This window comes from Numenius arquata, chromosome 6, assembly GCF_964106895.1.
Source record: "Numenius arquata chromosome 6, bNumArq3.hap1.1, whole genome shotgun sequence".
Taxonomy (NCBI): Eukaryota; Metazoa; Chordata; class Aves; order Charadriiformes; family Scolopacidae; genus Numenius; species Numenius arquata.
Window position 1 is genome coordinate 21,000,516 of NC_133581.1, and position 72,089 is coordinate 21,072,604.

Below are 72,089 nucleotides of genomic sequence, written 5' to 3' on the forward strand. Positions count from 1 at the left end.
AGAGGAAAACAAAAAAAAAGGGGGCCGGGGGAAAGTAAAGTGATAGACTTAGGGAAAAATAATCCAAAGTAGGTCTACTTGATGCTCAACTCAAACTGTCAGTTACAGTCACAATTCAGGAAAGCAATATCGGAGCCATCACTGGGGACTGTCTGGCGTCAGTGGCTGGACAAGCAGTGGTATCCAGAAAGCCAAATACATTTGACGTTACTGAGATCGTATTGAGAAGACAACAGGACATAGTATTTTCCTAATATATAAAACTGTGATGCCTCTGCATCTTTAGCACTATACACAGTTCTGGTCTCCACATCTCAAGAAGGACATTGTGGAGTTAGAAAAGGTACAGAGAATAGCAATTAAAATAATCAAAGTGCTAAAGCACCCATGTATGAGAAGAGATTAAAAAGTCTAGGACTCCAGTTTGGTGAGAAGGTGACTGAGGAGGGGTATGACTGAGATTTTATTTAGTAATGAATGTGAGCTGTTCACATCCTGTACTTAGAAATAAGGGCCACCTGATGAACCAAGTAGGAGATCAGTTTAAAACAGGAAAAAAAAAATAATTTATTCAGTGAATAGTGCATTTCTGGATCTTGCAGCCATGGGCAGCTGCAGAGGCAGATGGTATCAGCATATTCAAAAAGGAATCAGACATACTCATTGACAACAGGCCCATAATGAATACTAAAAGGATTAGGTTGGGTTATATCTTCTAACAACCCTGAGGACAATTCTGGATGCCAGAGTACTACATGGGAGGAAATAGCCAGGCTTGTATATTCTCCTTAAATAACATTTCCTCTTGTCACTGTCAGAAAGAGTAGTGATCTAGATGATATCTCCCAGTAAGTAATTTATTACATTCTAGAATTTTATCTATTTTGCTATGACTTCCTATTTAGTTGATTTGGGAGAAAACAGGTCTATTGGAGAGGCATCCTATGTAAGTCTGCTAGGCATGGTCATCAACTGCCAACCCAGTAGCAGGAGCAGTCATCTCCATACAGCAGTGCTGCACTTTGGGTATGAAAAGGTTGGGTGTTTTTTTCCCTATCACCATTTAAAATATTTGTGCCGGGTCCTGGCTTTTATCTTGTGTGGGAAAGAAGGAAGAAGAGAAGGGAAATAAGCAAATTCCAACACAGACATCGTCACAAGTAATTTGTGCATACATGGTCCATACAGCAGAATCCAAAACACAGCATTTGCCCTCTATCTGTGGAAGGAGCACTGGGTTTCTTTGAGTGGTAGTGATGAATGATGTGGAAGGAGATATGAAATTATAAGAATGAAAGAAAAGCCCTTGCTGAGAAAGGAACTGCCTGCAGGGAGCATGCTCGGAAAGAAGAGGAAACTGAAGTCTCCTGCAGCTCATACCCTGTGCCAAGGCTAGCATAAAAAAGAGCAGTAGCACTACCATCAACACCTCTACCTCCTCAGGGCTCATTTCTGCGAAAAATTAGTTCTCAATGTTTTTTTTCCTATCCTATGACAGTCTAGAAATAGTCCCTGACCTAGCTCTTCAGAAGAGTTTAGGCCGAAAACCAAGACCAGACATTTCTGGGCATGCTCAGCAGGCAAAGTCTCCAGTACCCATGGAACCTGGAATAAGGATGGCAGTTTCTGTATCTCTGGTTAGGATGGCATGAAGCAGAATTTCTAGAACTTTGATTTTGGCATATAAACTGTATTTAAATCCTTTTTTGCATTTAGGCCCCTCATTTTTAATTCACACAAGAATGTTCAGCTGTAATAAACACAAATTGTTACTCGATAGCAAGAACTCATTCTTTGCTAACTAGCCTCTTAGAAAGCAGAAACCATCCAAAGCAACAACGATGCTTTCAGACTGCAGCACAGTAAGCTGCCTTGTGACTGATAAATCTGAGATCCTTAGAAGTCAGAGCTAATGCAGAATCCTTAGTATTTGCATTATGGTTTTCCCTTGTTTCAGCTCAAGCATCAAGAGAGGCATTCTGAAAGACAATTCAGTATCTTGGGCATTCATCTGAAGAAATCAAATGACTATCCTGAATGTTAAATTTTGGACTTCAATATTAATTGGGGGCTTACAGGTTTGTTGTTTATGAACAATTATTTCCCTTTTTCTTTTTTTCCCCACCCTCTGGAGAGAGGACCACAAGACAGCTACTTACATTATTTAGAGAACATATGTACAAAAAATTAGCGGTCTTGAGAAGATTCCTCTTCAATATCCCCAAATACTTCTATCCTAAGATTCCACGTTTTTTCTGCCACATTCCTCCTCCCCCCTCCCACCCTATATATACACATGCCCCCAGTGCCTGAAGAGAATAAACAGGAGACATTACCTGTTATGGGCTTGATGTTTAAGTCAAATGGTTTCTTATAGTATGCAGTACTTACATGACAACTGTGCGTTGCAGAGTTCACCTCATATCCCAGTATTTATTTCTATTCTTACACTACATTCAAGCATTTTCTCTGTACTAGGTCACACTCAACATTTCCTAATTCACTCTCAATTCTACTTATCATTTACTTTGTTGTACAAGACAACAAAGTAAAACTTACCTGTTTTGCTGGTGTGGAGGATTTGTTGCCCCCATTCTCTGTTTCAACTTGTGCACCAAATTCTATGTTATTCTTGTTACTGACAGAGCTTTCTTGTGCTTCACTGGTTTCATCCTGTTGATATGTAGTAGCAGGGTTATTTGATTCTTCTCCTATACTTCATTCCTCACGAATGTCTAGATTACTAATCCATTTCTTCATTAACTCCAAGACATGGTCTCTGGACAACATGTGTTTCACCCTAGATGCAACAGTAAATTTTATTAAAGTTTGACTTCAGCATACTTAGGAACTAATATTAAAAACATAACACCATAGTAATGGCCCTATTTATTTATAAACCCTGCACAATAATCCACAGTCAGATTTAAAAAAAAAATGTTTTCCAAATGCCAGTCATCTATTTTGCAAACACAACCCTGCAAGCACTACTACTGCCGTTCTCCTTACCACAGTCAGGGGGGAAACACTTTCCCCAGAACTCCTTCAACTATGGATCCCAAAAATTTGCAAAGGAATTTTAGCTCTTTCTGCAAAAGCAACATCAAGAAAACCCAAAGAGTTAGAGAACAACTCTGAAATTTTCCACTGCCCCTGCTTCTCCCTGTTTCTGTATCCATCAGTATTTCTTTACATTACTGAGCAAATGAAGGTGCCTAGACAACACTCCCATTTTACTTAGCCTAATCTGGAATGGGAAGTGCAACAATTCATGGGTCCAGAAGGAACAATTTTTCTTAGACTGCTCGGGTTCCTGTCATCTCAGCTCACACTGAATGATCTGAAATAATTTTGGTTTGACTCCTTTTGCCATTCAGTAAAGCTGGCAATTATGTATCCAAGTTTGGAGTGAAAGGCACATGCATACTATATGCAAAGTTTATACACAAGTCTGAAAAACAGAGTTGTCTTGTTCCTTATTTTTAAGGGATAGTATTTTGTATTAATACTACCAATCTTCTGATGCTCTTAGAGTACTTCACTAACATCAGGGATACTTTTTTCTAATATTCATTAATGATATAAAGTTACCAGGTAGTTTTTTATCTGCACTGTATAGACTGGTAAAATGCAACACAGAAAATAGAATTATAATGGCTTTTTCTGAGGTCACGTAGAGGATGCAACAGAGGAAAGAGGTCAAAGACAAGACATTTTTTTAGATCTCCTTCCCCCATTTTGTTAGACTAGCAATTCTTATATCAAACTGCTATTTGTTTTCTTTTACATGAAGACTGGTATTTAGAAAGTATTTCCTTTGTTTCAAATGTACACATATGTACCAAATAATCAAAGCATGAACACTCATATCCATTAGAAAGGTAAGTTTTAATTTTGCAAAAACAACCCCATCTCTGCAGATGCAGATTTACATTTGCAATTATGACAACTGTGGGCGTAACTGATGACACACATTTTAACTACTTCTTTTGCATGAACAATTATGTAGTTGGATATGTAACATGCAGTGAATTGCATGCACCCACAAAATCTGAGGCCTTTAAAAAGACGCCTTTTTAAAAAAATCTAGGCCTTACAGAGTTCCAGATAACTGTATACCACATAAAAGAGAAGAGGAGGTTTATTTCCTGACAGTTTTTAAGAAAATAGGACCATTTAAGTTAATTGTCTGTGTTGGCTCATTTGAACACCTGTTGGGTTCAATTCACTAGCACCTGCTGCCAACTGCAGGTAAAAGGATTGTCTGACAGGTTTACTGTCAGACTATGTGGTTTCTGTTCCTTTTGTTTCCATCTCAACCTTTTCTTCTGCTCAATTTTTAGGAAGCAAACTTTATCAGGATTCAAGACAAAAATGCAGAGATATCCAACTATTCATGGAAAATACAATAAACTCTATTCTCCATGAACACATCTAACATACAAAGTTTTTTTCAAGCCTGATGAGCACCTTTATTCTGTTAATCTCAGTCACCAATTTAAAAACACCAAGGAGAAGGACAGCTTGAAGTGATAATTTTCAAGAGCTGTTCAAAGCATCAGTGTGAAGTATTTTAGATTTAGACTTCAGGGGGCAAAAATTCAGTTACCGTATGGGGGTGTGTGTGTGTGGAATTTTAGGTAACACCAGTAAACTGAGAGCAGGGAACAGAACAGGGAACAGAACTGTTAAACTCTTGATTCATTATCAGATGTTCAGAATCCAGTAAGCATTCCACTGAAACAATTAAAATGTTGTAAACAGAAGAACCTTCAAATTAGGTATGAAACACCAAAAATGGAAGAACAAGATGTCTGGAAATACTAAAACGCTTCTGATACCATGGGGAAAATTGGCAAAGCCAGAGAAAAGCCTTGGTATATAGAGAAAGGCCTTAGAGTATAAGAAAGGCCAATGTAACTACAGACAAGGCAAAAAGGAGCAACTGTCTTGCCTGGTTTCTTGATTTTTCTATACAGAAGAAAGCTACAGATAATGCTTTTGATTTAGTTCAGAGAAATCTTGAATACAACCATCAATTAAAAAAAGAGACTGATCCACAGAAATGGAAAATCTAAATATAAGGTAACTAAGATGGAATAAACTTACAAGGACCGTGATAAACCCACAAGTAATTACAGACAATATAAACAAAAGGGAACATGTGTATTAGAAAAACATCATGGAGTGCAACTGCTATATATTTTATTGAGATATGACAGCAGAAAGCACTATTTTACCAGCAGCAAAAATGTTGAAGCGGTTTCAAGTTCCATATTTTGTGCAGAGTGAAGATATATGTGTATTAAATGCACTTGTGCAGTACATATTTTAACCCTTATCATTCTTGTCAAATGCCCACTGTACAGAACCCCAGAAAGTGATCCTCTTGCAAGCCATCCAACCCGAATATCATTACTTCAGGCAAGGGAAGAAAAAGCAACGTCGTGCTCTCACCCAGCACAAGCCTTTGCCTATAGGCACATTTATACTGTGTACGGAGCCTGGGACTCCTGCATCCTCAGCAAGTAGTCTGACCACTAGGCTGCCACACAAACTGGTTTTGTCTCTGCCAGTTACCAAAAGAAAGCTGTGATTTTTACTACAGTCTGTCAGGAAACTGGTTTGGTTGTAACTCGGCTCTGAACTATCTGGTGCTGCCAAGGGAGGGGGGTCTAGGTGCACAAAAAGATCCAATTCCAGGTAGCTGAGAAAATTTAAGATGGGAAAGCAAGAGGCTGCTCTGTTAAAGCTAGAGCTCTAAGCAGATTACTTCTCAGAATCATTAGACATCCTTAGGTGTCTCAGTCCTTCATTGAATCAAATTTTTCAAGTCCTCACATAACTTTGGAAACATGCTTAAATAATTTGCAGAACAGGAATGAACATATATGCTTTTGCTGAACCAGAGCTGTAAGTCAGGCATGAAAGGATTTGGGATTTAGGCATTTCATTTGCTTGCAAAAGTCAGTCTGCCCCCAAAAGAAACAAGAAATCTCACATGCTGTATGCATAAATTTTATATTTAGGGTCTTGCTTTTACTCTTCGGTCAAGCATACTCATGTACCTGCAAGTTTCCCCAAAAATCATAGCAATAACACAGAATTATGAACGAGACTTCACCTTCAATGTGCTCAAAATCTCTTCTGAGAAAACCAAAAAGCAGTAGAGAAGAGGAAAGAAGAACAAAACCACCTCACTACCCGAAAGGGAACACCACCTTCTATTAAATCAGACCTAAGAAAATATCAAATTCTCCTAGGGGGAAGTGAAGAAAATGAGGTAGAGTACTCTTATAGTTAAAATATATCACAATCCATACAATATATAGTATTAGGTAGGAAAAAAAAAATGGGAAAGAGCATGTTTTTAAGATCTAGCTTAAAGTAATTGAAAATTACAGTATCAAACCAAAATATGTATATCCATAAAAATATTTATTGCAAAATAATATTACCCTATATTTCGTAAATACAATACTCAGTATATAAGTAATAGACTCCTGCAGATTATGTAGAAACAACACGTGGTGGTAATATAATCTTTGCGTTTCTTAGAAACTTAAAAATATTGTGCTATCATCATCTTTTTTGCTCTTACTTTTTAGCAGATGTAAAAAGTTAAATGTGTCTGGAAAAGTTTTAACTGGTATAAAGATCAGAATAATCAAAACTAGTAAGAGAACTGCATTAATTAGTATTTCTGGTAAATAATTAATCATCAACCCTTTGCATAGCCCCCGGCCAAAACTATATATGGTCTCAAACTGACAACACACGAACCTCCAGAGGTATCCACTAACTTGAATTGAGCTTGAGGTCATTTGTTTAGCTATAAGTACATGGGAACTTTTAAATTAAAATTTTTGTTGTTAAAGTATTGTTCTGGAATATAAAATTGCTGCACCTATGTTTGAACTGCCAGTTTTAATCATACAGAATGACTTGTGACTTCATAAATTTTAGGTACAGATGGTAGGGATTTCCTGGTGGGAGACTGTGGTGCCAAATGCGTTTAGTCCTATGCAGAAGCTCATGTGTCACATGGCACCAAGGGGTTAATTTTTTTACACACAGAATTCTCTACATGATAATGCACTTTCATGTTCCCCATCTGGCTATTGTAAAATCACAAAGGCTGTGGAGGCACAAGCATGAAGTAGAAACTGGTGTCCCAATTTTCAGTGGCGATGAGTATCTGCAACTCCCACTGAAGTAAGATGGGAGCCACAGGTGCCCAGTAGTTCTAAAAACCAGGCTGAGTTAGGACCTCTAAAAACCTAAGGTTTTTACTAGAAATGGAAAAACCACTTCAAACACTGCTATATGTAGTATATAATACTACATGTAGTAATATGTACATGTGCTATATGTAATACATATGACAACCATAAGCAGCATAAGAGAATGAGTGTAAGACAGACAACTGGGGGGGTCCAATGAAACATGCAGATGGAAGGTAGAAGCTACAGAACAACAAGGGAGACCCTCCTTCACAGGCTGCCTACCGAAGCTGAGGAATTCTTTGCCACAAGGAAATGTTTATGAGTTTAAAAATATTTTGATCAATCAGTGGAAAAAAGCCAACTGAGCTTTTTTACCACCATTCTCTTTTGGTTCAGGAAACCCTGGGCAGCAATTGACTGAAAACTGGTATAATATTGCAATGCTGAATGCTTTTTCTTTTCTTATCCCCTAAGCATCTATCCTTGCCAACTGATGATGATGTAAGAAAGACCTTTAACATACGTTGTATGACCATCCTGGTGTTTTTAGCTCCTTATACAAAATAAATAATTTATGTCAATGAAACAGAAATCTTATTACACAAATAAATAAATCAGAATTGTCAGTACTGAACAGAGATGGGGATGTAGTTAGCAGTAAAAATGCTAAAGAGGTCCATCAGCATTCAAGAAACCAGGCATATTGGCCGAATCCATTTTTCAAGAAATTCAGCAGAACAGCACCAGAACGCTGGGCACCGCACACGCACAGTACTGAGCCCATGGAGCAGGTCCAGGCAAGTACCATTTGTGAGCAGAGCAGCTGCACAGCGCGTTCACACGCAGCAGATCCAGAGTGTCTAATGTTGGAGCTACCGCTCACAGGCAGACAGCTGCCAAAGTCTCCTTTAGAACTGGAGACACAGCAACCCAAGCCTGAAAGTCAGCTCATGCTAATGTAGAGATATTTAAGAGGCAAAAATATCTCCTTGCAGTTCTCCTGTAATAGAAAACACTGGCCAGTCACATACAGGAAATGTTGAAGCATAAAGGCAAGAGCCATCCAGAAAGTTTTCCCTTAAGGAAGCAGCTTGAAAATGTGCCACGAGTAGATCAGCTGGAGGAATGAATTAATTCAGTGTATTTCCAGAGCTCATTCCTGATTTTATTTATTTCTGACCGAATAATGTCTGCAGAAGCTGTCCATAACAGCAGACTTCAGAGCGGGCTCCCTGGCATGAGAGAATTCTGTCAGCAGTCTACGATGGCCATCTCTCAACATTTAGAAACACGGAAACTTGATGAAAAAGATCTAAAATTTATTTCTGCATTGAAACTAATGCTTAAAGGTGTTGCATATTTACTGTGAAAGTGCAAGTAGAAGACAACCAATGTGGGGTTGCATTTATAGATATAGTGTATATCTATATATATGTATAGTTAAGATAACCAGCCTGCTACCTACTCTTTAAATGAAGAATTGCAATAAAAATTTACTGTGCCTGATATGTTATATAGTATGGAGAGAAGGAACAGTTTACAATGAACTATAGCAAGGTCTTGTTACATGCAATTGTGTTATCATATGGAATTTAGTCTCAAACTTGATGAATATACGTGGTGAAAACCCATTAAATCACACAGCTGGTAGTTTTCTGTATCTTCAGTTTCATGAGGCCAGGACAGTATGGTACTCATAGTATGGCAGGGCAGAACTGGATGAAAGTTGTCTCATTTTTCAGGCCATTGTAGAGTTATACATTTTCTTGTGGCTATTCTCCCACACAGAGGAATGCACTGAAAGTTTGGAAAACAGCTTCTTGTTCATCTCTCCTCAATTAGCAGGAAAGAAGAAAGATGTACACTAGTCCAGAATGGTTCTTTTGTAGATGGAGTGAGGCAAAATTCAGGTTTACTATTATCAGTGTTATATTTAAGAAGCAGATATATCCATTCCCTCTGCTTTAATTTCAACTACAAAGTAGTGCAACTGTTTCATCACACAGCTGAAAGTTCAGTGTTCTCAGAGCAGCATGTTCTGCAGCCCAGCCAGGAAGCTGGAAGCTCAGAGGGTCCCTTTCCAGCACTACAGTTCACTTGCCTTCAAAATGGCCAAATTTCCTTGGAGCTCATCTTCTGTTTTTAAATTTAAAAAAAAAAAACCCCAAAACAAACGCAAACCCACCCACAAACAAAAAACTTTTTATTATACTAACAGGAATGCCATGAGCATTAGTTAAACCTGACGTGAACCTTCCATACCATGTCAAAACATATGGGGAAATCAGGTAAAGTTGGTTTGGGTAAGGAAGACAGTGTAAAGCTTCTCCTAGTCAACAGGCTTATCAGAAGCCCATGGGATACAAGCAAAAAATGTTAATGGATTTGCGAGCTTTGGATAAGGCCCCTACAAGTTTTGTTTCTTACGTTGTGTTTTTTTAAATTTTCCACCCTACTGAGTTCCACTGAGGCAATACAGTATCTTTATGTACCAAATAAGTAAGAGGTAAAACACAAGGTGAAGAAATGGTATTGCCTCAAAACTCACTGTTATACACTGGTTATCAAGTAATTCATTAGCTGCGATTTGGTGAGCAGGATTGACTTTCAGAAGTAGTCTCACTAATTATTTTGCTAGGAAAAAACACAGTTTGATCCATCTCATTTCTGCTAACAACAACTAGACACATTTTCAACTGAGTGCTTTAGTTCAGCAGAGAATATTTTACTTACAATGCTATGAAATTAGCTCATGATTTCATTTCTGCCAATTTATTTTTTAACATCAGTTTTGCTTTTCAGAAAGTGCATACTACTTAGAAGCAAAAAAATAAAAAAATCTAGACTACTACATTTGTGGAATTCATTGCAATATTCATTGCAATACTTTCAGCATTTATTTTGTGAGAGCATTGTGTACTTATGAGCCTCACTGTTTCCCAGACCAGATTGTTAAAGCACAGGCCTTCCTTTCTTAATAGTTCAAAAAGCTTTTTTTCTAAGCTTGCTATAAAAGTTGTAAGAAAATTAGGGTCAGTGAACAGATACCTACTATTTTTCACTGGTGAGGAAAAAAACTATGTTCTATGGGATCGCTGTGAAATCAAGAAGTTTTCAGGACTGGGAAAGCTTCAGAAGAACTGTAAAAAAGTGGCTCAAGTTCTGAAAAATGTGTCTCAGAGAGATTTAAAGGAAAAAGGTTATGAGGTTAAAAGGTGATTTAATCTTGGTCACTAGGTATCCAGATAAGGAAAAGATAATTGATATTATATAGATTTTTAAAGTAGCAGCCAAAGGTTTAACAAGATACAACAACTGAAGATAGAAGCTAGAAAAAAAATTAAACTGAAAATATAGTATTCTGCTATTCTGTAACTCACTTATCCAGATCACTTGGCTAACAGAAAGCTAACCTGTTGCCACCACATGCAGTATTTCCACCACAGAGATTTTGTTAACTGAAAACACTTTATACATACAGTTTCTTTTTCTATTTCATGTCAAAGTAGTATTTTCCACTAAACAATTCAACAATTCTGTCCTAACAACCAGTACATTTCAGTAATAAGAACCATCATTAATTCATGTCCCACTGTTTTCAGACTAGTTAGCCAAAACTCCACTGAGTTAATAACAATCACAAGAACTGAAACAACAGCAACAAGACAAAACAAACCACTCTCAATGTAGACATTTAAGTCCTAATCAACTGTCTGTCTTAAAAAACAGGGTTTGGTTCAAACACAGGTCATTGACTCAATATAAGAATTACTAGACATATTTTATTCTGTAGCCTTATTTCATACAAGTCAGTTTAGTCATACATAGTGGTTGCTTGTGTCCCTAAAGTCGTGTACTGCTGTTCAAAATGTGATAAACTCAATTCCAATTTCTCACAATCTATGAAATACGTTCAAATCTCAAAGTTGCTATTCATTGAATAGAAGTAAATTAAGCAAGCGTGATTCACGGAAAAATATAGAAGTTTATAATATGCTTTTACTGCTACAAAAGATGTATTTTTCAGAACAAAAACATAAAGCAGAAAATACTATGACAAAAAACCCCATCATTTTCAATTTTTCACTTTATGTTCTATGTGCATCTACTTTAGCTATATAGTGTGAACATTGCCTTATTTGGCCTAATTTAAACTAAGGTATCAGTATAAAGAAGATAATAAAAAAGCAAAGATGTCAGAAATATTTTAAGACATATCCATCAGAAATATTTTAAGACATATCCATAAGTGTGCATATTAAGAGTATATAGGTTCATAAAATATACTTTGACTGCATTCTTGTTCTGTTATCTATTTCTTGTTATTTTGAGTAAAACATTTGAGTAAATGTGGTGTCTGAATGTCTGTAAATTCAATTTACTCTTTCTGTATTATCTGCTTCTTTTATGTCAGTTGTATTCTTAATGATGTGGTAACAATAAAAAAAAAAGGTAATACATATGAAACTAAAAAAACGCATTCTTTAAAAAATTTGTTTCATATCAAACCCAGTGTTTCAATTTTCTTAGTATTTGGTTTCAGTGACTATTACTGTTTACCAACAGAAACATTAGCCAGAAACAACTGTGTATGTTTATTAGAGAATATACTTTGAGAGTAAGTATTGGTCTGTGCTCTACTAATCACATAACAAATGAAAAACCATCAGATCAAGTGATCTGTTTTTTCAATCAAAACTAATAAAGACAGATTGAATTTCTAATAGATTTTACATCATACTATTCATATAAAGTTGACATGCAAAAATTAAATAGCAAATACTTTCAAGAACTTAATACACCTATTTGTGGCTATTTAAAACAAAAAAGAAACCAACTTCATCAAATAAATTATTTGCATCAAACTATGTTTTTAGTTCTACTCCCAAAACACAGAGGTAGCTACTAAAAATGCAATTGTCACATCCTAGTGAAGGATGCCTGTCACTTTATATCAAAGTAAAATATTCTGGAGTTTCATTCACATGGCTTTAATATTTAATTTTAAGGTAAAACATAAAATTAATATTTAATTGCATTTTCCCCCAAACTTTTAATTTCAAAATGTCTTCGACAAAAACTGCTGCTTTCTTTTATCCCCCAATTCTCCTTCCAAATCTCCTTCAGGACTTAAATCCACATGGAACTCAATTTAAAGAACAGAAAATTGGAAGAATGCGCTCATTTCAGGACATGATACTGTAAGTGTTGGCTGGTGACAATGCCCATTATTCTGTAATGCACAGATAGGACTAAGTTCTCTCCAGACTAAGGCAGTGACAGACAACAGATAAATTCAGGTAAAGAAATCAAGTTAAGTAGGTGAAACGTATCATGCAGAACCTTGAAAATCCGTGGGAAAAAAAAAAATAATCTGTGCCTTTAGAAAGGAGCAAAAAGTACCTCATTTTCTTAATAGGTTTCTTACTGCTGCAATGCAGGAAGTAATTTATTAGGCATCCTAGACTTCTTTAGTTGCACAAAGATTTTCGAGAGCTATTGCAGGGGTCAGAGTCTCTGAGCCCAATTGGAAGAATGAGCAAGAAATCCAATAGTGTAGATTGCACAGAAGAAAGAAGCCCCTGACCCTTTGCTATTAGAGAGCAGCGTATGGGCCATACTCTTGGAGCGTGACAGGCAGCAAGACTCTCGCTAGTCCACTCTTTCAATGTGCTGATATACGTTTGTATTGTAATGGATTTTCTTTTTGTTGGTTACTATTGTGTATGTTTCTATTAGTATAAGTTAAAATAGAAATGAAACGGAAAGTATAAAGTAGACCTCAGTTTAAATTACTTATAAAAATCCATCATGCTGGCATTGCCCCGTTATGCAGAGGCAATCCTGTGCATTAACATTCATGAAAACAGAGTTCATGAGTCACCTCAGGGCTTATGCTCCCCATATAGGTAGAGACTGAGCCTGTCGTGGCAATAATACCCTTGGTACCAAGATGGAGCATGCCATCTGCACCGCAGAAAGCTCTGGCAGCTAGCAAATTGCCAGGGAGGCATTAGCTGTAGCCCAGAAGGGTCAAAGTTGTGATGGTAGTAATAATGGCTATAAAAGTACCTTTAAGCCCATTAGAGGAGCACAAGCTATTATTCAGGGTGTGAAGAAAAGTAATTTGCAAAACCAGAATTAAAATCAGAAGATGATCTTATGACTTTTGTATTACTATTTTCAAATTAAGCAATAAAAAGGAGTGTGAGCTGTATTCTATTAATTCATGCACACTATTTTCATTCTTGTGTAGTCAACACAACAAGGGGTGAATTAATGTCACTTTCTTCTGACACTGTTGTGATTACAAAATGCTAATTTTAAAAAATATTTATATTGCTAATTAAGGAAGAAGATCAGAAGTTCTAAGCTCCAGCTGCAATCAACACAGTTCACTGTTCTGAATTTCACAAGTTCCGAGCTGTGAATTTTGCTGATTGCAGGCACTGCTCTGGATTCTTATTAGCCAGTCAAGCCATCCAATTTCTACCAACCGTTTTATAATATATTCTATTGTATTATGTTGTGCAAATCCTACTACTGTCATACAAACATTAATATCGTGAAGTACAACAATAAAACTCATTCTGTATCAACATAAAAAGTACACATGGATTTTAGAAATTAAAAAAAATAAAGGCACTAAAGATATGGACACTTCATCATGCTGACGCAAGAAGAAAAGTGAGCTAATTGTATAGAAAAAAAAAACCTGAGAAACCAAAACAAAGAACATCTGGAAAAGAGGAGGTTATGAAACTGTGTGCCTGCGTCTGCATGCTCATGCACGAAGTCTTAAGTTATAAAAGAACTCAGCTGTAGGCAACAAAAGTAAAACAATCACAGGACAAAAATAATAACAACAAATGAAATGGCAAGTGGTAATGTTCTAAAACATTGGCATGAAAGCATCATCTGGGGGCAAGTGAAAGACTGAAAGTGGGGAAAAAATTCCAAGAAAATACATTATGAAAGAAAAAAAGATTCCTGCATACAGTGTGACATTTTAGTTGCATCATATGAATGTTAATTTATTTACTTTGCTACAATTGATTTTTAATTGCAGGGGGACCTTTTTATATTATTTAGCTAGTATAGGCAGAATAAGATTTTTCAGAGACAAATTACTATTTTGTAACTAAGATCAATGTTAGAAATGATGGAAGACTTCAATAAAAAATGTACATGTAATCTTACAAATGTAAAATTTCATTTCTTCCTCTAATAACATCAGACTAATGAACTTTCGAAGGACACAGACAACCTGTACAGCCCTCAAACATCTCCACAGCCACCACAGGCAGAGATGAAGAAGAAAAGTCCTTACCCTCATGGCATGATTTGTTCAATCCATTTGAGGATTTGACCGATAATCTGTAAATCGGTAACTTAGTTCTCAAATATAGATCCAGCCGACATATGAAAAAGAGAGGCCTAAACTCTCCGTTTAGTTTTACAGTGTTACACTGCAATATTCTGTAACTTCCTGTTATTTCAGGATTATAAAGTGCTTCACAAATCAAATACTCCATTTTTAACACTGAACTGTCTCTTTTACTTTATTTTGCATAGAAATTTGTAATGTTTACACGCGAGCAATTATAAGAGTTCAGTCTTTTGTGAAGGTTTAGCACACAGGTTTATTTTTTATTTCAGTGCAAAATTGTAAGCACTTGTATTATAAATGGGTCTGTACATTTTATATTACTTTTACAAGCTACTTACAGCATGTACATAATGACACCTATGCTCCAAATGTCACACTGTTGGCTATAGTCATAGGCACTGATAACTTCAGGGGCTGCCAACCAAGCAGAAAAAATAGTATTAATAATACAAAAAAAACCTTTTAAATGCTTAAACACAAAGCATGAAGAATGTGCTGATGTGGTATAATTTATTCCCATATGTAAAGAGGAACCAACAGCAGATGTTTAAATGAATAATGTACAGACCTTAACAATTCATGCTGATGTGTCCTCACTTTTATCATTTAGCTGCAAAGGGGGTGGTGACATCACGACATTAGCTGTATGATTAAACTTAGTATTCTTTTTCCCCATAGTAAGTTATTAAAGCAGTAATCATAATAGACTAACTTAAAGTATTGCAAGACACCATACAAACTTTTATTTTTCTCCTAGATATGTGTAGTACGTAAGAGCGCAGGGGCTTTTGCAAAACACAAGAGCCTCAGTTGGCACATATGAGCTTGAATACATCATATGATGAAAAAAATCAATGCCAAAATACTCTAAAATAAAACTTTTCAAACCTATTTATTTATATCCTTGATTAAAAATTCACAAATTATAATCTATTCACTAATCACATTCTATTGTTTCGGTCACATGTCAAAAAGATGCTGCTTTGGAGCCATCTTAGTGATATTTTATCTACCGTATCATGGGAGATGTGGTTGTGAGTTCAAAGCAAAGTATACAGTCTTTTCTTCCAGATGAAATACTTATCCCCAGTACGGAACAGAAGATTAAAACCTTCACACAATAGAAGAGGAGATTGACAGAGAGAAGGGTTGTCCCACCAAACCAAAAAGCTTGGTTAACTGTCATCTCAGTTTTTTATGTTTTAGGTAGGTACCAAACTTCAGATATCTAATTAATATGTTGAGGGACTTAGAACTATTAACATAATGGTTTGATAATACCACAACTGGTAAAACAAGACTTTAAAGAAGATTGTTGGTAATACTAATGGTAAACTGGCCAAAACCTACAGTTCCATCTCATTTTTAATCAATTGTTTTGAGAATATTTTATACCAGCAGTAATTCATGCTATTAACATCCTGGAAAAACTTACAAAGTTATATAAAGTTTATATCCTTGTATACATATCCTACAGAAAATAAAATGATTGAATTGGAAAATTGTTATTACTTTTACAATTATTTTTTTAAATTAATAAACCAGTCTGCTTAAATTGTGAATTTCCACAAGTCTCACACACATGAAGGGAACGTACAAAAGATTAAAATAAGAACAAAAGGAAAACATAAGCATAGTAACAAGGGATGTAACTAAAAATGAAATAATCTATAAGTAGATGAGTAGTAGGAAGACAATGAATAAAGAGGCCAGTATTGCATTCAACCAAGAATGCAATTGATAGATGATGCTCAGACAGCAAACTTATTTAATGTCCTCTTACATCAGTCTTAACCAAAATGTCAACCACAAGCAGTGGATAGCACAATCAATATCTATGACAAAGGGGCAAGACCTCAGTTTTTTACAGAGAAGCAAAAGGTCAGCAAGTACTTAGGTTGGAAATTTTAAAATCAGCCATAAACGATAAAGTTCATTCTAGAGTAGTTTAAAAACTGACAAGATTTTTCAGAGTTATAAGTGGTTTAAGAAGCACTAGTGGAAGGCAGGTAAAATACTTGAAAACTGAAAAAGGCAATCATGGTATCTAGCCATAAGAGGGTGGGAAAGTTGGCATTAAAGAATTACAGATGCGACCCATTAATTTTAATTCCCAGGAAAATACTGGAAATAATAAGCACCTAGAAGAAAACAAAGAGGTAAGTAACAGCCATTATGTACTGATCAGGAACAAATCTCCATGTAGCACAGACTGACAGGCTTTGGGGTTAGAGGAGGGACACTAAATATCACATATCTCTATTTTAGTAAGGCTTTTGATACTGATTCATGTAACTTTTTTCACAGTACTGTCTACATTAAAATATCACAGGAACAATGCACGCATGCTTATAAAAAACACTTCTCAGAAAGTACTTGTAACTTGTTCATTGTCAAAGTGGAAGGCTGCATCAAAGGATGTTTTGTAGGTATCTGTCCTAGGCATGATACCATTATAATTGATGACCTGGATGATCCAAGAGAGAACACGCTTATTAAATCTGAAGACAACATCAAGCCAGGAATGGCTGTAAATATATTGAAAGGCGAGCTCAGAACACAAACATGAGGAGAAGAGCTGGTCAGGCAGCACCTCAAGGACTGTTGTGAATCAAAGCCAAACATGAGTTAACAGTTTCAGTGTTACCAGACAACGCCTCTGCGAGGCAGGACTAGCACAAAGCAGCCACTCTGGTACAAAACCTCTTTGTGCGTGTCCGCCCTTTCTGAGAAGGTCAAGGCCAATACTCCTCCCCTTGCCTGGGTTTGAAGCCTATTTAAAGATGCCAGGTGAAAAAGCAGGCCATTTGCCTGATTTCCAGCACTTACCTCGTGTTGTTTTGTATGGACTTCCGAGTCCCTAAATAAATTACAAAAAGACAGTCATCGCCTGTGTTTTAGGCCTGCAGTACATACGAAACCATCCTTCCACTCAGCCCAGATTTATTGTGCTCAGTTTTGGATACTCCCTTTTTGACATAATAGGTACCAAATGGAGCACGGCGAGTCCAGTGCAAAGGTCGGAAATGCAGGATAGGACTGAGAAAATTCATTTTGTTTAGTCTAAAGAACAAGAGACCAAGGAAGAAGTGTGATATAAGATTGCTGAAAACAGGAAAGTGGCTACTGTTCTTCATACCCATGGTGGACAGGGTGAGAAATAATAGTCTGAAAATATGAAGCACAGTCCCACCGTTTTCCATAGCCCCACGCATAGGCTCCCACCACCTCCCTTTGGTCAGCTCGAGCAATTATGTGGCTGCAGGTGAGTTAACGGGAAATTTATAATGAAAAAAGTGATTAGATCATGGCCTGTAGGTGTAAGTTTAAGCTGATTGTCAAGCCGACGGTTCAGGGTGGACAGGAGGAAAAATTTCTGGGAGGATAATGAAGCATCAGACTAGAGTGCCTGGGAAGATTACGGACTCTCCATTACTGGAGGTCTTTAAGTACCCTTTACACAAATATTCATCAGAAATGACCTAAGCATAGCTGCTTCTTTCTTTGGACAGAGAAATAAATCAAATGACTTGAGATCCCTTCTAGTGTTGAGACTCTATGTTTCTGCCATGATTAGTAAATTGGAAAGTAATTTCATCTCATGCAACTGCCTCACTTAAAGAGGTATTTAATACTACTAGTATTTCATCGATCAAAATGTCAGAAGGACTAATTATCTTCCTCCAAAAAGGGTTTCTTTTTTGCTTCAGTCTGTTATGAGCAAGCTATGAAATGCACTGCTGGTACATACCATTGAGGAAAAGAACTTCATAGAATTCAAAAATGAATGCTATATTGGATAATGGAGCGAAGTACTTTACAGCATGCAGCATAAATCAGAAAGTGGTACAAATCTTTATATGATGGAATGCAAAGCATTCATTGCCTAAATAGGCAAAGTGAAAAAAAAAACCTGAAAAGCATGCCCTTTGGACAGGCTACATCATAATTACCTGCTTTCGTGGTTTTTTTCGACTTCCATTTCAACATCAAGTAATAAGCAGTGTCATACACTGGAGTAGACACATGGTTTGGATTGTAATTTTCTAAGAAAAAAAAATGGTTTAGAATTTAATCCCATCGTTTACCTGGAGATTCCTCCAGCTTTCTGCAGCACATCAGATGTTACAAATTAGCTTTATGTAACCAGAGGGAGGTACTGTGATTCAGCTGGCACAGCTGGTTTCAAAAGCACCCAGCAACAGAGAAAAAGCTGACCTTCTAACAATGGAACATGTTACTTGCAGTGAACTTAATTTACCATTAGTATAATGTAGATTGAGGCAGTCTGAAGACAACAACATGTAGAATGGAAATGCAGAGTGGGTGTTGCCTGCATGGAGGGCATGGAAAATGCTCATGAGAAAATAAGAAGACATTAGTTCTGCATATCACCTAAGAGATTATAATGAGTACCTGCTGGCTATGGGAGTGAAGAGAAAAAAACAGCAGAAAAGAAGTGCCTGACAATGAACAGTACAACATCATCAAGGAATATCAATCAAGAACTTGGACTCCTCTACAGCAACATCTACATCTACAATCTGAACAAAATCTTGCCTAACTGCAGCCTTCCTTTGTTGTAGCAGATATAGAGTTAATTTCATACAGCCTGTAGGTATTGGTTATAAAGTGATGCCCTGCGTGACACAGCATGTCACTGCTTTCACTCTGAAGAGGTACAATCAGCTGGAATAGCTGTTTGTCCTCGCTACAGGGACCCGCTTGTTCATCTCCTTTAGAAACTTGATAGCGAGTGGAGCAAGAGCATCCTGTCAATCAACTGACCCAAGCGGTGATTGGCAGCAGCCCTCAGCTGGTGTGCAACAGTTATACCTCTTTTCCCATGAGTAGTTGGGAAATATGGAGCTCTTCTGTCGCTCTTATGCAGAAGGGAGTTTGAAAAGTGGCCAGATTACCTCTGGACACCAACAGCACACTTGCAAAAACCACTGGCACTTGATTTCAGATTCTTTGGTCAGCAATGTCTCCTGTCAACTTTCTCTAGGCTTTAAGTACCCATGAACCTTCCAACGCAGGCTTAAAGGATGGCATAATCTTAAATACTATTCAAATTCTCAACCAATGAAGAATTTCAGAGGTTTTGAACTTCCACAATAGCAAGAGAAAGAAGGAACATGTGTAGGCAAACATATCCCCGAGCTGATTTAAAAGAAATCATTGCTTGTTTTCTTCAGAGCCCCATTTATCTCCACTCCAGTTCACCGAACCATTTAGAGGCAGACGATAAAGCCCAAAACTATTAAAAGAAACCTTTCCAAAAAAGCAATACTCATCACCTGTCCCTGAAAATGGGATGTAAAGAACCTATGCAGCTGTTCTGCTTACCTACCAGAAATGTACACCTCAAAAGAACTACGAAGGCTGGTTGAATAACAGCACAATGAAATACAATTATTTCCAAGAGATCTTAGGTCATCCCTAATGTTGTTTGGTAGAGGGGGCATCCAAATTAAAATGGTGATTCCATACCCTTCCAACAAAAGCTACAAGTAGCTGAAGAAATGATATTTTTCTGTAGGACAAAAATCTGACCTTGCAAGGCATGTACCTTAACTTCCTTTCCTTAGAGCAGAACTCAAAAAAAGGAGAATGAATCCTAACTGAAATTCAGAATACCACTAATGATTGTCCTGTAATTACTTTGATGAGCAATTTGTTTCACTACCTAAGCATTTTTTTAATATGGTACTTTTTTTCCTTGACATTCAAGCTCACATTAAACTAAGTATTCTCCAAGGACACAGGGCAAATCCCTGCTGACCACTTTACATTCTCTGTGAATAAAGCAAGTTGGAAAGCCCAACTACAGCAGACTGGTGGTGAAGAGCCTACACTGCTGTGGGCAAGGAGGAACAGAGACAGAAGTTAGAAGGTCAAGATAAATAAAACCAAGTTGCTGATAAATCAGAGTGCTGCTTGTTAAGAACCTAAATGAAAACCTAGACTGTCACATGAACGTGGACAACTCCCCAGCTGACAGCTACAGCATGCTCTCAGTGGGTCCATTCCTCCTCACAGCTGTCTGGACATGTAGCAGCAGGAAAGACAAATGGCTGGAAATGTGCCTCCATCATCTCCACCAGAAAGAGATGAACCTTGGCATGGGTAAAACCCAACTAAGCAGCAGATCTTCCCCCAGCACCACCCTCAGGGCAGCATTTTAGGGCCAGCCACTCCGTGAGTCAGCAGCTTTGGCATTTTTGCTGATCCATCCATACACTGATACGGATTCCACTGTCTCTCAAGTTGGTCTTTAAGAAAAAGAAGATACAAAATGAAAATTTCACTTCCTGGAGGCAGTTTTCTGTTTGCTGTTCTGCTGGTCTGAACCAGGCATCCGAGTACACCACCAGCTCCAACATTCAACCAAAAGGTGATGGCTAGAAAATCTTAACTAAAACCAGGGAGTGTTCTGCTTTTTTTTAAGATTAGCTAAACTGATTTTATTCTATATGGAAATAGAATGAGCAACTTGAGAGACCGTGAGAATATACTCACATTTAGAAACTATTTTCTAAACTTTTTTCTCTTATATATAATCCTGGAATTCACTTGAACCAACATTTGTGTGTCCACCCTCTCCTAACCCACAAAAAAATCTTTACAGTGGGCAAAGTTTTAACTGCAAAGATGGGAGGTGTTTGAGGGTTTTTTGAGGGGTCGGTTTGTTGTTTTTTTTTTTAAAACAAACAAACAAACAAAAAAACCTTAGCTGCACCTTTCAATTTTACTGGTCTCTATGAGTGGAAACTACTTCCGCAAGTTTACATTAGTTAAAATATTGGGAAGGAGTAAGATTATTGCATTTTGTCTCCTCACCCCTTTAAGCACCACCTATTTGACATATTAGTGAAATGAAAGTGAAATGAAATAGGACCACATTATCATTGCCTCTAAAAGTTACCTGTAAGGAGACAAAGCTAAAAGTCTGTGTCTTTCAAAAAAAACTGTAATGCCATAAGCAGTACAGTATCAAAACCCTGGAACCAAGAAAAATTGACTCAAAATATTAGAGTCATGCTGTACATGATGATGAAATAAGTGAGGTTTTTTCACAAATTTAGTATTTCCAGGATATTACAATTCAGCCACTGTACCTCTTTTCTTAACAGGGGGGAAAAATGGCAGGGGGAGGGTAGCAGCTCCTATGCTCTTATAGCCCCTTGCAGGCATTTTGTGTGTCATAGAATAGGCTGTCATTACCTAAACTCAATTCTTTCTTCCCTGCTCCAAGTGACAAAACCATGAGGAGTTCTAACATGAGAAGTTCTGGTATTCAAAATGCAATATGATATTAAAAAAAAAAAAAAAGCCACTCACACATCTTCCATACAGATTTATATTAAATTGACAATACTCCTAATTTAAAAATTAATTATATCTTACAGCATCTGCTGGCTTCCTGTAACTAATGGCTTAGGACTATACTAGTGTGGATATAGATGAACACAGTACGGTTACTTTAAGTATGTATTTTTTTTAATTGATCTGGAAATATACTTACCTTTTTTTTTTAAAAAAAAAAAGCCTTTTTCAACAGTGCCACTTAGCTTCCAAGATGATTTTTTCTTCCCCTAATAACACCATTTAGTAGCTCATTTCAAAAGCTGCTAGTAGGAATCAAAGACAGGTCTCCCAGTAATACCTGGATATTAAAACCAGTTCTTGAAGCAGAACTGCTACAATTGTCGTCTTACCTTTATGTTTAATTTCATTTCATTTACTTCATTGATGTCACTGCTTTTAACTAAAATGTTTTCCAGTTTTAGATCTCTGTGAAAAATATCTGCTGAAAGAGATAAAGAAATAAAATGTTATCAGTTGCAGTGAAGACATTCTGACAGAAATGTTTTAAATTCTTTCATTTGAGTAATTTCTTTGATCAATTCCAGTGCATTTTACTCTGAACTACTGGAAGCCTAACCAAAAGCATCTTTCCCATTTCATCCAGGGAGTCAGAGAAGATTTCAAATTTTCAAATCTCATTCCTTCCCATAGTCCTGTAATAAAGGAAAAAGTTCATATTGGTTCAGTCTTTAATATCAGTAGATCAGTTCACATAATCTAACAAAAAAGTAGTGCTTTTATTGTATAGTTGTCAAATTTGCACATATTTTCATACCTGCAGTTCATTTTCATGTCCAAAACCAGCAGAAGTTTTTGCCATTCCAGTGAGCACACAGAAGAAACAAGGCTTGTTTAGACAAGGTACCATTCCATAACCACCTCTATCTCTATGGAAAAAACTGAAGGTAAATGCAGGATTTCTAGTAGTAGTGTGCTGTAACAGAGAGATTCATAATTTCTGTGTAAAAAGCTCCAGAATTATTCACAATCCTACACTATCAATTCTAAATTTTTGGCTGGATAGGTTAACTCTGTTGTGGACTGTGCAGATTTGTAATGCTTCTGTGTGGTGGCTGAAAATGCTGATTTTTACCGAATCCTAAATGCAACACATACTGTTGAGAAGTATCAGAAACAATCCCATTCTGCTTTTTTACCTCTTGTAATAGACTGTGCATTTAACAACTAAACTAAGTTAATGTTATAATGCAAAGCAGTTGCAAGTTAGGAAATAATAATACATGTAATTATCCATAGCTGGTACAGAAAGAGAAATAAAAGAAAAATGGTAGCAGTTATTGCATATGTAAGAAAGGAAAAGTTCTAAAAAAGCATTCATGTAGTATATTTTACTTTTTCTTTACCAGACTATCTTTATACTATAAAATAAATAACAGATAAGAATAGCAATCAGTAACTGTTGTTAAACATATGAACACTCAAAATCAATGAACATATGGGAGAGACAGAGGAACTTAATTATCCTTTTTGTGAAGATATGCTGTTGCTGAAGCAAGATTCTGAATGATGTGCCTTGTCTCATTTTCTGTAAAACACCCTTTGCTACAAAGAATTTTTTAGTTCTCCATCCTCACACAGCTCCATTACAAGATACATCTGCTAATATTAATAAAGACAGAATGTAATGATTTTGTTATTTCTGAGTTTTGTTTCTTTTAATGTAATAACAATATATATAATTAATAGCAGTGCTCCAGCTGCAGTGATGACCTAGAACTATAATGTACTTAGTATTCTACGAACAGAAGATTAAAGACAATTGACCTGTTGCAAATATTGACAACTGCTTACTACAAGAAATTCTCAAGCTTTCAAAACATGTACATTTTAAAAATGTATAAAAATACTATGTTTTCAAAACAAGGACTAAGTATGGATTTAGTTTACAGCCTTTTCCATTCAATGCATCATCGGTGACTTTTACAGAAAGCCTAAGAAAGTACCAACATTTGAAAAAATATAAAATGAAACTTTTCAGCAACTAGGAGTGAAAACTATACTACATTACTCAAATGATACTTCTGACCAATTCAATACACCAAAAAATCCCCCAAACTTACAACTAACAACAAACACTTTTTTACATGTGTTACTGCAATATTTATATTGTGCTGTCATTATAAAGTCCTGGGAACTTTTCTGTTCAGCTCAGTAATAACACCTTTCCAATAAGTAATAGTAAGTTAAAGATAGAATGGTAGTAGTTTAACCTAAAAAATAAGATTTCCACCATTCTTTGGCTTTATAACAATTTACTGAAGAAACAGATATCTATAAAAAATGGAAAGACTACTTACAATCTGATGTTTCTCCTCATTAGAAATTACACAGACATGCAAGAGGACCACCTTCCTTATAGAGTACTACAGCAAACAAACAGAGTAAAGAAACAACCCTGTAATTTTCATGGTGACTGTATTTAATTATTGTTGCAATAGTTCGTAATAGAATAGGGAAGGCGGGGGCGGGGGGAGGAGGAGAAGATATGAGAATTGGAAGAAGGAAGAAATGAAAACCCAGGCTGTAATAATTGTCTCTGGCTATCAGAGACTGGCAAACAAAGCTGGCTTAGTCAGGCATTTCCTTTGACATAAACTGGTTTTGTCCTCTGTTGGACCACTAGTTTATATTACAGACAACATTGGCTTAGCAGGAATTTAGAGGAAAATAAAATATAAATATTTCCACAATGTTTTGGTCAAGAGCTGTAGGATTTGTGTCAAATTACAAAATTGTTAAATAAAATATATGATGACTTACCATGGAACAGAGACAGTTCTTTTTTTTGTTGTTTTTCCAGCCTACTGACACTAGTGCAGCAATTAATAAAATCTTACCTTTGGTATCTCAAGCATCTCTTCCAAGTGTATTAGAAGATCGTGGTTCACGTTCTTTAAGTTGCTCACCTCCTGTTCAAGTAGCTTCATGGCAGAACTTCCACCCTTAGTTATTGATGGGAAACACATTTTACAAACATCACAATATTATTTTTTTCCAACAACAGCAATTTATTTTTTAAAAAGCTATAGGATGTATTAGAGAAATTGATGTCTTACATTCAGAAACATGACTACCAAATAAATCCTAGTGCATTTCAAGATTGCTTCCACTGATCTAATAAATTTGGCCTGTAACATCTTACAGTTTTAAATACACAATTCCACGAAATGTCCTGTAAGCCTTCAAGTTTGAGTAGTGTGAAAATGATTGTGATTGTGTGCAACCATTTTCACACTATCCAAACACACCATGTACCTATGAGACAAAAATTAAAAAGACTTTACTGGAATAGACTAGGTGATGTTTAATAAGCATCTAATACAAACTCCTCCAACAAAAGCTTTTAAAGTTTTTAATCGAATGATTTTAAAGCCTACAATATTAAAGACGAGATTACGATGTAAGATAAATATGTCTCAATCAATGCGTTAACTACTGCAGGAATGACAGGAAAGGAGACTCTATACGTTGATAAGAATGAACTATGGAGAAATTAAAGACAATTTCAAATTCAACTTCTGCCTAAATTTTTTCACTTACTATCATTAGTATAGTATTACCATTTTCACATTGTTATATAGCTGAAGAGTACCATAGTTGAAAGACATCAGGACTACAGTGGGTGGTAGGAAAAACAGAAAATTGCCCTCCACATGCAAGCCGTGACTCTTAAAACAGACGCTTGATTTTCAAAATATGATGACCATGCAAATTTCACTAATTTCATCCGATTGTGTGCATTCCCAGGATTTCTATCAAGTTAGTTGTACTTAGAGTACTATTCAACAGAGCTGCAAAACATGACCTCAGAGGTCAATTCCTCAGGGGCTGAGTCAACAAATAATCCAAATTCAGAGAAGGCTGAGCATGTATTCACTGACTATGGAATGGATTAACTATTTGGGTATCACCTGATTATTTCTGACATGGGTTTAGTGCAGTTTTACTTCTTTATTTTTTTTTCCCTACATGGTTACCCAGACCTAAATCCTTAGACTAATTTATAACTTTACAGCCTATAAACATAATCTAGCATATGTTAGCCTACTTTTAGGACTAGTAAGACCTTTAGAGCATGCATTTCTTCACCAGTTTATACAGTAGTATGAATATATACCTATTGGGTATACAGACAAATCCGCATGAGTTGACTCAATCTTAAGATTTAAGGCGTGATATCACCAGATAAATACCACTACAAACCACTACACCATTTCAAAACATTACAAAAGTTATCCCATTTATAATATTATGTTGAGGTAAAACAATAATATTAAATGTCAAAAAAATAAACAGTTTTTAAAAGTTCAACATTTTAAGTTAATTTATTCAACGTGTCTTGCAATGAATGGATTATTTTAAACATTGAAAAGCTTCTGCTGTGGAATTCCTGTTGTGCCTACCTGGTGTAACTACCCCTCTGTGTTTTCATGAATTTCTTGGAACCCAGCACTTGCTATAACTATGGAAAAAAAACATCAAGTTGTTATTAGGTGCAAGAGTTCAAAAACATTCGCTGTGGAAGAGATTCCACTATGTTATATAACACTTTAAAGAATTCATTGGGAAATATAATCCTTGCTTTACTTCAGAAAAATGAGTGCTAGTAACTAGAATATGAAGAAATACGTACTCTTGAATACAAATTTCAAAAATACACAGCAAAGAAAGATAGGTCTGATTCCAGCTTGCTTACCTCCTCTGTGCATGTTGGACCTTCAAAAGGTGAGTCTATTTGTTTTCCTCTCTGTCTCTGGATGCTTGGCTGAATGCCTCTGTGTCCCAGTTTGAAGTAAAACCAAACCAATTTTCTGTTCTGTATCTTTACATCCTAGCTAGGCCTCCTCTAACTGTCTGAAATTAACGGCATATTGTGGAGAAAACTGCTCATTCTCAGAATGATAAGACCAATGTTTGTGCTCCATGCCAAGGAATGGTATGCAGGGAGGCCCTTGCTTATACTTATTGCCGTAACAACCAAGGTCAGCCAATTTCGTTATTTGCCCCCTTTAGAGGGTCGGAAATGGAAAAAACGTAGAGGGGTCACATCGATGGGGAGGAGCAGACAGGACAGGTGACCCAAACCTGACCAACTGGGGTATTCCATCCCATCTGCCCCATGCTCAGTATAAAAGCTGAGGGATCAAAGGGTCAGCCCCTTCCTGCGATGGCCGACGTCCAGAGAGGACTCTGTCTGTTCATCTGCTTTTGATCCTGATCTGTGTGTTCCTGACTCCAAAGCTGGAATCCAGTTCCCATTCGTCGCTGAGTCCAGTCTGGGACTTCCCCAGTGCCTGCCAGTGACGTGACTGTCATCCTGGGAGCTTGATACGGTTTTGTATATATTGAATCTATTTCATTATTTTCTTCTTTATTTTTATTTTAATATTAATTCTTCATTAAAGTAGTTTAGTTCATTCTAAACTTCTGAATCTCCTTATCTCTTTCTCTCCTCTCTCCTCTTTTGGGGGGGGGGGGGGGAGGGAGAGGGGAGGGAAGGGCCATCTGTCGGTCTGGTTTCGGTAAATTCGGCCGAAACCATGACACTCTGCTAACGCATCTCCAAAACACATGGGAACTTTGTTGCAATGAGGGGAAAAAAATACAACATTGCTTGGTTCAAACGAGACGGAGCACATGGTAAATTTTATGGTCTTCCCCCTACTGCTTTCAGTTATCTGTTCAGTCTTCTATAGTCTCTGCCCAAATTAAATAAAAGCACAGAGACTGGCAGCAACATGTCCTCTGCTTGAAGATACAGAATAAAACCTGAGAAGTGAGGGGGATGGTGGAACAAAAAAGCCTTGTATTCTAACTACAGCTGTCTGCTGCACTGACGAGTAAGTAGATTGGCATAACACAGCTTACTGGTTTGGACAGCAGATCTGCAAAAAAACCACAAAGCATAGTCAAAAATGATCTTTCAGCTTGTTCATCTACAGATTACTGGTTGTATTCAGAGATGGAAAAAAAACATTTTTTCCACCAGAGAGTTCAAAACTGTAATAATTTTTTTCCTTCAAAGCAAATGGTATACAACACATTTTTAGAGGATTTCAAAATACTTCATTAAACCTGGGAAGCTGTTGATCTGGGGTGTCAGAAAAAAAATGAACTTTTACTTCTAACTGGCACCATGTGAGGACATACTTCAGCAGTACTGCCAAGACAGTGATAATGAAAGCAAGCACTGGTACTCTTGTAATTCTGGGTACTCTTGTAATTCCTCTGGAGAGCCACTGATTTGCACAGGATTCCTTAAAGTCTACTTGTCTCAAAGAAAAGAAACTGTGCAAAAAAGGTCAGAGGGAGTTAAAAAGCACTAAAGAAGGCATGCTTATCTAAACATTTTCAGGCAAGAAGGCTAGAGCTCAGTTCCTCCACAGTGGACAACTGAGAAGAAGCAATACCTGAAAGTGTTAGGGGATTAACTAGGGAACAATTAAGTACCTTTAACTCTTGGAAAACCATCAAGTTGAAGATACTCAACTTTATGAAAGAGTTGTTCTTGCATTCCAGATGGCTAGCACGAGTGAGGCACTGAAAACCACCTGTAACTGCTGATACTAGTTCACGTTCTGCAGAGAGCCTATACTTGTGGTCATTCCTCACAAAGCTGAAGCAGCTTCTGCCCTGCCCAGCATCCCTTATCTCAGAAAATTTAGGGCTTCAGTCTATGGAGACTACAAAGGTGGTGCCATTTTAGAGATCAAGATGGACAAACGAGATAAAAGAAGGATCCAAAGTTCAAGAAAAGGGAAAATATTGCCTTAAGCTGAGAATGTACAACCTGTGTTTCTGCAGAAAACAAGGGCCAAATTTTCAGTAGGAATTCTGCAAAATCTCCTCTGCTCCAATACCTCTGAGGTACCTCAGAGATAAACGCAGATATCATTTGAACATCCTTAAGTGCTTTGGTTCCTCCCGATCCCCTCACTTCCCAGATCTAGGACTTTTCTTTTTGAATGACAGATGGCTTATTAGAAAACAATAGTACAAAATCCTTACATGTAGGCAAAAACTACTTAAGAGAATGTTCTTTTCTGATATAGTGCTTTTATAATGAGAGATAGCTTCTAATCTCACTCGATAGCCTACATTCTGCAATTTACATGAAATGTGATTAATACCCTATTTCCATATTTGAGTCCCTGACAATATTAGTACTCTTATTCCTACCATCTAAGAATTTTTTAACTGTAATATGATAAAATTATTACAGTATTCGATTCTCTGAAACCTACCAAGAAAAAAAAAGTGATAACTAGCACAAAGATGAGATAAACTTAATGATACATAGAAATAGTTTTGTTATCTTGAAGATATTCTGAAAATATATTAAAAAAAAAAAAGGCTAAAATCCTGAATTTATTTTACATTTTGCTTCTGGACAAAATTTTTGCATTAAAAATTCTGAACTGAATAAATTCTTTTGGTGACAAATCAATAAACTGAAGAATAAAATTTTTAATATTATCACTAAGACTGTGCAAGAAAAAGGAGGGATTACTTTTCCAGAAAATCTTTGTGAACTCTTGATCTAGCCACAAGAAAGTACTACTACTGAAAGATTAGTTCAAAATAAATAATAAATAAATAAGGGACAGAGGGACCTACAACTGCTTTAAATCAAACTACTGCCAATAGAAAAAAAAAAAAAAAAGAAAAAAACCTGCTCCTACATTAGCTTTTGCTTGAGAATTCCTTTCTCAATACTTTAATCACCTCTGAGAGTCATGTGGCCTTTCTCAGACCATTATGGGTGTCAGTACCACAGGACATCAGGCAAACCTTACCACAACATCTGTGTGCATCTAACTTATTTTGCAATGTTTTATTAATCACTTAAACTAGAAACTATAAAAACAGATTTAATTAACTAATTAAAGAATGAGCAGATAGCATGGCAGACAGCCCTATGGATAGATAAAAATGAGAGTAGCTGACAGGAATCCAGTCTACAGCAAGAATAGAGAGTACTGTGGAATGCACAGTATGGTTGTTAGATATCCTTTAGTAATAAATATTGAAAATTTCAATTGCTCCAGTAGTGAATTATCTGCTTTAACCACTCCAAGCAACTATGACAAATGCACATTTTATACAATTAAAGCTGTACAGGAGGAGCAGATGAATATTTGCTTAATTTTTAATAAACAGGGACAATATAATATGCAGGTGGTACAAACAGGGAAATAGGAGAGGAGGAAATGTCACATGAGAGCTTCTGCACTTCCCTATCATATTTGTAGCTTACTTTCATTTCCATTGTGAATTGACAGTATGATCAAAAAGCAATTTGAAGCTATTTTTCCTTCCAAACCTGAAACTATTTTAGGTGTTCTTGATCAAAGTTACAATGGTGAGGGATCCAAAGGGAATGTGAGGTCACATCAATATATTTAGTTGTTACTAGTCAAGGAAGATACAGTAGTAGACACGGTGTCCATCATGAATAAAGAATGGTCACATGCTAGGAATTCCCACTTTCAACTTTTTGGTGTTGAAAGGCAAGAGCTACTTGGCTCATATATCAGAATCTAACATCCCAGGTCTTCTTTTAGTTCAATTCCTCTATGATTTTTAGCATCTGCAATACCTGAACTTGACTAAAAACCAAAACAAACCAGAATGCTGGAGTTTCTTACTGATTAGTCATTCCACTTTTAGCATATCTACTTCTAAAGTGAGTTAGAACTTAAATCTTATCTCACACATAGCACCTCCTTTAGGTGCTGAGGAGTTACATCACCCTCCTGCCACAATTTTCCTTATCTGTTAAACTAAGATAATGCCACTTACCACAATTAATGTAAAATATTAATACATGAAAAATAATTTTTACAGGAAGACACATACTGAAAAAGCTAAGAATTAATTCTGTGGCCTCCTCCTGCAATTTTACTTAGAAAAGAGCAACACCTAGAACACACAAAAGCAGGGCCAGGACGTCATTGCAGCTGGCAATATGTGCATGCAAAAGCACAACAATGGTCTCTGCCTAAACCTAGCTTACTACAAACTGCTCTAATAAAGCAGTGAAAATCTTTTAATGTTATGTAGATTTTCCCAAAATCTGACTTTGGAAAGAAAAGCTAGAACTAATCCTACCCTCTTGCAAAAAATAAAGGCTTGACACAAAAAGCCTCAGTATAAACAATAAAAAATAATTGTTCCCAATAGTTAATAAATTAATACATAAACATTTGCAAGCAGTATGGTTTTACCTTCAGTTTAAATCAAAAGTATGTAATTAGGGAAAGGTGAATTCTAAGAAAGCCCATGATAAATTCACAGAAATAAGAGGGGTAATTCCTCAAAAACATGTAGAATATTTCTACAAAACACATAGGAAATGTCTTGGAAAGCAGAGACAAAATTCCTTGAATTTACAGGAGAAAATATCTGGACAGCACAGAAAAAATTCCTGGAGGGCAGAAGGGAATTTCTAGAAAGCAGAAGGAAAATTTTCTAAAACGCACAAGGTCAATTCCTACAAAGGACAGAGAGAAAATCTACAAAGCCCCTGGAGAATTCCTCCCTGAAGGGGAGATTTCTCAGAAAGCACAAAGAAAAGTCCCAAAACACAAGAGGTAACATTCCTAGGAAGGGGACAGGGAGACTTCCTGGGGAGCACATGGAAATTCCTGGAATTAAGAGATGGAATTTCTAGAAGGCACATTGGCAATTCCTAGAACACATGGGGGGAAATTACTGGGCAGCATACAGAAAATTCCTAGAAAGCATGTGGGAAATAATCCTGGAAAGTGATGAGGAAATATACTTAGAAAGCAGAAGGTGGAGTTTCCTAGAAAATACAGTGTAAACACCTAGAAAGCTGAGGGGTAAATTTCTAGATAGCCAGACAGGAATTCCTAAAAAGGACATGGAGACTTTCCTAGAGACTCAGACAGTCAGGTCTTTCCTACACAACATTACGCTCTAGCTTGAACAATTGCATCGGTTTTTGTCTGTGCAGAGACCAGAAGTTCTAGGACACGTTATCACCCCTTCCCTCAGTGACAAAGAAAAATAACTTGGCAGTGCAAACAAAGATAAAGCCATCATTTAGGTCAAACACTTCTAGATACTTTCTCTTCTAGGCTCATCTGTTTGTTTTATTCTACAGCCACTAAGGGCCAGACACACAAAGGAAATAAGGCAGAAGGTAGGGGTGACCTTCCCTACTGCATGTTGCAGGCACTCGAAGTCTGAACACACATAAAAACATAAAATTCTGCTTTCACACATGCCCCCAACTGCCACAGTTGTACGAGGAAAAATACAGCTCAAAAGTTATCTTGCATCTCAGTCTAAATCGGGGTTCCAGTGCAGTCTGCTCTGGTGGCTGCTTAGCTGTGGATGCTCAGAGAGCACTCAAAGCATTTCTGTAGGAATGCTTTCGACCTTGGGAGCTCAAGCAGCAGGCTGCCGTGCCCTGCGCAGCCACACAGGCAGGCCACGGGGAACACAAACACCCCTGCTGCTGACAGACCTAAGTCCACAACTTGCACTCTCTCTGAAGACTATGACATTTTAGGCTTATCAGGGATCAGGGCAGACTCTGCCAGCTCTTCTGTTGTGACCATATAGAGTGTGCACCATGCCTCCTCCTTTGAACATGTGTTAAAAGAAGGTTTAGACCGCCTCAGTTGAGGAGGGGAACGGTGTAGGGTTGTCTTGCAGCTGAAGCCCTTGGAACAAAAAGGACCAATGACACATCCCTTCCTGCAGAACAAACACTACTCTAAGGCAGACATATCTCCCCATACGCAACAGAATGAGATCTTAAGTATCCTTTATATCTTAGACACCTAGAAGTACTGTGATGTAGCACTGATCAGGAGTATATTTCAAATATTTTGTTGATCTAATTATAAACATGCCAGTGTTTCAGGGCTTTAGAAATACTTATAGATAATTGCGAGCAACAGTCAGTAGCTATTAACACAGATATCTCTGACGTCCATCTATTAGCACCTTTTATTCAAAATTTTAAAATACCTCAATGGGAGATTTTGAGAAGCACAAGTAACAAACAGGCACAGGATTCCCATTCACTTTCATTGGTCATTAAAATAAAGGAGGAAAAATGCACATCAGGCTCAGCACCAAATTAACTGGTCCTACCACATTAAAAAAACCTCCAAAACTACTGAAGGGTCTGCTGTGGAGAGTTTGGCTTACAAGTCTGAAAAGCAAGGATTCAGTTTTAAGAAAAAGTCTCTACTAAATAGCAGACATTCCTGTCTGTGCTGCTGACGACATCTGTGCTATAAAATCTGCTGTGAACAAGCTACATATCTGTTCTGTACAAGGCTAACACTTTAGTCTCTGCTATGAAGACAGATCTCCCATTGACAATATCAGAGGTGGTAAAAATGATTGCAGGAACAGATCCTACATTTCAATAGTTCACTTTATTTATGGTCGTTTACCAAAAAGTATTCTAGAACATGTCCAATTACTCCATCCATCCAGATACAGTAAAATATATTTATATCAGTTTCAAACTGTCTATAAAGTGTGTGCAAAAGCTCATGAAAAAAGAGAAATTCTACTGACAAGCTGCAAGAACCTTAAAGCATCTCAAAGTGGCTGCAAGACAATGAAAAGTCAACTGGAGTGTTAATTTAGCACAACGACCTTGAGTTGTCAGTACAAACACACAGACAGATACACAAGAATTTTAACAACTGGTCAGAGATGAATGTTATTCACATAAGAAAGCTGTCACGAAGAGATAGGAAAAGTCATCCATACCTTCCTTTCTTTGGTGACTTCTGAAGATCCTATAGTGGAACCATAAATGTGATGAAATAAATGCAGACTTCATTTACACTGAGAGGTTTATGGTAATTCCAGTGAAATCAATGAAGTTACTCTGCAGGTCAGTGGGATCAGAATCAAACCCTAAGTGATTAAAATCAACAGAGCACATCATCTGCTGATACTACTGCCCAAAAAATTGCAATAAGCCCCAGGCATGCTATTACCAGATTACATGATTTCACTGTCAGGTTGATGTGTTTGAAAAGCAACAGCAAACTGTGGAGGATTTAATTTTCACAGGGAAATGATCCTTTCTTTCAATTAAAAGGACAAGACCATGTAATTTCTTCAAAGTTGAAACTAAGTTTTTGTTCTTTGCCTGTAAAATGCTAGACAGAAACATTCTTGCCCTGTATTTTACGAGAAGAATTATTGTTATCTGTGGCTGGAAAGCAAAAAACATGAAATGTTGATTTTGCTTAAGAATGCCATACAGTGCTTACCATGCAGCACCACCAGAGATCACAATGCTGTGGATTCCACCATTACAGTTCACTTAGCACTGTGAAGGGATCCTGCAAACAGCAGTAGCATTGGCCACAAATTTATTTAGTTCTTAGTGATGGTAAGGTGTAAAAACAGATTTGTCCTTCCAAAGTCAGACAGAAGCTTGTGTCAATAAAGACTAATGCGATTACAAAAATTCTGGCTCGGGAAACTTCTGAGAGATAAAGTAAACTGATGTGTTACAGTATGAACTCAGTACTTCTAAATATCTGACAAAGATCATTCCTTAATTCCACCAACACTGAAAATCTGTTAATGTTTTTAACCTTTTCATATTTTGACTGCAATTTCCTTTCTGAAATCTTCCTAAACCCTTGCTCTCTGCATTTCAGAGTGCTAGGATGCTCAGTTAATTACTCTGAACTAGTAAAGTAGACAAAAAACTTCACAGCTTTCTAGCTGAAAAAAAAAATAATCAGCCAATATGCAGTCTTTATTAAGTTGGGACAGTCTTTTTAAGATTACTTGCAGTTACTAGTTAGTAAAATTTAGCAAAGCAGAGGTCAAGTTGGAAGTTTTTGGCAAAATAGAGTCTGGAAGCACAGACAAAAAAGGTACTTAATTTTTCACAGCTCTGATTCAAGATTTCGGGCTGCCTGTCTGCACTCACATCTGTCCTACTCCACGTTTGGCAGGAATACAGGGTGAATGTTCACACTCACAAAGTGCCAAGGCAGTCTGAGGTGCTTAAAAATCATATCTGGAAGTCTTGACAGCAGAAGGAATTTATTCTGACTCCACCAAAACTGGACCAGCCAAAGACCAAATTTAGTAGACGCTACCAACTGCTACATTTGAAACTACCAGAGAAGCATACCAAATATGCAGCTAAGCCCAAGGGACTGGGAAACAACTAATGAAATACATGGGAAAATCTCAATGTTTGGCAGCCAAGAACAAGAAAACAACAGTTCAGACAAGAAAAACGTAATTAACTGTTGCCTGCTGAGTTGTGTTTTAAATTCTTTCCTGTACTCAGTAACTAGAATGCCCAACCTGAAACTGTGACTGAAAAATGTCTCAGTATTAACACCTGGATCTCAGGCAACTCTGTTTGACATTGTAACATTCATATAATCTGCTAGGCAGTTATCAGCACACAAGCCTGCAACAAGGCCATTCCATTAAATAATATTTTGGTTTCATCAGCAAAATAATGAAAATCTTTAAATAAGGAAATCTATGCTAAGGTGTTACACTATATAGTTACAACCAGTGTCAGAGAGAGTTACAGAAAACCTAGCAATCGACACTTCCAGTGTATATGAATAAAACATGATTTTTAGACAAAAAAAATTCCAATGCCTAGGGTAACCATCAAAATACACTCTTACAAAATGTACAAATACATATGTGAATATACCACCTCTATACATGTCAATATGCCATCTATACAGGTCCGTCTACTTGAACTCATGCAAAGCATTTGACACTCTCTGGCATGACATCCTTGTCTCTAATTGGAGAGACATGGATTTGATGGATGGACCACTTGATGGGTAAGGAATTGGCTGGATCATCACACTGAAAGAGTTGCAATGTCCAGTTGCATTGAGCTCAAAGGCTCAATGTCCAGGTGGTGACCAGTGACAAGTGGCATTCCTCAGGGCTTGGTACTAGGACTGTCGCTGTTTAACATCTTTGTCAGTGACATAGGCAATGGGACTGAGTGCACCCTCAGCAAATTTGCCAATGACACCAAGCTGTGTGGTGCGGTTTACACGCTGGAGGGAAGAGATGCCACCCAGAGGGACCTGGACAGGTTTGAGAGGTGGGCCTGTGCAAACCTTGTGAAGTTCAACAAGGCCAAGTGCAAGGTCCTGCACCTGGGTCAGGGAAATCCCAGACCCAAATACAGGTTGGCTGGAGAATGGCTGGAGAGCAGCCCTGAGGAGGAGGACTTGGGGGTGTTGGTGGGTGAGCAGCTCAACATGACCCGGCATTGTGTGCTGGCAGACTAGAAAGCCAACTGCATCCTGAGCTGCATCAAAAGAAGTGTGGCCAACGGGTTGAGGAAGGTGATTCTGCCCCTCTAGTCTGCTCTCATGAGATCCCACCTGGAGTGCCGTGTCCAGTATGCATTTGTAATTCTATTTCATATCCTGCAATGGGATCCTATAGCTGTTGTCCAGGTAGAATTTTATTTGAAGTGCACCACAATATCGACAAATCCATAAATGCAAGGCACTGGGAATGGTTTTGCCTAAAATAATCAAACGTAAAGAAAGACCTTCATACAAGAAATATGGCTGACTACATGTACATATAACTTCACTGATAAATGCACCCCAAAACAACACTTTTATCATCTATTTCAATTTATTATTTTATGTGAATCTTTATGTTGCTATACATAAAAAAATACAAAATCCTAAATTACTTTTTTATCTCTCATTTTGTTCAAATGTTTCACAACTTAAGCCTATCATATTACAAGGCTCTTCAGAAGACTTAAATAGTATTAAAATACTATCTTCAATTTGAAGGGCAAAGTACCTGGAAAATTAAGGTCACATAATGTTACAAAACCTAATGGAGTATAGATTTCTGCTTCAAGTACTTCAACCAGAAACCTCAATAATCTTAAATCTGTCTCTCCTAGACATAATAAGTTTTAAAAGTTTGAATGAATTTCAGAGTATGTTTTGTATACCCTGTAATTTCTGAGCACGGTAAAAAGAAGTATTAAGTTGAGAATACTGAGCTGCTATAGGAAAGACGAATCTTTCAAAACAAAAGCACTCTTACAGGACATTAGGAATAGATAGCTGCAGTAATGTATTTTGAACCAGTAAATATGATGGTCATTTCTTGCACCACATTTTTTGTTTCTTGCCATGCTGCAATACAGGGTTTTTTTAATACCTGATCTTTTATGGTCAACATCAGCCAAGAAAAGACACCACACTACTGTTCATCCTCCAGAAAAGACCAGAGACAGCATGTCTGAGAGCCTGAGCCCTGCTCAGCACAGGGAAGAGCCTGTACTACGACAAACCCCTGCAGCCTGCTCAGCAGTTTGCAATGACAGTATGTGAGCAAGCATCAGATTACAGAGCTGTGACCTGTTGGTAGGAATTCTGCTACCTTTCCAGCTACCAAATAATGTAGGTCTAACTCCATCACTTGCCTAGAAGTAAAACCAGACCCTTATAAAATAACCCTTATAAAATAACCTCAGATGCCAGACATGGAGAAAGTAATTGGCAGCCATGACTTGCTCAACTGCACAGCAGAACTCCATCCACATTACTCCAGTTGTCCATACAAAAGGAAGTGGAAAGAAATTGCCTTTGCCTAATCTGAACCAAAGTTAGTCATGAAAAAAAAGAAATCTGCCTATGTATTTACATAAGTTACATTAAAAATCCTCCTGAAACCTACAGAAAAATCAGCAAGAACTGAATCCAAAGCCAAATGAACACTGTGTTGCTCATAGGCAGGAAGACCAAGTACTACATTTGTTTTGTTTGAAGCAGTGGCTAAAGAAAGCAGGTTTAAACAACTTTTTTTTCCCCCTCCAAATGAGCTTGGAAAATTTTAACCCTTCCTTTAGAGGCTCATGGAGCTTAGAAACCTGGTTTCCAACAGATTCTGATGTACACATGATACATTTTAAATAGAGTACCATTTTAGGCATAAAATCCTTAAGGTAAAATAAATTTTAAAAAAATCCACATTAAACTAACCTTTGAAAGAATGCTACCACTAAGACCTTATTTGAAGACTGTAAGATGAAAAATAATACCAAAACATTGCAGCCTCTTTCCAGGAAATGTCTGGCTAGCCATCTCCATGAAATATTGGAAGTGCTGTCACAAGACCCCACTTTATCACATACTGTGTTCATGTAGGTTTTTTCCTCCATGCACTGAGATTATAAATACATCAAGCGAGGGACCTATTACCTGTTTGGCACAAGTCTATTACTCTATGGTCCACTGGAAATGTAGAATACGTTATACATTTGACTAAGTTGAAAAGAATTGTATCTCATATTTCTGGATATGTCTCGAGGAAATTTGAACAACAGAAAAACACAAAAACCAGCTACTGTGATAAAATGTATTGTTTACCAGTTAGATTACTGAGGCCACTGAGACTATGGCCAAACTGAGGAACAAGTACTCCCTACTGTGCACCACGAAGCCCTGATTCTTTGGTAATACACATCAGGAACTGGACTGTGATATGGTTGCTTTCCAGTACACACATCAGGTTTTTATGGAAATGGATGCTTCAGGAGAGGCTGGGTCTTGCTCTGCACATGTTGGAACATGTGAAAGGGCAAAGCAGAAAGCAGGAGCCTTCTCTGGCTTAGACAGTGTCATGGGGAGGTAAGTACTTGTCTAGAGGCAGATGAATGCAAATTCTCAGTTGCACGTGTAGCTTATCTTTGCTATTTGCAAAAATAAACCTTTTCTTCCTCATAGATCATCTTCTAACTTCAAAAACTATAATAAAAGTGTTACAATTAAAAGAAAATCTAACACCTAGAAGTTAACCACCCTGTGGCCAAGTACAAGACATAATACAATGACAGAAGGTAAGGGGCTATTTCCTAGGTGGATGAGAACCAGTGCTCACATGGGGTAGATGATTCCACTAGAGACTCGATTTTGACTTGCAGCTGGCTTCCAGGACAACCTGACACCAGTCTTGGTAACGCCCATTAGCTTATTTCTTGCCACGTCTGAGATCTGTCTAACTGAGATGCTCTTCCACATGCATACTCCCTCAACCAGAACAAAACGCAGATGTTGCATAGCAGCAACATTTAAACTGTGAGTTGTGTGGGTCACACAACTCTGAGCTCCCTGACACAACCTATGAAGAAAAGATCTTGTGCAGCATGTAGTTGCGAGAGTACTTTAAAAAAATTTGTAACGACACCGGGAAGTGTTCCCCACACCAGCGTCACATCAAAGATTCATGGTGCCACAACAAGCTTAACTGACCCTGAAGAGCTTGTTATGAGATTCTTATGCAATAAGCCTGGGTTGAACTGCAAACATTGCTTGACCAAAATGAAGAATCTATGCAAGAATAAAAAGGACAAGTAAATTCAGGTAAAACGACCAGAATAAGAATAAGAATAGCATAGGTTTTATTGGGAGTCTTTCACCTGAAGCACTTCACAGACCCCTCTCATGCTGTGGAAGCTGTACAAGTAGAATACATGAGCACTACACAATACTTCATGACAGGATCAGAAACCAGATTTCTATCTGAAACTGCTTGGGGTATTTCTGGTGCCTAGCTGAACTGTGGCATGGATGCCAAGCATCACTACTGCCTTCAGTTGAAACCTCTTGTGAACTGACCCAGTCACAGTCTGCTGGTCCATATTTTTAAGTATTGATATAACTTCTCTGTTTTTTTTCCCCATATACAGCAGTTATGAGAGGCCATTACCACTGAATGAGGAAAAAAACCCCTGAAATAATGTCCTCAAAATCCAGAACACCATATACAAACCTACCCCAGACAAAGGTGTTTCAAAACCATTGCACCAAGGTCTGTGCCTGCACCTGACTGCTGTGAGACATCCATGATGCGCAGAAGAAAAACAAATTAATACATGTAACATGTTCATCTGGGCAGGTAGTGAGAAGAATTCCAGCACAGGAACTTTAATGCAATCACCATTCTGGTTTCATACCAAGAATATCTACAAAACCATTAATTTTGGTTACTCACTCAGGTTAGGATGACGGCATTAAAATTGTGCTTCCATACATTAAGAACAATAGATTGACCTTGATGCCAAAATTATGTAGTAATTAGGAGCATGAATGAAATTACATCGTGTGATGTTTAGCAGTCATTTAACATTTAAGACCAGAATAGTCCAACTGCAGTTACTCAGGTACTTCATACCAAAATACAGAATGTAAACCCCCCAAAAAATTGTAAATGTGCAAGAAAACACAAGCTCAAATTCTAGCTACCAGTCACAAATGCATAGAATTTATTTGGTAAACAAGTTATTTTCAATCATGTCTACTGCATCATCTATTTCACCCACAAGGTGGCATCTTTATTCTATGTTTTCTTTCTTTAATATCCCAGATAAGACCAACCTATCTTTTATGAAAAAATGAAAAGTGGAGGCCACTGTACAAAGACATGTTAGAATTTATATTCAGAAATCATCAATACTTCTTTCCTTAAGATCAAACGTTTACTGAATTTACCATTGAGATAGGAATCAATTTGCAAGCCATGGCATCCAGTTCAATATTTTTCCAATTCAATTTATCTACTAAATATAAAAGACAAATTGCTTTAGACACGATTGCAGGAAATCTCTTGGTACTCTGTGTACTACTGATACTTGGTATTCGCAGTATTAAAGCCTTAAAAATGAAAACTCTATAAGCATGTATAAAGCTAGCTTAACCTGTAAAGCTAGCCCTACACCTGTCTGATACTGATCCAAAAGGTTCAGTCATTCAATACTTACACCCAAATATCTGAATTTTAGAAGTTATATAAAGTTTAACATTAAAAAGTAAAATCAAACATCAGCTAAATACGTGCCTGCCAAAAAAGTATTCTACACTGTGTGAAGTTAGATGGTAGTACCTATATTATACAGATGAACAGCTATATCATTATGCATTTAAAATAAATTATAAAATTACAAGTAATTACAGATTCTACTGTGTCTGGAAAAAATGCGCTGAAGGTAGCACTAATGAATAATTAATTGTAAATTACAGAAAGATTTCTTAGATGACAGTAAAGCAGATTTTAATGCAAGATCACAAATAAAGTAATTATATTGAGGAGAGGAAAAAGCTAAGCGACAAAACCTGCTTTTCTCTCTAACAGTTGTTTTAATCCTGCTGTCTTGTTTTCATCACTGTTCTTATAGGTTTGGTTTTCTGCCATAATCGAATGTACGTATTCCTTAATTCCATATTTTGTTATCATGTTCTGGGAAGGTACCAAGTTTTCTTTTACATTAAATAAAAAATTTTGCAGGAACACACATGGTTGCGTGCACACAAACACATGCTAAGCTAACTATGTGAAAAGAAATCAAAATATCAAATGTAATTTCAAAGATCGACTCTCAAATATTGGAAGGGAGGAAAAGGGTACAGAAAACTGCTCCTAGGATCTTCCCAAGTATATCACATTCATGCATTTTACTTAGATCTCTTGAAAATGAAAACTCAGCGGTAATAAATTAAATGTCATTCATCTTTATAGTGCCATCAATGTGCAATTTGAACACTCATAAAAACCAGAAATCTATCAAAATATAAGAATACAAACAGGGGAATGTGAATTATATGCGCTGTTATAAGATTGTATTTACTGAATAGAAATGTTAAGACTAGAAGTTAATTCTTACAGTTACTTTACTTTGTCCATCCAATACAACTTTCTATATTCCTTCCTAAAGATTGCCTACCATTAAACTTAATGCACTTGTTCCAAACTTCTTCAGTCTGAAGACTCCTAAAAGTACTGTTGTTTTAGTAACAACACAAAAAAATTTCAGAAATTTTGCACAGACTGCTGTAAAATGAGTATGAAACTGTTTCCATAGTTTAAAAACTAGTGTAAGTGAAATAAGATATGCAAGAAAAAATCCCCCTCTTACATAAATAATTATCTTAGGCATTGCCCTGTGGCACTGAAATAGCCTCCAATAAACTATATACACCTGTTGTGATGGTATTAAAGACTTGTTCTAATATAACTTCCTACCTTCTCTCTAAACTTATGGCTTATAAATCATCTAGATAAAGAGAAAAGATAAATTAAACCTATAACTTTTCTACACCTACATGCTAAAAATGTGAGAAATCAGACAAGTTCAAATTAAGACTTTTCAGCCTTGGATAAAGAAGCAGGTGAAAACACATTGTTTCAATGAAAACACATTTTTTCAATGAAAAGCATCAAACAAACAAGCAAACAAATGAAAAGTCTATTTAATTGGTCTTTTGGTAGCAGGTACAGGAGTATGAAAGAATCAGCAGCTACCTGGTAACCTCATAAATAATACCTTTAGTCTGAATTTATAATCTATTACTTAATGAAAATTTATTAATAAAAAAACCCACCTTAATGCCTCTCAAATTTGCGAGCTGGACCAGTATGAGAATAGAAGAAAGGAGATTTTTGTTATACATGTAATTGCCCTATGTGTCCAGCCGCGGTCAACAGAGACAGTGTTATTTGAAAGAATGAGCTCTATTGAATTATTTTTTCAACTACACACGAGTTAAATTCCCAAAGTATTTTAAAGTGGACTTGAAAACCTTCTACTGCTACAAAAGAAGGTGAGGCTTACTGTGTGATGTATCTAGCTATTATGGATTAAGGAAAGACAAGCCATGAAGACCCTTCAAAGCTGAAAGAAAAATCTTTTTGCCGCAGAGATAAATGAAGTGTAGCAAGGAGTCAATCACCACAAGGACGTGGTTTGAAAAATAAACTACAGAAACATTTATGACATATGTTAAATAAGAGCTACGTGTAGGAAAATATTCCATATTTTACTGATATCAAACACAGGTAAAGATAATAGTTCTCTCACGCCTTCATTGGAGCTTGTGCCTAGGACTACCTGAATCATCAAGTTCAGTTCCATGCAACTGCAGGCAACCACACAAAGGAGGCTTACTTCAAAAAAATCCTCAAAACAACCTAATCCACATGCTAAAATATACCCTATAGGTCAGACAATATTTTTCAAATCCCAACAAATAGAGCATCTGCTGTAGAAATTAACTAAATTAACCAAAACTATCAACTATAATAGACCACAGGAAGAAGGAAGCAATCAATATCCTGTGCTTCTGCAACAACAAATTATTTATTAAATAAAATCTCCCTTCCTGCCATTCTCTGTTAAGACCTCTACTCCTTTCACTTTTTGTATTTAAAATTATATATAAATAAATTACTATAATCATATCTGTAAGCTTTTTTTAATACCATTTATGCATTTGGTATTTTGCTGAGAGCTTCTGGGAGCAGGAGTCTCCAATCTCAGCAATGGATCCAATTGCTCTTGGAGCTCCCAGATGCTCTTCTGAGTATTAATGTATAACACCATCATTTGTTAGCTATTGCTAATTAGCATCTGTAATGAAAAATGCTAGACACAAAATATGCTGCTTCTCCAGATGAAAAAATTTCAATGTCTAGAGAAATTAAGCGGTGTACAAAACTTACAATTTTTCCTCCCAACTGTATGAAATATTAGGCTATCAGGAATGCCACATCAAAGAAAAATTTACTATACTGATTTCCTTCTTATGAAATTGAAAACACTGAAGGCATTACATACAAGTTGCCATTTCTTTTTTGTTAAAGTACTGGGAAAAAGTACTTCTTTCTGTCAATTATTTCTCAAATACAAAGAATGATGATCACAAGATTTTGCACACCTCCTGGACCAAATATAACATAGAAAAAAATAGTTTGGGAAATTTTACAGCATATGTGAAAGTGTATCCTGACTATTTTCAAGGTAACAATTATCATGTGCCACAAAAATTCTAGAATGATAAAATATGTTTCTATTTTTCCCTCCCCTCAATACTGCTAAAAATTATATAAAACATATACCTCGCTTGGAATTATACTCAAGCTAAAACATTGCATGATATTAAACCATTTTCATAAAAAAATAATATAAGAAAGCCTGTTTCCTTAAGGACAATGGCATTTTCTATAGGTAATAGATCAGATATTTTGGCTAACAACATGTAATAGTCCATATATGTTAAATGTTTAAGAAGCCTAAATAACAAAAATGACTGTTCCATTATAAACTGTGTATCCATGACATTTGCCAATTAAATATGTACACATTGAGAGGAGAAAAGCATAATGATTTCAGTAAGTCGCTAATTTCAGTAATACTTCTCTATACAACTAGCAGATTCTACTCTCTCTTAGACTTGGGGATGAAGCACAATTAATGCAGTTTTTACAAAAAGTAATTTCTTAGTTCTAATACTGTTTGTTACCTCCCTGTTTGCACAACTGCAGTGCATTTTTGACAAACAGAAAAGGAAACATCCTAGTTCTAAGGTCCAGATAGGCTTTTCTTTTATTATCAGGGTTATTGATAGTTTAGTTGTGTTTTCATTTCACTTAGGTCACCTTTTGTTTTCAAGGGTTTCTCTGGACATACTCGGGAATCATTAAAAGTATTTACCAAAATGGTTATTATTTAGAAGATGTGTTAACTCTGGAAGAGTAGCAAACCCTACATTCTTTCAAAAACAGTTATACACGTGTAGACTTTAAATTTCATATGATATGATGCTCCAATAAAGCATATCTACAAAATACAGAAATGTCTTTCAATTGGTAGGCCAATAGGGAGCAAAGACCCTCTCTTTCAATCCTCAGTTAAGGATTATATATATATATATATATATATTATATATAATATAATATAGTATATATATTAGTAATATATATTAATATATAGTATTATATAGTAATATATATAATATATAGTAATATAATATATAGTGATATAATAATATAATATATAATAGAATATATATAATGTGCATATAAATATCACACTATGTTACTTATAAAACTATACAGTTTTATAAGAGTGATAATTTATGAAAAATATAATTTATATATTTTTCTTTTCACTTCAGTATTAATTATCTCTGCATCTGACCAGTGCCAGGCACTGTTTCAACAATCTTTTTATGAGTTAAGAAGTTAAAAGCATTTGGTATATGACAATGTAATGGACATTAAATTAAGAATTGTATCCAATACAAAAGCTGAAGCATTAATGATAATGTTGTATATATATATATAGAAAAGAATAAAATTAACAAATGATATCATAAAGAATATTCAAATGTCTTCAAGAAGAAAAAGCTTAATCTAATGAAAGCTTGGCTTGTCTTCCTTTGGATAATGACTTATCATTCAAAACCCACAAGCAACTAACAGGCCACGTGCAAATTTTCTGAAGGCTTAAAGAATATATTACACCTTCAGACATGCAAACACAATATTCCCATTTGTGCTTGCAGCTTGTCAGAAAATATGAAACAATAAATATTAAAAACATTTAGAATTCCCACTAGTTCTGGTCGTAATTTTCCACTTTCAGATAACTGAAGATAATTAACCTGTTCTTACTTCACAAAACTTATTTTTTTTATTATAATTACATGAGCTGAAATTGTTCTCCAGTGCGAACAGGACTAACCCCACTACCGTTACTGGCATCACAATCATTCATGACAAGACCGAATTTCAGGCACTCTCCCATAGAATTCTAAGATGACCTCCTCCAAAATATGCAGGAGCACATTTCAAATCCAACATGTCAGAAATTGTAGAGAATTTACAAATAATGAAAATCTCTTGGGTTTGAGAGATCATGTTTTCTTCAGGCATTCCAAGAAAGGTAACTTATACATTGTGATGTTTTAGCAAAAAGGAAAGGCCTAGACAAAAAAAGTGCTGGACCTGATCCTTCTTTTGGCTCAAATGACTGAGATTTATTTACCTGAATATGCATTAAAATACAAAATTATATAATACCAAAATCCTAAAATTACCAATATTTTGCCAGCTTCTCCTGCAGCGGAGTCTATGTTTAGCACAATAAAACCTCAGTTTAGATTGGCATGTTAGCACACTAACATTTTTTAATGTTAATAAAGACAAAACTGTCAATGGAGTTTTTGCACAACACAAAAGTATCCTTGTCCAGCATTCCAGGTTACTCCACAGTGCACTTGGTACAGCAGGTTGGAATTACACTAATACAAGATTCAACATTAGGAATCTCAGGAATCTGTAATCTCAGCAAACTTCTCATTCATCCACTGATCCAAAAGAAGTTTGGAATTTACTTTAAAGGAAGAAATGTTATTACCAGCATTCAGGTAAACAATACTTCACTGTGCAGCCAGCAATATTTATAGAAAACTATGAAAACCATGAAAAAGTGACATAACACAAATTATTTGGAAGCAATCAGTATTTCCCAATTTTATACACAACCGGGTACTCTACTGCAAAAAGGAAAAGTATGTACTGGAGTTAACAGAGGCCTGTCCTTTGAAAGGTATTTGCATAAGAAATGGTAGTAGGAAAGACTTTACACTCCTCCTCACTCCCGCCTTAACTATCTTATTCTACTAAGTATATCAGCAAGGCTGCCATGAGCAGATGCTAACACTGTAATTAATTCTCAGGACCCTTTTGTTTTACTGTAGGGAAAGAACGTGAAATAGTTGGGTGAACTAAATTGAGCATCAAGTACATTCAGTTTGCTGATGGCAAATTGATTTTTTCACAGCAGGCTATCTGTACAATTTCAGACAAGCATTTCATTAAGATACAGCATACATAACTCCTTATAACTTTGAACTACCTCCAACACAACATCAGGATCAAAGAGCAATCCAGCCTTTAAGACTATTCTTAAAATAAAAAATGTGCACTTGACACCATGTTCTCCAGAGTAAGGTAAATATCAAACTCAAAAAGCTTGCTACAACATTTAAGTTTACTAACAACATGACCGGCATGAACCGTTGCATGGCAATTTCTATATGAATTTCCCAGCATTTTTTTTAAAACATTTTAAACACCTGGTGTCAGTTCTAGATGAAAACCCACAAAATCCTTCTTACTTTTTTTCCAAGTGGCTTGTCACAGCAGTGTTCCTCTGATGATTTGGCACAGAGGACGGCTGGCATAGCAGTAAAGCAGAACATGGAGAAATACTCTCCCTAATGTCTGACAGGCAGGTAGGTTGTTCCTCTGTACCCTTCAGGAAGTTTGTCATGTGCATGGAAGCAGTAATACAGAAATACCAAAAAAGAGAACTCTGAGCAATGCTACTCACATAGTCCAAACTCTACCAATTTTCTCCAGCTCATCCACCTACAACCTATAGCACAACCTGATTCAAAGCAGGAGGCTGGAAGGAATCTGGGCAGGATAAATGAGAAGTGGGATTGAACTGGGGAATGCAGAAAACTGTATTGCCCAAAATTAGTATTGAATTTATTCCTTTTAAGTTGAGGGTCAAACATGTTAATTATTCAGTTAGGTTCTAATTTGGGTTCAGCAGTGACTAAAGCTGTTCCAGTTCAACAAAACTTCAAAGTAACAAACAGTTCATGCTGAATTTCTGTTCAAGAAAAAAAAAAATCAAAAAGGTTCAAGTCAGTACTTCCTCTAGGTTCAGTTCAATTAGTTGTACTTATATGAAAACCAGTGGAAAAAATGCTGCCTTGTTTACTGTTTTTCTTCTAACCTTTCAGATAGGGTTACTGGGCCTCTACTTAATGAGAATTCTTGGTTGAAAGCTCAGTCTTTAAATGCTTTCCAGCTTGCTGCCAGAAATGATGCCAAACTCTGTACAGCAACAGGAACTGCCACTTTATCTTCCCCCTCTATTCACTCCTTTCACATATTACTAGCCTTCTCTGCTTCTGTCCGACCCATCCCACGGAGTCTTATCTCACATGTGCCAAAACTTGCTTCTCTTTTCCCATCAAGCACCTCATATTCCCTCCTGCATTCCCACTCTGCCTTTCCTTTATATCATCTAGTACTCAGCTGCATCTTCACAGGCTCCAGACAGTCTTTTCAGTTATGCTTTTTTTCCAGCTCCTTCCTTAGCTATCTCTGAACCCATTTTTCCTAGTGCTTCATTCCTATCCATTCTCTTTCTCCTTCTTGATATTCTCCCCTTGCCTCTATCAGAATAGGCCTGAATCTCTGTAGAAGTATCCAAATTCCAGTTCTAGTGAGTGGTATCAGAGGTATTGGTCATTTTTATTGTGACAGTCTAAACTTGAACCTGCAAAGATTTAGCAGAGCCCACAGTCTGACACCAAAACCAGTGACAGGTAGTAGACACATTTAAAATGATCAGCTGGTAAAGAATATACAACCTGTAATGGCAGAGTTGAATTCAGCTGTGAGATAAATATTTGAAACAGTCTTGTAAGTAAAACGTAAGTATTTAGGTTGTGGTCCAAATTAGGACAGAGTGTCAGAACATAACTGAATTTTTGTAATGGCAGGAATTTTTACTTTTTTCACAGTTGATGGTAAAAAAAAAATTAATTAAAAGAGTTTTAGATGGCTTGGTTTGTTCATTTTAACTCAAGACCATTATTCTGTATACTTGAGTGTTTTTTTTAAAAATGCAAGCTTGATGCACAAAATATGTCATTACAGGGAAATTCATTATTTTTTCCATGTGAAGCAGTTCAGTGAAATATTTAACTGTATGTGAAAACTCATAGAACAAATGCAACTAATAAACCACAAACAGAGCTTCCCCAGTTCTGTTACACTTGCTTAGGATGATGAAACAAAACACTTATTTAATTGGTTGTTCCTTGTTGCTTTCCATACAGTGCTGCTTTCCCTGTGAGATTTAAAATGATAAGTAACTGGAAATTAGGAAGAGAATTAGTCCATTATTCTGTAGCAATGACACAATGATTAATTATATTAGTTTACTGCCCCTTCTGCTTTAAAACCCTGCAGTCATAAAATGAGTTTTGTTCAATATTCCAGAAGGGATATGAGAATTAAATTTATACAATTTAACAAATTCCTGCAGGAAAGCCATACTCATCTAAGATAGTAGATGGATGAATCCTCTAATTTATAATAATATGCAGATGGCGTACCTCGTACTAAGCAATGCACAGATAAGGAAGTTTCCCAAATGAATCAGAAAAAAAGACCGTGAAGAGTCTGGGTGGAAATAGATGAGGCAAGTCTGAGCTTGTGTGTTCTCCTGGAAAGCACTCACAAACTTTTTACTGTAATTATTTCTATATCTAATAAATATACTTTCTTTTACCAAGTTGTTTTAAAACCACCTAATATTTTAAACACCTTGAGCATTTTCTAAGCCCTACTGAACATGAAATAAATTAATGCCTATGAGGGTCTGGGGGTGGAGTTGGAGGTTTAAAATCACTGCCATACCAACACAAATCCCCACATCTTCCATGTCTCTGGTAAATAACGTACTTTAGGAAGAGTGTCTTACTTTCAAGGAACAATGTTTCTGCCACATTTTCAATGTTGGAAAACACTCAAATGCAATCCCACCTTCTCACTCTATGCTTTTTGCATGACATTATTATACAAATCAAATTCTTTGCTTTTAATTAACTCTTTTTTTTCTCCCTGGAATTATGAATAATATCAGAGTTCTGGAAAAAGAAATACCTATCTTAACCACAAAAGAGCTATAGCAACAGAAGCAAGACTCTGCGACTAACCTTTGTGCCTTAACCCTGACAGGGAGATTGTTTACCATTTTTAAAATATCAAAATAAACTGACTACAAAGCATCACTTCTGTGTTTAAATGAATAATACAAAACAAAACAAAGCTTCTATGTGAAGAGCGCAAAGGCTTTATAGGATCAGGGTCTACAGAATTATGAAGTAGATTTGATCAAAGAATTCAAATGTTTGTACTGCAATATAATCAGGACATACCTACATTATTAGGAAAGAGGAAAAAAGTAGCAGTATAGTTGAAGTACATATTTATGGCTCGATTTAGTAAATTGGCATTTCACATCACCAATTTCAGTAAAGTAACTCTTAGATGACCTTTTCTGTAATCTCTAGATAAACTGGATTATTATGGGCAAACAGAGAAAGTTAACAATACACGTTACCTAAGAATACTTTTAATATCAAAATTAAACCCTGTACTTTATCGCAAATTCAGTTCATAATGAAAAGACATATTGTTAAATATGAGAGAATACCAAAGTTTTCAGTCACTAAGCTAGAAAAATCTAGATAGTTAAATTTTACTCATTTTAAGATAAATTAACTTTGTATTTTTCAACTCATTTAAAATAAATTCCATGGCACACACAAATCGCTTTTGACACAAAAATAAACTGAGAGCCATACAAAAAATCCACCACCTCCTGCATGATGACGGGAGCTGGGAGCTGTGTGTGCTCCTGCTGCAGGCACGGGGTGCCAGCAGCCTGCAGAAGGGGCTGGCAGGGACCTGGGGGCTGCTCACACAGGGAGAGAGGAAAGGAAGGCGAGGGCTCCGCTCAGCCTCTCCCTGCAGCAGGCAGCAAAGGTGAGGCTGGGGTGTTCCTCCCTCACCGAGGGCATCGTCCCGCAGCCTGCTACATCCCTCGGAGGGCACCTCAGCAGTCACGGACTGATGTTGGGATGCACAAGGGAGGCCTGGGCGCCTCCACCAGCCAGTGAAGGGGCAGAGGGCACTACCAGCCGGGGCATTGAGTATTCACACTTGTGCTCTGCTGCTCGTGTGGCTCCACACATACCTGCAGCAGGTGACAACGTGCGAGGGCAATGTGAAGATCTCACCTGGTCAAGAAGGACTAAAACACTCTCTTCCTTGAATTACTTAAGGGATGATGCAGTTAATTCGGGGGGGAGGTGGGAGGTGGGGAGGGGCGTGAGGAGTGGGAATAAAAATCCTAACTCTCACAGTGCTTTTAAACTCAAGTCATTTCCCTGGGTACACATGGTCCTCGAGGTCAGACCTCGAGGTCCGGCTCAGCCACTTGGCACCCAGCAGCTGAGAAGCCACCTTACCAAACCCTCTCCCACCACACAGGTCCCAAGAGCGGCCACCCCCACCCCACGCCACCCTGGGGGATGGTCTGCATCCCAGGCTTTTGTTGGAGCTGCAGTAGCACCCATGAGCACCAAGTGCACCCACAGTCCTGGGTGGGCCCAATAACTGCTCAACAATCATCAAAAGCACCATATTCTGTTCACTGAAATGGCTGTTACACAGGCAGCAGTCAGACCTACGTCCAGTGACCTGTGCCCACCTTGGACCTCTATATGTGCCACGGCTTGGGATGCCCTTAGCTCAATTGTAGTTTGGAGGTTTTTTTTAATTTAACTTGTTCCTACATCTGTTGTTGCAAGTTTCTTTAAACCTATGGAGTTGCTGTTTGCCCCTCCCTAACACCAAAATTCAGAGCACTCCCCTGAAGGCTCCCACATGGAGGTTTGTTACTGCCCAGCTACATCTCTTTCCCCCAGCCCAAGCAGTCGCTGAACCATGGCTGTCCCAGTTTCCATCCCAGCATTGGACTGGTCCCCACCTGCCTCTCAGATGGGCTATGAACAGACACACTCACCTGCTCTGACCCACCAGTGTGTTCCATTTATCACTGTAATTTGGGGGTTTTCTTTGGTAGCCATGGGCTATATCCTGCAGTGAATCCAGACCCAGTGCTGTGTATTCATAAATTACGGTCTGTTCATAAAATTCCATGGGAGAAGTTGAACAGGAGGAGTTATTTCCTGGCCTGCCTGTAACAAAGAGCTTAATCATTGGCATCAGATTAACTCAGATACAGATTGGTTTATCTATCTGGTTGGTTGGGTTATCGATATATAACCCAATACTCTTAAATACTGGTATTTCTAGTATATAAATACTATTCCTAAATTACAACATTTGTTAAGAACATCACATAAGTGTACTTCAACTAATTACACTTGTTTCCCCCAAAGTTACTCACCACTGGAGAGACAGTAAAGCCAGCGGGTGCACAACATCATAGCAATGCTTATGCCTGCAGTCAGCTCCCAGCTCAAGAGACGGCACCACTGGGGATTAGAACATTAAAAGCTACTTTCAAGCAGTAACTATATATTTTCTTTTCTGAATTTTCCCATATTCTTTCCATGCCAAAAATGTTTCACTTTCATTTTCATAGATACAGTTGTCTGAAGTACCTGATTGAAATGTATTTGATTTTCCAGTAAAAAACAAAGGAAAAAGGTTCTATTTTTAAAAAGTGCTTTTATTCTACTCATTATACATTATGAAACACGAAGTTGCTATAGTCTCCCTCAAGTACCACAGAGTTCCAGCTCACGCTGAGTGGAAGGGACTCACCTCAATGGCCTCTCCCGTTGTGGTACATGAGGAGGATCCACATTGACGCAGGGAGGCAGCATGCACTCCTGCTTGTGTTTCAGAGGGCAGGAAAACAAACATGGTAGTATGAGGCTGCTGGAGGTAAAAAAAGAATTTCTGCTTTGCAAAGCAGTGCAGGACAATTGTTTCGGTGAGGTTCTCTCAGCTGTTTAAAGCTTGACTGTCTCAGCTGCACACAGGAAAATATAAAGGGGCAAAGCAAAGAGAATGCTGAGTAGCTAGGGAAAAAAAGGAAAACTACTCTATTAACTTATTGGACTTAAGCAGGTGTATGGTCTCAAAAGGTATCTGAATGCCAGTCAAACCTAATGGAGTCAGTGAGGATCTTTAAGACCTCTGAGTTTTTTTCCCTTGTCTGGACTTCTGGTACATTTTTAAGAATTTGGCTTCTCCTGTTCAAAACCACTATTAACTCCCCCAGTTTACTTCAGTAAGAACTCATCCTAAAGATGAAAAATTCAAAAAGCTGGGCTTAAAAAAATTCTCCACAACTCTTGGTATCACCATATTAAACATTATATGGCCTTTGAAACAAGTATTACTCGAATAGACAGGCCACACTGGCAAAGTTTAATATTAGATCTCAGATATCCGCCCATTTAGTAACTGAGGTTTCAGGGACTAAGGTAATAGATGAATCAGTTACTCCAGGTAAATTATTATTCATAGAATCATAGAATCATCCAGGTTGGAAGAGACCCTTGGGATCATCCAGTCCAACCATCTACCCTACATTACAAAGTTCTCCCCTATATCATATACCCCAACACCACATCTAAACGCCTCTTAAACACATCCAGGGATGGTGACTCAACCACCTCCCTGGGCAGCCTATTCCAATGCCCGACCACTCTTTCTGTGAAAAATTCTTTCCTAATGTTCAGTCTAAACCTACCCTGTTGGAGCTTGAAGCCATTCCCTCTTGTTCTGTCATTAGTTATCTGTGCGAAGAGACCAGCACCAACCTCTCTACAGTGTCCTTTCAAGTAGTTGTAGAGAGTGATGAGGTCTCCCCTCAGCCTCCTCTTCCTCATACTAAACAGTCCCAGCTCCTTCAACTGCTCTTCATAAGATTTATTCTTCAGGCCCTTCACCAGCTTCGTTGCCCTCCTCTGCACTCGCTCCAGCACCTCGATATCTCTCTTGTATTGAGGTGCCCAAAACTGGACACAATACTCGAGGTGTGGCCTCACCAGTGCTGCGTACAGGGGCACAATCACCTCCCTACTTCTGCTGGTCATGCTATTTCTAATACAAGCCAGGATGCCGTTGGCTTTCTTGGCCACCTGGGCACACTGCCGGCTCATGTTCAGCCGCTTGTCAATTAGAACCCCCAGGTCTCTTTCTTCCAGGCAGCTTTCCAGCCACACTTCCCCAAGCCTGTAGCAATGCACGGGGTTGTTGTGGCCCAAGTGCAGAACCTGGCAATTGCCCTTGTTGAAACTCATACCATTGATTTTGGCCCAATGCTCCAATCTATCTAGGACTCTCTGTAGAGCTTCCCTATCCTCCTGGGAATCAACACTCCTGCTTAACTTGGTGTCATCTGCGAACTTGCTGATGATACACCCTATGTCCTTGTCGAGATCATCAATAAAGACATTAAACAGAAATGGTCCTAACACTGAGCCCTGAGGTACACCACTTGTGACCGGCCGCCAGCTGGATTTAAATCCATTGAGCACCACTCTTTGGGACCTTCCAGTCAGCCATTGCTTGACCCAGCGGATCGTATGCTCATCCAAGCCGTGTGAAGCCAGTTTTTCCACAAGAATTGTATGGGGGACAGTATTGAACGCTTTTCAAAAGTCCAGGTATACAATATCAACAGCCTTTCCCTCGTCCAATAATCTGGTTATCTTGTCATAGAAGGAGATCAAGTTCGTCTGGCAGGACCTGCCTTCTATAAACCCACGCTGACTAGGCCTGATCCCCTGGTTGCCCATTATGTGGGTTTTGATGGCACTCAAGATGACCTGCTCCATGACCTTCCCTGGTATTGAGGTTAGACTGACAGGTCTATAGTTTCCTGGATCCTCCTTTTTGCCTTTCTTGTAGACGGGTGTTACATTTGCCACCCTCCAGTCCATTGGGACCTCCCCAGTTAGCCATGACTTCCTGTAAATGATGGAAAGCTGTTTGGCGAGCACGTCTGCCAACTCTTTCAGCACTCTTGGGTGTAACCCATCCAGTCCCATAGACTTGTGTGCATCCAAACGGTGTAGCAGGTCACTGATCTCTTCCTCTTTAATCGTGATGCCCTCATTCTGCTTCCCCTCCCTGTCTCCTAGCTCATGAGACTGGGTGTCCAGGGAACAGCTAGTTCCACTGCTAAAGACTGACGCGAAGTAGGCGTTGAGCACCTCAGCCTTTTCCTTGTCCTTGGTGACTATGTTTCCCTCTGCATCCAATAAAGGAGGGAGATTTTCCCTAATCCTCCTTTTGTTGTTAATGAATTTATAGAAACATTTTTTATTATCCTTAACAGCTGTAGCTAGGTTGAGCTCTAGCTGCGCTTTCGCTCTCCTAATTTTCTCCCTGCATAGCTTCACTACCTCTTTATAGTTTTCGTGAGAGGCCTGCCCCCTCTTCCAAAGGTTGTAGACTCTCCTTTTGTTTCTGAGATCCAGCAAGAGATCCCTATTTAGCCAAGCTGGCCTCCTACCCCGCCTACTTGTTTTTCGGCACACAGGGACAGCCTGATCCTGTGCTTTTAAGACTTCTTTCTTGAAGTATGTCCATCCTTCCTGGACTCCCGTATCCTTAAGGGCATCCTCCCAAGGGGTTTTGTCTAGCAGTCTTCTGAACAGATCAAAGTTTGCCCTCCGGAAGTCTAAGGTGGCAGTTTTGGTAACCCTTCTCCTTGTTTCTCCAAGGATAGAGAACTCAATCATCTCATGATCACTGTGCCCTAGACGGCCTCCAACCTTTACTTCCCCCACAAGTTCTTCCCTGTTCACAAGGAGCAGGTCTAGGAGGGCACTTTCCCTGGTCGGCTCACTTACCAGCTGCATGAGGAAGTTATCCTCCACACATTCCAGGAACCTCCTGGATTGTTCCCTGTCTGCTGTGTTGTATTCCCAGCAGATATCAGGGAGGTTAAAGTCCCCCACAAGAACAATGGCAAACGACTGTGATATTTCTCCCAGTTGCTTATAGAAGGCTTCATTCACCTCACTGCTTTGGTTGGGAGGTCTATAGCAGACTCCCACAGCAATATCACCTTTATTTGCCCTTATCCTAATCCAAACACTCTCGACCCTGTTATCACTATACTTAATTTCTGAGCTCTCATAGCATTCACTAACATACACAGCCACTCCGCCACCTCTCCTTTCCTGTCTATCCCTCCTGAAGAGCTTGTAGCCTTCGATTGTGGCACTCCAGTCATGTGAGGCATCCCACCACGTTTCTGTGATAGCCACTATGTCATAGTGTATGTATGTATTCATTCCTTGTATGGTAGTGTAGTTGTCACAATTTTTCACTGAAGAAAGATTATTAATTTCCTAGATATAAAGACATGGGTACGTATTTGTCAGCCCTGGAATAACCTGAAAGCAAGTGAAATTGACTCCTGTCACAATTTAGGGACAAACTGGGGTTCTCCCTGTTTTGGGTACAATGTCATGGCATTCCCACTAAAATTTGAACACTTGTGATATCCTTTCGTCAGAGGAGTTAAGTTTTCCCATGCACAGAGCGAGTCTTGGGGTGGAGTCCCCAGTTACAATCTTGTTTTAACTTGGGCACAGCACCTCCAATTCCGTTCTTAACGCTGCTAGCTGTGACCAGGAGTACCAACGCTGAGAGAACTTTCTCAAAGGCTTATTTAATAAAAAACAAGGCCTTCCAGACAAAAAAAACATGAAAGAGAGAGGGAAAGAAGCGAGAGGGAAAGAAGCGAGAGGGAAAGAAGCGAGAGGGAAAGAAGCGAGAGGGAAAGAAGCGAGAGGGAAAGAAGCGAGAGGGTGGAAGGAATAAAAAGTATATTTAAATTTCTCAATATTGCTATCCCTAAGAGTGTGGGGAGAGCCCTTTTACTTAAGCTGTGTCTCTCTCTTATCCTTTCAGGCATCCTTTCCAGATTACTTCAGTTTCAGTCTGAGAAAAAAATACATCACAGCAAGTGGAGCCTGAGGCGACAGTGAGTGACTTAGGTACGTCTGAAAAAGGCCACTTCGAGTAGAAGAGATCATACATAACATGCCAGCTACAGAAGAAAAACTGCTTGTTTGGCCACTGTGGCTTGTGAATCAAGAACAACTCAGACTCCTCTAAGATACCTACATTGCAGATTCATGTTCCAATTCAGAGTTGCCAAATACAAAAATTACAAAAAAAAATTACAAAAATATGTAATGTAATCTAATCTAATCTAATCTTATCTAACCTGATGCAGGGCTGTTTTGAGGGGTTTTTTTGCCCCATTCTCCCCAGCCAGCTGTCTGACTGGCTAACTGCCTTTTTGGGTCAATTAGAGAAGGATTGCTCTTCTGAAGTAATTGCACACATACAATGTGCAGATTGTTTTTATAATCAGAAGTAATCCTGCTATTCAGATCTGAGAGGTTTTAATATAACCTTTTCCAGCCCTTCTGGTGGCTGCTCCCAGACTGCCTGTGCTGTAATTTACCTTCATTGTGTCTGGGTTGAGCTGACCTGGCTTGTTCAGTCTTGTACAGGTCCATTGTTTATTTATTCCACTGGTAGCCTGTGCATAGAAGACACATTGAATTGTCCCTGTGTTCCTTCCACTGGAAGGTTCAAGCTGAAATTGTCTGTGTACCTTGCCAGGAAACTTAAGACCAACAAAAGTAAATAGTCCTGTCAAATAAAGGGCATCAGTTAATAAAAGAATAAGCATTTGGTATTACAACAATGCAACAACAATAGTGAGGCTAAAAGACAAAACACATCAAAGCCTCACACAGAAAATGATACTTTCTCATACTACATTTCATTTTTTAGTTCAAAATGTTAAGTACAAGTAAGATCCACATAGAAGAAAGGGACCACTGTGAAAGCTGCTGTGCTCCTCTCAGTCAGTACAAGACAATCTTGACCTTCATGACATAATATTAAGCCCAAGTTCTTGAAAGGAGGCATTGTTTCAAAAGCCAGATGTTTTTTCAAGGGTGAGAAATGCCTGTTAGAGACTAGGTTGAAACCCCTGAGGTCACATTACGCTTGACATTTGACATCTGAACTTCTTTGTCTGAGAGGGGAATTTTAGAAAGTTCTCACTCCTCTGTGCTACTTAGCTGTGCTTTGAACAGAATCCAGCATAAGTGCGTACTAACAGAAAGTCCATGGGAAAGCTTTAGATATGGCTTTAGATATCCTTGCTATTTATCTAAATATTTATCCTGTGATGTGTGTATGTATACCTGCTTCTTTCCTTAGGGCCTGCAGAAAGTTATTTTTGTCTGAACAAATATGGCATTAAATACATAGTACATAAAGGGGAAGCAGCCACCTGCCCACTCTCCCCCTCACCATCAATAGCAACACCAGAGATGTAAGACGATGTTTTTTATCATACATTAGCATGGTTTTAGTATGAGCCCATATACAGGTGCACAGAAATTTTTACCTGCTTCACAGTACAGGGCATAATCAGCTTATCAAGCGCCAGTACCTTTAACTAATTGCCATGACAGTGACAATGTGACATTAAGAGCTGCAGTGTCACTGACAGTGGGTGGGATTCAGGAAGCATTATTTGGACAGAGGCACACAGCAGTAAATGCTTATCTAATTTTTTTAGACAACCTGACATCTCAAATCTTGTAAAGTGCTCCACTTGTATTAATTTCTCAATGCAGGTTCATTCAGGTGGAAAAAAAAATGTCATCGCAAAGGGCAAATATCAGCAGCATGCAAAACCAGCAAAATCTTGGCCTGTACCTTAGACATTAATTTTACCATCTTTTTAGTGACTGGGATCCTTGAGCTCCATCTACTGGTACCATGTACCCCGCAGCAGCCTGTGGAGTGCCAGCCGGGAGGCGACTATCACCTGCACGCACCGCACGACAGTGGCAACTGCAGGTAGAATTGCAAGTTTAACGTGATCCTTTCTGGGAAGCTGCAGCTGCTGCAAGCTCAGATCCCCTACAAAGAGACAATACCGCCTGGTCACGGTGTTCAACCCTCTGACAGCTGGAGTGCTCAGTCAGCCAATCTCAGCGATCTGAGCAATGAGAAAGGTGTAGGTACATCACACATGGAAGATTCACGTAGGTATCTACAGGAAAGACAGAGTGTGTCATTTTCATTTGGTGGTGGAAACTCTCAAGCACCTCCAAATGAGCCCAAAAATCACTGAGACTCCACAGTAACTTCCATGTGATACAGTACATGAGGACAATTCAAAAGGCGCAAGGAGCTTAGGTTTAGGTAACTTGGTTGCACCCAGACTGCTGAATTCTTGTAGGCGACCCTTTTTAAAAGTGTGCAATATCAAATATGCTAACACCAATGTCCCTTAAATGGTTGCCAGTAAGTGGTAGAAACTCCACACGCAGACAAGTTCTCTTAGTCTTTTTTTTTTCTTTTTTTATAGCGTCTCAAATCAGTTCCTTTTTTGGCTATAGAAAAGTATCGATTTCAGAGGCAGTGACAAGAGGCAGAGGCAAGGACCATCCACAGCCCTCTCCAATTTACCCCAGGTGAGAATCTGGTCAAATAACCACATAGCAGCCAGGCCATAACATTAAGGCTTATTCACTTATCTTCTCCATCAGAATTCAGAATTTACAAAGCTCTTTTTATATCCAACAGCTTTGATGCAACTATATGCATTTCTAAGAAATAGTACGTGTTTGTTTACTGTTAATATCTATTTATATGGCCAAAGCTTTATTAGAAATGTGGCTGTTCTGTCTTTCCATAATTGGTGCATAAGGGTTAAGAGAGACTTTTGGAAAACTCTGCTGTTTTGACACTGTCCATACACAAATAAAACTCCTTTGACAAACACTTTCAGCTTGGTTTTCTTATATATTTGAATTTAAGCACTATCTTTTTCTCCAAATAAAATAAAGGAGGAAATTAATTTCCCTCTTTCCCCATAATACCTGATTCAGAGAGAGCTATCAAGAGATATATAAGCTCTAACTGTTTTCTACTGGATACTTAAGGGAAACAGATGGGTGTAATTATGGTTTTATGGCAATCTTACCTAAAATGCTTATACTCAGCTGCCACATTACAGTTTGATTCTTGGTTATAAATACATATATTAATGTTTGTAAAGGTCTGTACAGATTTTAAGCTAAAGGGGAACATACAGCTTTGTTAGTACTCCACAGGGAAAGAAACCACATCAAAACCAGTAGGCACAATGATACTAGAACCTCCAGGACCTAAAGGAGAGTGCTCGTTGCTTAAAACAACTAAAATCGTGCTGCAAATCAGCAGAGGGAGCCAACTGCCTTGTTTTAGAAGTACCAACTGCTTGCTGCCCTACAGTCAGCCTAGCAGCGAGCTGAATCTCTGCATTGCTTTACCACAGGGTGGTGACTCCCATTACCAGGGAGGAGCAGGTTGCCTCACTGTGTCATTTGGTCTAAAGGGAATATTGGGAATACCTGAGCTTTGCTGCGTTGTTAAAGTTTACCGACAAGTGGAGGCTGCGCCACCACCTCTGGAAGTGACCAGTACCTAAATGCTGTTAAGGGAGCTGAGAAAACACCCATTCAGCTGCAAAAGCTAACTGAGGGAAAAATAAAAAACTTAACTTCATCTCCTCCCACCCCTTTACAATGGTGTGAGCATTTTATCTTTTCATAAGAGCTGCAGAAGCAGTTTTGTTCAAATCAGTGGGGAAAGTTGTACATAGAACTTAACTTCTCTGACAAAACCAGCAATAACAATGCTGCGATGCCACCCCCATAGTATCGTCCTTCTGTGCTTACTCAACTTTAATTCCCTTAAAGGAATTCTTGTTTTGTTCCCATATGATCAGTCAGTGTAAACCAAAGGAGAAAGCAGCTAATTACAATGCCGCATTTTAAAATCTGAACTGCAGTTTTGACAGGTAAAGTGATATGAACACAAAAGTCCATGTAATTTTGCATCTCTAGTTCCGGGACAATTCTGGTTTTTTTCCACAGGAACTGCAAGAAAACATGTACAAGGTTAAAAGACACTGTTCTCCTGCCCCCAGGTCAGAGAGCCTTTTCCTCCTGAGATCTATTCCTCTTTGTTTCTCATCCTTCACAACGGTGAGTTTGAAGGCTAAACTATCTCTGAATGACCTCAGTTAAATCAATCAGTTTTCAATGCATTTACACAGATACTCTGGAGGGAACAATTTGATTAGCTAATCATTTAATTACAAACTGCTGAATTAATAATGCAGGAGAGCTTAATTCAAAATGAGAAGGGCATTATAGGACTGACAGTTGGGAAGAAGTGAGGCAACCAAGGTAAATTTATTTGTAAAGTGAACATGCATTATTTGGAAACAGTAAAATCCAATAAATGCAAAATCTAATTCTGCAGGTACCTTCCCTTCCCTAGCCAGAGGAGTAGAAGGCTGAGTTCTATGGCTATAAATATCTTCAGATACTTACAGTATTTCCTAATTAGGACCACAGAAAGGAGGGAAATTATATATTCTCCTTCCATTAAATATCCTTCTGCTTTATGAGTATCTAGATAGCAGATGAAGGGCGTGCTGGAGCAACACTTTTCCCAGCTCAGGGACTGAGTGTCTCAAGGGTGCTCCCACCTCTCCATCGCGTGTCCACAGCAGGCTTCCGCCTCTCTCCCGCTCTCAGGGATTACTGGCCCCATGGCACAGGCCTCAGCCTGGCATAATGCAACACGACACAGCGCAGCACAGCTCCAGCAGTCTGGGAAGAGCTTTGAACATGATGCAAGAGTTACGACCAAGCAGTGAGACTGTCACCTCAAAAGATTGTTGCTGTGATTTCCTTGTCCAGCAGACTCATTCCAACCAATAGCGCTGGCCCTGCAGAGATTTTCATGGTATTTAAAAGACCAAAAATAAAACCTTTCATTTTTCTCGAATGGTATGGAATATTATTTCTGAGAAACCTTCATGAGGTTCATCCTCTGGAGAAAATCCTTCCTGTTTGTAATATCCCTGAGATAACCTCACTCAGCCAGAGATTACTATTATGGTATTCGCATTGCCCAGGCCACTGCAACCGCTCCCATGCTGTAGGTTTGCAGCAATGGGTCGAGCATTGCCCCCTTCCCCTTCACTGGATAAAACTTCCCTGTAGGTAAGAAAAGGTCTGTGTGATTTGTCAGCACCGCTCCAGGACTGGAGATGCTAACCTCAAGCACTGTTTGCAGCACACTGCCAGAGCCAAATCCCCTCCTCCATAATGAATGGTTTTAGCTGTGCATCCCAAATCTGAAACATCTCACAATACTTTCATTTAACACTGCTAGACGATAATCCTGCTATCGGGTTCAAGGGCTATATTCAATTTCCATTTCTGCCGCTCACTTGCTCCATTAGCTTATCATGCTGTTTTTCACAGTTATAAATGGGAAATATTTATAGGTACATCACAAAGACGGATGAAAGCCAGTTTACCAATGTTTCTAAAGCCCTCAGAGACCACAGGGAAAAAGAAAGAGAGGAGTGTCCGGTGCTTGCCTAAAGCACTGAATTTTTTAATGTTTTTTCTCATAAACTGAAGCCCACCTGTTTTGTTAATACACTGCACTGCAGATGTCTGAGGTATTTAAAATTATGTGTAAGATGCAGCACAGAGTTTGGGTAGGATGTAAGGATGAATTTTGAATTGATTTTCACTTTATTTAAGCTCTATATTGTTTCTTTATTTATACCATAGAATAAAATATCCTACAAGATTTTTGTTTAATTTCTGTGATTTACAGAACACTTTTGCATAGTCTGCTAGTTATAGAGCTATTATCCTATTCTATTAATATTTTCATTATTAGAGATTAAGGGTGTTTTCCATCTGCTGTTCAGCGGCAGGAGAGAACTGCTTAGCTTGGCCCAGTGATCTGTAAATTTAGAAGCGTTGCACTACGCACCACAGCTGACACAATATGGCATAGGCATGTGCATGAAGTGTTTCTTTGACTCACATTTAGGTCTGTTTTAATGCTGTTGCAAGAAACATTAAAAGTGTAGTAAATAGCAAAAATGTGATTTTTTATAGAATCAACACACTAACTTATAAATTACCGTGTTATCCAGAAATGACTACATAAAATATCCCACCACTCCAATACCCTAACTTTCCTACTACAACACAGCTTATCTGTTTTATTTCAGTGTCTAAAGACAGCACTGTTCTGCTGCTTTTTCGTGATCACTCTACGCTGACATTTGCTGAGTCCAATATAAAAGCAGATTAAGTTCTACGAGTTTCTATAAGGATAATTCAACATCTGAAACACTACTGGGGCTCTGGGCTCGTTCATTCAGCCGGGAGAGAAGTTCAGCCCAGTGCAGGCAGTCAGCACAACACCTGGCAACCAGCTAGCTCTGGTTTGAATATTTTACAATGTTTTCACTGTAAATTTCCCATAAGGTGTCTCATGACTTCTCTGCTTGTCCTATACCTGCACTACATCAAGAAACTCTAGGACGTCTACTGCAAAAAAATGCAATAGTACCAACACATTTTCTTAGAGCAGGATATCATGGAATATTGAGCAAGTACTGAACTTAAAGAGATGTAAGAACCATTCCTGCTCTTACTAACTTCATCAGAAGCAAGAGCAGGCTAATAAGCAAACAAGGAAAACTATTCAAGTATGTTTCATTTCCTGCCCAGATGTCAGCGTATAAAAATAGATATTTATTTTTCTCCATCTAAAGTGAACTCATGACTGCTAGCGAGAAACACTGTCAAAAAGTTATTCTAGTGTGGCAAGCAATCAGGTGCATCAGGTAAGGGAAGAATATCAGAATAAAGGACAGATACATCATCTCAGCACAGACGATCTAGGAACATCGCATTTACGTTATGCCTAAAATAACTGACATCTCTTTCATCTGTACCAGAAACCTGGATTCCGTCACTGACTTTCACAACAAATTTAATAAGCATTGCCTCAGTAACAGACTGCCTCTGGAACACTTCTGTACTGATGTAATTGTCCTAGGCGCTATAATCAAGATCAAGAATAGTAACTTACAAACTAACATCTACAGCATAACCATAAATCAATGTTGCTACTTCCAGAAAACTGGGAACCATCTCAAACACTCTCCAAAAGCAGTAAAATACTCCCCAACCTTCAGACATTACCCTACTGGCTCTGGGAAAAACATTTGCATGACTTATCTCCTTAACCTAAAAAGGGCTTTTCTACAGTGAAAATATACTGTGAGACAGAATTTACAGGAAATCTGTTACAAATTGCATCCTATGCAGGAAGAAGTTATCTGAAAAGTATCTTTCAAGAACCTCTTTTCAGACACTTGGAATGAAAATGGAGCAAGTGGAGCTAGATATTTGACAACAACTTTTAACGGTGCAATTTCTCATTTCCACAGTAAGTATTCCCAACACAGTAAACACTTTTGACAACAAAGCCATCCAAATACTATGTTCCTACTGTTTCATACCCTAATATAAACTTCTGTGAAAGTCTACTTAGTAGACTAAATGCTACCCACCTACTAAATGCTGTCATGAAAACACATATAACTGCTCACTAAAATGGACTTTCATAAACATCTACTAAATGACAGGAACAGAGAGCAGGTTAAACATTTCTCAGAAAACAGTCACTGCACCTCACTTCTTGCTCCTGATCTACAAAGACAGCTTCAAAAGATGTGCATCCTCCTTATCCCACAATTACTGCCTATCTTTATTTTCCCTCAGATTATGTTGCTCATATCTAATTCAAGTCAGAGAAACTCATCTGGTGTTTAGCTTTGAAGTCTATTGCCTGTATTTCACACTTGAAAGAATTGCATGCCCAGAAGTTCTACATTTTCCTGTTTGTACAATAAAAAAAAAAAAAGTTATCTCTATCTACAAATTGTCTCTTAATTATATCTGAAGAGCAGCACAGCCGTAACCCTGAAATAACAATTCCTTACCCCTCAAGCCAGTAGGCCTCCAGGTCAGAAAGTTGCTGCTGATAGTTTTATACTCCCATAAACCAAACTGAGAGGAACAAACAATGATAGAAAAACACTTGCAGGGTCTGCTAGACTTTTTGCCAATACAGTATTTTTGTTCTTTTTTTGTAAATTATTCCATAATTTTTCAATTTCTAGCATTTTCAATTTTAGAATATCTTTTCTGATTCCTTCTGATAAAATACACAACAATAATTTTTTCATCTCACTAGTAAGTGATATGTTCCTTCGCACTTAAATATATGCTTACATTGAAACTACAAACATTTTTTGTTACTTATTCACAGCATGTTTAGTTCTCCCTAACTTACGCTAATTGAGAAATGAAAAAGCAAAATATCTACTTGGTATTGAAAATTCCAGCACAAATAGAAAGCTGATCTCCTGTGTTAGCATAGCTGCTTTTGTAACCATTCTGCTTTACCATCAGTAGTTATCAACGACTTAGCTAAAATGTGCTAAATGATATTATATAATCCATATAGTAATTGAACACAGATGTATTCAGAGCAAAAATTTCAGATTGACGTGCAAAAATACATTTCACATATTTTATTGTTCAGCAAAGCACGTTACACATATAAACATGCAGTCATTCAGTAATCTGAATCATTCAACACCTGTTTGTCTTAACTCTAACGTCATTCTGCTGTAAGGATACTGGAAGAATAATGTCTTTGAAAATGTCTGTAGGGGAATGAAAGTCAAATTTGTAGCTGTCATTTCTTCTTCAACAGACCTATTACTGAAGGCTAATTAATCTCTTTTCAAACTGCTTAAGCACAAAGAGGATTTTCCCGTTCTACTTGTAACCCATTACTAAAGAAAAAATGAAAAATTCTGCCCTTGGTTGCATTTGCAGAAGCCTACCACATTCACTGGGGTTTCCACAGTTTTCCTAGCATTTGTTTCTGCTATACTTATTTCCAGTGGAAAACTTCAGGGATTCTCCCCTGCTTCCTTTCCTACAAATTCTGGTTTGTGAAACAGGCTGTGTGATAGAAGAAAAAGTAACTACGTGATCTATCAATTCTCATTTGGGCCATGTGGGCTGTTAAGATTTTAGAAGAGAGACCCTTCCTTTCATGCCTGTCAGTGCCATTACCAGTGTGCAATTGGACTTCAGAACAAATGCCCCAAGAATTCATAGGCCCTGGTGTCCAGCAGCAGGAACATCACAACCCAGCAGTTTTAAGGCAATGTCTGAGATGGATAATGTTGTTCTTAAAACTTGCAATGTATTGTGAAGTTGCTGACCCACAGATTTGTGTTTGAAAGTATGTGAAGTCTTACTTATGAGTTCAGGTTTTTTTCTGCTTACCAATGTGACATGAAGTTTACGAGTATTTATTTTAACTGTTACTATGTCTTAGTGAAGCAATCAAAAACAAAGTTAGTCTTAAGAGTGCTCAAGCTATAGAGTCCTTGCCAGCACACATCCAAAGGGTGTCTGTATATGATGATGAACTGGTACACTTCTATTTTTAATAAAGGTATAAGATACCCTGGATAAATTTTATTAAAACGGGTGTTCTGCAAAACTAATGGTACAGGTAACAAACTCACAGCCTTTAAGAAATAGAAGCAGGCTCTTGTTGACTCTGCTCTTCCATGAAAAGGTGAAGTTGTCAATACTTTCTCCCCTTTTCTACCTTTGCCCTTAGATGAAGACTCTACAGCATATTTTTGTGCTATTAATGGTAAAATATAGGTCTTTGGTGGAGGAATTAAAACTGAGAAAAGGTGATACCTGTAGCACAGATAAGGGTGATTAATTCAGTAGCAAACCTGCACACATTTCCCTGTGCCAAGACACTGTTTTGAAAATAGGAGTTTGACAGAAAGCAAACACACAGGAATTCACATATAGAAAATATAAAGGCTGTCCCTTCATGTCACAGTTTTTCAGTCAGCTTATAATATCCAGATTTTCATTTCTTCAAAGAAAAGAAAACATTAACTCACTATCAAGTTAATGGCAAACAGTAAGTCACATAGACAGTAGAATAAAACATTCACATCTTATTACTTCATATATAAATCTTTGCTTTAAAGTCTTATCTAAAATAGCATACATGGTTACCAGACAAAATAGGCCATATAAACTATGCTGAAAATACCATCTTTATTTACAGGAACCTAATTAAAATTAACTTTAACTGTGTTTGAGATCTGCAACAACCCTTTTCTCTCAGAGCCAGACCACAGCCCATCTTTATGCTGCTAGGCAGGGCTCTAAGGATGAAGATGCCTCTCACACATGAAGAAAGCATTGGCCCCACAAAGAACTTGCTCACCTGCTTCTGGAAGAGGTGGGAAGCAGCTTGCAAACCATCACTCTCTGATCAGGTGTCATGTCTTGTTACCTATCCCACCCTTCAGGCTTTACAATTACATGATACCCTTTGTTTAAGCGAACTCTAAAATTGCTCTTCTGACTCTTGGCGGTGTTCTGCCAATACATTGTGGAATTTAGCAAAAAAAAAGAAAAAAAAATCTTAGACATTCTTTCATTCTGTTTGAGCTTCTACATACACATTATCATCATTTTCTAGCACTGTTGGCAATCACAACTACAAGAAATAACCAAAAAAAAACCCCAGGAATATATGACATTATTCTATAGGCACTTCTATAACCATGCAATTTGCTTCATAGTTAATTTACTGAATTCCAATATCTACTTTAAAGAAAAACAACTGGCTTGCATTGTATAAAAATGCTGCCTTTGAGACCCAAGAAATTCCACACTAGTTTACCGAGCATGAATTAGATACCAAAACAATCATTCCTTACAAATAGAACATCCAGTATGTACTCAGAAACAGCTCACAAAGAGCCCTAGTATTAGCACTATTAGCACTTGTTCTTTCATGATTTAATGAAAATGCTCAGCTTCAAAAGAAACAACTAATCAGATAATCACATTAAACTGTATCACATAGGCCTTGAGCAGTCAAGCTTCCAGAAAAATCATTGAATAAGACAACGGGAATAGGACTTTTATGACTACACGTTGCATTTATCACAAAGCACTGCCAACATTCACACTGAGGTTGTAAGATTATTACATGGTTACCTGTGCTCTATAAAATAGAGATGTCATGTTGAACAGATTATAAAATGGTACTGCAGTATTAGATGTTATTAACATGTTACTTTTATTATTAATCATCATTACCTATCATCAAAACATTAGTACTTCAGTGTAAACACTGCAAAACATATATATGATTTAACAGATTGAATATTGACAGATTCAAACACTTTGTTATCTATCCACAACATCTAGAAATAAGGCATATGGTCAGCAGATTAGGAGAGTTTAAATAAACAGCCTGAGTGCTTTGCTTTCCTCCCATACACCTTAACTCTGTCAGTTATGCTACTGGATTCCTCATAGCAAATCTCATGTCTTGAGGAGGTCATACCTGAGGAAGGCTGTTAGCTAGCTGAAACATCTTTCTTTTAGTTTTTTCACTTTCCTGTGTACAAAGGAAAAAAACAGTGAATAGCTAGAGGGTTCAGTCTTTTTAAAAATCTTGGCAGAGTTTTCTACTAGGAAGATAACCGTGTGACCCGAGAGACTTCATTTGTTCATGCTCATATATTTATATACAACTGACACTTTATTCCACTCAGAGGATCTTGACATGAAATTGCAGAACTGATCACATCTGTGTGATAGAAGCTTGACAGTTTTCCCACACAGCCCTGTCAAAACTTCCCATCAGGAGCTGTAAACAGAATTAGCAGGGTGGCCACTTAGCAACCAAATGCTTTTGCTTTTGCAATCTTACAGTATGGCGCCGTCTCCTTTTAGGCTGAATGCATTCCTGTCCATATGACGGCCACTGAAAATCCTGGGGCAGTATTTTGCTATTCTGACTCTCCACTTCTTCAGAATCAGAGTCTTCTTGCTGCACGGAAGGAAAATGCCTATCTGGATAAATCTCCTTCAGTTTGCTCTCAAAGAATACATCTAGGCATCGTCCAGCCTCAGCAACCTCCGAATCTGGCTGCAAGAGAATAAATAACCATTCAGTGTTATCACACACAGGTAACATCAAGGATCAAAACCAAATGACTGCTCTGCCTTAATGTCTCACCTTGGATCTGTCTGCTACACCTCCATTAGTCTCCTGCACATTTTCTACAGCCCATTAGTCCTCTGCATTTACAATGTAAATAAAAAACAGATGCTGCTATTACGGAACACGTTTCTGCACCTCTAAGAAAAAGAGATGTGCAGTGAACTTGAAAGAATAGCAGTCATTATTGTTTAGGAATTTCTGTGCACCTGAATTTTCCCTAGCTCTTTGTTTTCCTGGTTATGACTGGCTTCTCACACCAAACTCAGCATCAATACAAAAAGTTGTCTGCTAAGATGTCCCTCTTTAATTTTAGAGCCATATGTGTCTCAGGTTCTCAGATCCATATATAGTTCCATTTCTGTCATTAAAAAAAAAGACATATAATTTCCAAAGAGTAGAAATGATTAAAACTTCTGCTTATCCCAATCCCGTATCTGATGTCAGTGGCACCAACAGTTACACCAATGTGACAGCTTCAAAGAGTAACCCTCTGGCTTGTATCCCCCCCCGCAACCCATGCATATTAGAAACCTACATAATTGAACTTTGCACAGTTCCAAAACATGAGACGCACGTCAGTCACAAGTTCCTCAGGTGCAGAATAGTGGGACTTATCCTTTTTTTGCAGCTTTTTTCGTATGACTGACAAATCCATTGGCCTTTTGATGATCTGATAATAATGGCGAGCCTGCAATAAGAATAAAACACAGGTATGTAATCTTTTAAATGAAAACATTTCCTCTCCAGTGACTTCTGTCCAAGTTTGGACAGAAGTCATTGCAGAGGACTCCTTGCATCAAGGAAAAGAGCTCTAGTCTTCTGGTGCCTGCACTTGCACATCATCTTCCTGGGTGCTTTTTGGTTTGATTAAAAACATACTTGCTTGCAAGATTGATCTTGAAAATAGCACACTTCAGTGAATACTCTGCTATTTTCACTTTCTAACATTTATCTGCAGATAGAAATGTTGTCATTCAACTTTAATCAGTAATATATCTAATATGGACAATTAGCTAACATTTCCCCCAAGCAGTTATAAAAATAATGTGCTGAGATACTGGCTGCGGATACTGTGGGAAGTAGTCTGCCAAGAGTGACTAAACATATGCTACTAAGCACTCTTTATAAAGTTCAACAAAAGTCTTTTTCAATGGGCACTGGCTAGCAGGATATCCCACTCCTTAAATCTTTCTGGGTCACAACCTACTTATTAGGTAATGTGTTCCATAAGTCCATTGCAAGGCTTATTAGGTGGAATGTTTTTTATAATGCTATTTGGACTATTCCTATATATAAAACCTTTTTTTTCTCCTCTCATTTTCCTCCTCCAACTTGTTTCACATTGTATTCTAATGTTACAATAGCGTGAATCTACATCTTCCTTAAAATAGCCAGTTAATATTGCAAATGTTGGGTACATGGATGAAGCCTCCACAACTTCCTGTGGACACAGTCACTTTACCACCTTTGTGCAAAACACCAGAAAAGAGGGAGTCTGGGGTTATTTGTAAAGCAGACCTCTCTTATGGCAGCGCAACATTCTCCACGTATGCAGCAAGTCAACTTTCTTAACTCCAACTAACTTAACTCCTCATATACCTTTTGTATCCTACCAGCATTTTAAATTGGCACTCAAACCGGGCCTGAGAACATTGGCCAGCATTTACCTGCCTCTGACCTGGCACCTTCAAAGCACTTGCAAGAGGGAAATACCTACCCTTCCCTAGGAAGCAATAGTGTTCAGGAAAAAAAGCTAATGTATATCTTTAAAGAAGACGAAGGAGAAACTCATGAGGTGTGCCAGAGTATTCTTTGGATTCCCTCTGACCCATGTGTATGCAGTACTTACCAGGGGGCTGACAGGTTCATGGAATGGGAGGCTCATACTACTGCAGAACAGGGAAAGCACCAGCTTTTCACACTTCTGTAGAAGCCAAATTTGAAATGCATTTTAATTCAAAACAAGTCACTTTCATTCTTGCCCATAGTTAATCAATCATACTAACAACAAGAGGAGTTTTCATGTAGTCTGTGCATTTCTGATGCAAAATGGCACTTGGGGGACATTTTGCCTCATAACATTTTTATAGTTTGAAAGTGAGTGTAGTCAAGAAATGCATGAAAAGAAACATTATGTAAAAATTTTTGTATGCATGTGTCTTTCTTGGAAACTCTTGGGAATTCATAGCTATCACAATTTCCTTTCTGCACTCCAGATCTATTCCTTGGCTCTTAACTAAAAGAACAGCAGCAACAGCGTGGAAACAGCTAAATGGAAAATGTTCCACAGTCTTCATATCCATTCATACAAATGGAAGTAAGTTATGTAGTTGCTAGTACTGTATGAAAACAGTTCTGTTTAATCATCATCAACTTGTAAAATACTTATACTAGTCTTCGTTTTTTTCACTGATGCAAAAAAAAATCACTATAATGACATTATAAGCCATGTTTGCTCACAAGCAATGGAATTTCTAATCAACTCCATTTTCTAAGTAGATCCTCACTAATCAAGACCCCAATCCCAACTATTTCTGGCCAGTTTTACCCAATCCAACAGAAAGAGGGATCACATCAAAGTCAAGAAGTTATGTCCACCTCTTTATGGACAGAGTAGCTCAGGTCTGGAAGCAGAGTGGATGAATTTAAGCAGTGCTGTGGCTATGGTCATATGCCTTGCCAAGGGGTCCCAATGCTCTAAGAATCATTGCTGTTATCTTTATGTATGGTGCCCAGATTAGATCAGTGCCTTACTCCAGGCTTCATTTTTGCAGGGCCAGCTCAGCATCAGCACTCAGCTGTGTGGACTTAGCCTCCCTGTACAGCTGTCACCAACACAAACATGACATTTATTTGGAACTTGTGGCTTCCAAGTACCAAGTGGGCTCTAAGAAAAGGCAATTTTCATGGGAGATTTGGTATAGGAACTGATAATGGGGATGTAAAGAGATAAGCTTTCATCTAGGCTGAGTTAACAGTGCCTAAATGTCATCTTCAAGGTGATTAATGATATATATGAAGACTGTGTGATGATTTCAGTATGACTGAAGCTGAAAAAGTGTCTACATCACAAAAATGTCATTGCAATTGGCCTAAGCAGATGTCTGAGAAGGTGACAAGTCTTAAAGGAAAAAGATTCAGTGGCAGAAAACCAGGCAAAGTTGACTCAGGGAAGCTTGCTCTGCTGCTGAGTGCAACTTCCCTGTTCAAAGGAGAAAGGAATTCCAGATCTGCCTTCCTCATCTTTCTATAACATGTCATTCATTTTAAAATTGAACAGCAACGTCTAGATAGAAGAGACTGATATGACTGAATACCAACAATGCTTTTGTTGTATTTACTACTCTCTGAAACATTTGAGTAGCAACCAAGTCAAAACAGTCATCTTTCCAATGAAGAGGCAAAGCTGCATGCTGAGATCATATGTCCTTTTCTAAATACTACAATATATAGTTATTTGCACCTTCTGGTCATATTCATCGAGGCCATATTGTGCATTACAGCTGTGGTTGTAGCGTGTGTTTTCACAATCATATTCTACCTCCGGCTTCACTGGA

General features: G+C 37.9%; 2 protein-coding genes across 2 annotated transcripts in view; both read right to left on the reverse strand.

The window, feature by feature from the left end:
* Positions 1-14,950: 14,950 nt before the first annotated feature.
* Positions 14,951-24,974, reverse strand: STK33 (serine/threonine kinase 33). The gene is given in 6 exon segments (XM_074148752.1): positions 14,951-15,030; positions 20,867-20,891; positions 22,338-22,428; positions 23,473-23,562; positions 23,564-23,607; positions 24,846-24,974. Coding segments are annotated over 6 exon segments (459 nt in total).
* A 42,889-nt stretch (positions 24,975-67,863) lies between these two features.
* TRIM66 (tripartite motif containing 66) overlaps positions 67,864-72,089 on the reverse strand; it is a 51,672-nt gene continuing 47,446 nt past the window's right edge. Inside the window, exons 16-20 of the mRNA XM_074149120.1 lie at positions 71,996-72,089; positions 70,382-70,456; positions 69,068-69,220; positions 68,239-68,457; positions 67,864-67,923 (exon numbers count right to left, since the gene is read on the reverse strand). The exon at positions 71,996-72,089 is cut by the window's right edge and continues 30 nt beyond it. Coding sequence (XP_074005221.1) covers positions 67,864-67,923; positions 68,239-68,457; positions 69,068-69,220; positions 70,382-70,456; positions 71,996-72,089 — 601 coding nt within the window. The remainder of the gene's footprint in view (positions 67,924-68,238; positions 68,458-69,067; positions 69,221-70,381; positions 70,457-71,995) is intronic.